This window comes from Scyliorhinus torazame, chromosome 10 (genome assembly GCF_047496885.1).
Source record: "Scyliorhinus torazame isolate Kashiwa2021f chromosome 10, sScyTor2.1, whole genome shotgun sequence".
Classification (NCBI taxonomy): Eukaryota; Metazoa; Chordata; class Chondrichthyes; order Carcharhiniformes; family Scyliorhinidae; genus Scyliorhinus; species Scyliorhinus torazame.
In genome coordinates this window covers 113,610,822-113,682,546 of record NC_092716.1, presented here as the reverse complement: position 1 = coordinate 113,682,546, position 71,725 = coordinate 113,610,822, and the positions used below count along the sequence as shown (strand labels likewise).

Genomic DNA, 71,725 nt, shown 5'->3' with positions numbered 1-71,725 from the left:
GAGGTGGCAGGCAGCATCCTGGGTCATCATTCAGATACGGTCGGGGTGGAGGGGGATTGAGTTGGTTTCAGCCCCAGAGAAGGTGAATAGTGTATAGTGTATTTGAGGCTTTTTACAAAATATTGTCTAGGTCAGAACCTCCGGAGGACGATTCGGATATAGTTGACTTTTTGCAGGGATTGGATTGTCCAACTGTGGAGAAGGATTACCGCGAAGTATCAGAGGAGCCACTGGGGGCAGAAGAAGTCAGGAAGGCAATTGGGAATATGCAGACGAGGAAGGCACTGGGGCCAAATGGGTTCCTGGTGGAATTTTATAAAACATTCAAGGACAGGTTGGCCCCGATATTAGTGGAGGCTTTTGAGGATGCGGAGGCTCGGGGTGTGCTACCAGAAACGATGTGTCAGGCCTCCATTTCACTCCTTCTAAAGAAGGAAAGGGACCCGGTGGAATGTGGGTCATACCAACCAATCATGTTGTTGAATGTGGAAGCAAAGATTTTAGCAAAGGTGTTGGTGCTCAGGTTGGTGGGCTGTCTCCCACAGGTCATTGGGGAAGGTCAGATGGGATTTGTGAAGGATAGGCGATGTCTTCCAATGTGCCGCCTGTTGAATGTGGTGTTGTCTCAGGCAGAGGGGGATGAGCAGGAAGTGATTGTGGTGCTGGATGCAGAGAAGGCCTTTGAGAGGGTATCTGTTCGCGGTGCTGGAGTGATTCAGGATAGGGCTGAAGTTTGTGGCGTGTGTTAATTTGTTGTACCAGGAGCCAAAGGCTAGTATCCGGATAAATAATGTAAGCTCAGGCTACTTCCAACTGCACAGGGGAATAAGGCAGGGGGGTTCCCTATGTCCCCTCTCCTATTCGCATTGTCTTGAGGAGCTCAGATAAATGGAGGGGGATAATGGGGGAGGGGGGGGGGATTGGGAGGAGCATAAGGCATCTCTGTATGCCAACGACCTGTTGCTGTATGTCACGGATCCAGTCCCAGTGATGTGGGACATAACGGGGATACTAAAGCGGTTAGGAGCTTCTTCCGGGTATAAACGGAATTGGGACAGAAGTGAATGTTTTCCGGTCACCCTGCCAGGGAGGGGAGTTATTTTGGGGGTGTTGCCATTCAACCTGACAAACTCACATTTCAGGTACATTTTAAATTTTACAAACTTGGTGAGCAGGGTGAAGACAGGCCTACAGAGATGAGATAATCTCCCACTGTCGTTAGTTGGGCGAGTGCAATCGGTGAAAATGAATATCTTGCCATGGTTCTTGTTCCTGTTTCAATGCCTGTCGGTGTTTCTACCAAAAGTTTTCTTTGTAGAGGTGTAAACCATGATTTTGTCATTTATATGGTCTGGGGTGGTGGCGAGGATCCGAAGAGTGGTCCTGCAGAGGGATCGGCAGTCAAGGGGTTGGGACTGCTGAACCTGCTTTACTACTAATGCGGAGGTGTTAGGTTGGTGGGGGGATCAGGAATCAGTTTGGGCAAAGATGGAGGCCAGGTCATATGAGGGGATGGGATTGAGGCACTGGTGACAGCCCCACACCCATTCCCTCCCCCGAGGATTTCTTCGGGAAATCCAGTTATGGTGGCTACACTAAAAATATGGAGGCAATTATGACAGCACTTTAAAGCGGGGAGAGAGTTAAGGATTACACCGATCTGGGACAACCATATGTTTGAGCCGGCGAGGGTGGAAACCAGGTTTAGGGGTTGGGAGGATAATGGGGTGGCCGTAATGGGGGACTTGTTCCTGGAGGTGTGGTTTGCGAGTGTGGGTAATTAGTGGAGAAGTATAGGCTCGCGCAGTTGGAGACGATCAGGTACTTGCAAGTCCGGAATTTAGCAAGGGAGGTTTATTCGAGGGTTCCGGTTGCGCCACCCGCATCATTGGTGGAGAGAATACTGTCGCTGGCTGGGTTGGAGGAGGGTAAAACTTCAGGTATCAACGGGAGGCTGCTGGCAGAGGACATGGCCTCGCTGGAGGGGAATAAGGCAAAATGGGAGGAGCTAGGGGATGAGGTGGAGGAGGGGATGTGGTGTGAGGCCTTACGGAGAGTGAATGCCACATCATCGTTTGCAAGGCTCAGGCTTATCCAACTGAAACTGGTGCACCGGACACATTTAATGAGGGCAAGGATGAGTTGGGTGTTTGAGGGGATAGAAGATAACTGCGAGTGGTGTGGGAGGGGCCCAGCGAATCATGTACATATGTTCTGGGCATGTCCTAGCTAGTGAACGTTTGGGGCTCTTTCTTCAGCACCATGTCAGTGATCTTAGGCAGGGAGCTGGAGGCAGGTCCCCTAGAGGCCATATTTCAGGTATCAGAGCTGCCGGAGTTGCAGGCGGGTTCGGGGCAGATGTTTTAGCCTTCGTCTCCTGATTGTTTTCAGGCTGGAGGGGGGTCAGATTCTCCACCCAGTGCCTCAGTGTGGCTTGGGGACCTCCAGGAACTTTTGTATTTGAAGAAAATGAAATACAGGCTGAGAGGGTCGATTGGGAGGTTCTGTATAAGATGGCAACCATTTGTTATGTATTTTAAAGAGCTGGTCACTGTCAGCTGTCGGGGAAAGGGGGAGCAATTTGGTGAGCTGTTCTTGTTTTTGTGTCATACTTTTGGATTTGTATATAAATTTTAAAATGTTCAATAAAAATATTCGGAAAAAAATAATGCCTTCCAGCATTTTACCTCTTTCCAATGTCAGGATATTGGTCTGTAGCTCCTTGTTGTCACTCTCTCTCCTTTCTTGAAGAATGGTGTTACATTTCAAATGACCGGTCCACTGGAACTGTTCTAGAGTATAGGAATTTTTTCATAACCATTGCAACCACTATCTCTGTAGCTATCATTTCTCGCACCCTAGGATGTAGGCCTAGAGATTTCTCTGCTTTTAGTCCCTTAAGTATCTCTAACACTTTTTCATTGCTGACATTAATTGCTTGAAGTTCTCCATTCTTATTATTCCTTAAGTTACACTCTACATAATTTATGTTTTCTACAGTGAAGAGAGACACAAAATATTTCAATGTCTCTACCATTTTTCTAATTTTCCATGATAATGTGTCCTGTCTCTGCCTAAAAATGAGCAAATTTACTTCAGCTACGCTCCTGCTTTTTATATACTTGTTAATGCTCTTACAGTCCATTTTTATATTCCTGGCCAGTTCACTTTCATAACTTATATTTTTCCTTATTGTTGACTTTCCTTGTTTCTAAACTGGGTGCGTTTCCTGACTGGGACATATATCTCTGTAAAGTGAAGGTGCTTCCCTCACACTGCAGGGCCCTCACTCCACTTGCTCCATTTAGAATCCGAAACACCAACTCTTGGCTCAGCGTTTCCACTGGGAAAGGGTTTAGGATTTCACTCTGCTAATCTAGGTGTCAGCTTGTGGACCCAATGACCCAGGATCAGAACTAAACAGTGACAGCGTGAATTGGTTTAGGTAGCAAGCTTTCTCAATATCAACACTTGAAGGATTTAATTGTTCGGTAAATAATTGGCACTAAGAACTCTTGGCCCTGGCACGGTGACTGCAGTCTGGTGACAGGACTAACCTTCTCCTCTTATCCCTTTACTTCATTAAATACACTTTGAAATCTTTTATTAATTAATGGAAAATTATGAACGTTGGACACAGGAAGGTACAGAAAAACATTGGACAGGATTCTCCGGCCGTGCCCGCCGGGTGACCGAAGAATCCCGCCTGAGGTCAATGGACTTCTCCAATTGTCCGTGTCTCGTCCACGGTGATCTTGCGGTGGGCGAGGAAGAAGAATCCAGCCCATTGTTTATCTGAGCACTCCCATCTGATTTCCTGATCAGTCGCTGCCTCAAAATTCGATCCAATTCTCCCTTCCCCTTGTTAGTGCATTTCACATGTTCACCACCATCTTCGTGGAGTAGTTTAAACTAAGTCGACTGGGCAGCTTCCCTCTTAAAATACCCGCTGGTCCTAGAGCTGGTGTCAATGGTGAATTTATTATTGGAGTTCAATTTTCAGTCCTCCTCAGGGGCGAGATTCTCCGACCCCCCGCCGGGTCAGAGAATCGCCGGGGGCTGGCGTGAATCCCGCCCCCGCCGGTTGCCGAATTCTCCGGCACCGGTGATTCGGCAGGGGCGGGAATCGCGCCGCGCCGGTTGGCAGGCCCCCCCCCCCCGCGATTCTCTGGCCCGGATAGGCCGAAGTCCCGCTGCTAGGATACCTGTCCCGCCGGCGTGGATTAAACCACCTCTCTTACCGGCGGGACAAGGCGGCGCGGGCGGGCTCCGGGGTCCTGTGGGGGCGCGGGACGATCTGGCCCCGGGGGGGGGCCCCCAGGGTGGCCTGGCCCGCGATCGGGGCCCACCGATCAGGGGCGAAATTACCCCTATCCCGACCGATTCAGGGCCCGATAATGGGCTAGGAGCGGCGCCGTGTCATTTACGCACGCCAGGCATACATGACGCGGCCGGCACCGCATAACTGGCATCACCCGCGCATGCGTGGTTGCCGTCCTCTCCGAGTCCGCCTCGCAAGAAGATGTCTGACGGATCTTGCAGGGCTGCGGAAGAAAGGAGGTCCTCCTTCAGAGAGGCCGGCCCGACGATCGGTGGAGGACCCCCCCCCCGGTGCAGGATCCCCCCTCGCCTCCCCGCAGGCCGTCCCCCCAGCGTTCCCGCGCTGTTCCCGCTGGCAGCGACCAGGTGTGGATGGCGCCAGGGGGAACCCGCCGTTTTGGGCAGGCCGCTCAGCCCATCCGGGCCAGAGAATCGCGGGGGCACCGGTGAATCGCCATTTTGGCTGTCTCAGGCGATTCACTGTACCGCGCCGCGCAAAACGCGATTGTGCCGATCTGGCCGCCTCTGTGAATCGCGGGAGGGCGTCGGACCGGCGTCGCGGGAAAATCTGGCGACCCAGGTGATTCTCCCAACCGGCGTGGGAGCGGAGAATCGCGCCCGAGGTGTGAGGGGAGTGTGGCCGCACGGGGAATGTGCGAGAGAGTGCAGAATGTGTCTATCAGCTTGGCTCCCCCCCCAGTATTCAGGTTCTCGTTCATCCACACACGCCATCATCCACTCTCAGTGAGCACCCCGAGACTGCGGGGAGTCAGAAACCCACACTTTCACCCTCATGCACTCATTTTTATTTATTACATTTTTTCACTCAGCAAGTTGTTTCTTTTCACACCTCATTTAATAAAAACATGTTTATTGTTGTGTCCTCTCACACACACACTCTCAACCCATCACACACACACTTCACCATCTCAAACTCCTCACACACACTCATCCCCTCTCACGCACACTCTCACCCCTCTCACGGACACTCTCAAACCCCTCACACACTCACCCCCTCTCACGCACACTGTCACCCCCTCTCATGCACACTCTCAAACTCCTCACACACTCATCCCCTCTCACGCACACTCTCACCCCTCTCATGCACTGTCACCCCCTCTCACGCACACTCTCAAACCCCTCACACACTCACTCCCTCTCACGCACACTCTCACCCCCTCTCACGCACTCACCCCCCTCACGCGCACACTCACTCCCCTCACGTGCAAACTCACCCCCTCACATGCACACTCACCACCCTCATGCATACTCTCACCCCCTCACACACACTAAGACCTCCCCTCACACACACTCACCCCCTCTCACACACTGTCACCCTCCTCAGACATACTCACCCATCTTTTCACTCACTCAGCCCCCTCACACTCACCCCCCTCAGTCAGCTCCTCACACTCTCACCACCTCTCACACACACTTGCCTGTCTTGGATTTAGGTTATTCCGGATCTGATAATACTCTATTACTAATATATGCCAGGGCGGCACTGGTTGGTGCCTGCCTCTTGTCAGGGTGGCATCCGCTCCCGATATCAAAAGACACTTTTGTGAAGGTGTTATCGTAAGTGTCCAAAGGTATAGTTTGAGAACGATTTGTGTATCTATTTATCTGGAGAATTCCCTGTCCTTATATTTTGAATACTTCTCCGGAGGGGAGTTGTCTCAAAGGATTTATGGTCTATCAAAGAAGAGCCTTTAATTGTTTGATACTAATGAATCCTTCCAACCAGCTTATGGTCTCTCCCATCAGGTGGTGACCTCTATCTGACCTTTAGCTGGAGGGGTTTTATTCCATCTTGAATTAGAATGCTGTGTGTGTTACTGCAGGGTGTGGAGTGGGGGGTGTGGATGTGGAGACGGGGGGGTGTGGAGTGGGGGGTGTGGATGTGGAGACGGGGTGGGGGGGAGGGTGTGGAGTGGGGGGGTGGATGTGGAGACGGGGAGGGTGTGTGTGGAGACGGGAGGGAGGGTGTGGAGTGGGGGGTGAGGGTGTGGTGTGGGGGGGGCGGGTGTGGAGTGGGGGGGAGGGTGTGGAGTGGGGGAGGAGGGTGTGGCATGGGGGGAGGGTGTGGAGTGGGGGGGAGGGTGTGTAGTGGGGTGTGTGGGGGGAGGGTGAGGAGTGGGGGGCTAGAGGGTGTGGAGTGGGGGGAGGGTGTGGAGTGGGGGGGAGGGTGTGGAGTGGGGGGGAGGGTATGGAGTGGGGGTGTGTGGAGTGGGGGGAGTGTGTGGAGTGGGGGGAAGGGTCTGTGGGGTGGGAGGTGTGTGTGGAGCGGGGGAGTGGAGGGGGGGTGTAGGGGAGGTGGAGAGGTGGAGTGGGGGGAGTGGGGTGTGTGTGGGGTGGGGGGGAGGGTGTGGAGTGGGGGGGAGGGTGCGGAGTGGGGGGGAGGGTGTGGAGTGGGGGGGGAGGGTGTGGAGTGGGGGGGCGGAGTGGGGGGTGGAGTGTGGGGAGGGTGTGTAGTGGGGGGGAGGGTGTGGAGTGGGGGGGAGGGTGTGGAGTGGGTGGTGAGGTTGTGGTGTGGTGTGGGGGGCGGGTGTGGAGTGGGGGGGAGGGTGTGGAGTGGGGAGGAGGATGTGGCATTGGGGGAGGGTGTGGAGTGGGGGGGAGGGTGTGTAGTGGGGTGTGTGGGGGGAGGGTGAGGAGTGGGGGGCTGGAGGGTGTGGAGTGGGGGGGAGGGTGTGGAGTGGGGGGGAGGGTGTGGAGTGGGGGGGAGGGTAAGGAGTGGGTTGTGTGGAGTGGGGGGAAGGGTCTGTGGAGTGGGGAGGTGTGTGTGGAGCGGGGGAGTGGAGGGGGGGGTGTAGGGGAGGTGGAGAGGTGGAGTGGGGGGGAGTGGGGTGTGTGTGGAGGGGGGAGTGGAGTGGTGGGGGTGTGGAGTGGGGGTGTGGAGGGGGGGTGGAGTGGAGGGGGGTGGAGTGGTGGGGGTGTGGAGTGGGGGGGTGGAGGGGGGTGGAGTGGGTGTGTGTGGAGTGGGGGGGGTGGAGGGGGGTGGAGTGGGGGTGTGTGGAGTGGGGGTGTGTGGAGTGGGGGGGAGGGTGTGGAGTGGGGGGGGAGGGTGTGGAGTGGGGGGGAGGGTGTGGAGTGGGGGTGTGTGGAGTGGGGGGGGGTGTGGAGTGGGGGGGAGGGTGTGGAGTGGGGGGAGGGTGCGGAGTGGGGGGAGGGTGTGGAGTGGGGGGAGGGTGTGGAGTGGGGGGGCGGAGTGGGGGGTGGAGTGTGTGGGAGGGTGTGGAGTGGGGGGGAGGGTGTGGAGTGGGGGGAAGCGTCTGTGGAGTGGGGAGGTGTGTGTGGAGCGGGGGAGTGGAGTGGGGGGGGAGTGTGTGGAGTGGGGGGGGGTGGAGGGGGGAGTGGAGTGGGGGGGTGTGGAGGGGGGAGTGGAGTGGTGGGGGTGTGGAGTGGGTGTGTGTGGAGGGGGGGTGGAGTGGAGGGGGGTGGAGTGGTGGGGGTGTGGAGTGGGGGGGGTGGAGGGGGTGGAGTGGGTGTGTGTGGAGTGGGGGTGTGTGTGGAGTGGGGGGGTGTGGAGTGGGGGGGGTGGAGGGGGGTGGAGTGGGTGTGTGTGGAGTGGGGGTGTGTGTGGAGTGGGGGTGTGTGTAGAGTGGGGGTGTGTGGAGTGGGGGGGTGTAGTGGGGGGGTGTAGTGGGGGGTGGAGTGGGGGGGTGGGGTGGGGGGTGGAGTGGGGTGTGTGTGGAGGGGGGGTGGAGTGGGTGTGTGTGGAGTGGGGGTGTGTGGAGTGTGGGGGGTGTGGAGTGGGGGGGTGTAGTGGGGGGGTAGTGGGGGGATGGAGTGGGGGGGTGGAGTGGGGGGATGGGGGGTGGAGTGGGGGAGTGTGTGGAGTGGGGGAGTGTGTGAAGTGGGGGAGTGTGTGGAGTGGGGGGGTTGTGGAGTGGGGGGTGTGTGGAGTTGGGGGTGTGTGGTGTGGGGTTGTGGAGTGGGGGGGTGTGGGCTGGGGGGGTGCAAGGTGGGGGAGGTGTGGGATGGGGGGGTGGGTGGGTGAGGAGTGGGGGGGTGGAGTGGGGGGCAGGGGGTGGAGTGGGGGGTGGAGTGGGGGGGAGGGTGTGGAGTGAGGGGGAGGGTGTGGAGTGGGGGTATGTGGCGGGAGAGTGTGGAGTGGGGGGAGGGTATGGAGAGGGGGGAGAGGGTGGGGGGTGAGGATGTGGAGTGGGGGAGGATGTGGAGTGGGGAGGGGGAGGTGTGGGGGAGGGGGGAGTGTGTGGAGTGCAGGGGGTGGGTGTGGAGTGGGGGGCAGGGGGTGGAGTGGGGGGGGAAGGGTGTGGAGTGGGAGGGAGGGTGTGGAGTGGGGGGGGAGGGTGTGGAGTGGTGGGGAGGGTGTGGAGTGGGGAGGAGGGTGTGGAGTGGGGGGAGGGTGTGGAGTGGGGGGGTGGAGTGGGGGGAGGGTGTGGAGTGGGGGGCAGAGTGTGGAGTGGGAGGGAGTGTGTGGAGTGGGGGAGGGGGAGGGGGGGAGTATGTGGAGTGGGGGGAGGGTGTGTGGTGGGGTGTGTGGAGTGGGGGAGGGTGTGGAGTGAGGGGGAAGGGTGTGGAGATGGGGGGGAGGGTGTGGAGTGGGTGGGGGGTGGAGTGGGGGGGAGGGTGTGGAGTGGGGGGGGAGGGTGTGGAGTGGGGGAGGAGGGTGTGGCATGGAGGGGAGGGTGTGGAGTGGAGGGGAGGGTGTGGAGTTGGGTGTGTGTGGAGTGGGGGTATGTGGAGTGGGGGAGGAGGGTGTGGCATGGGGGGGAGGGTGTGGAGTGGGGGGGAGGGTGTGGAGTGGGGGGGAGGGTGTGGAGTGGGATGTGAGTGGAGTGGGGAGGAGGGTGTGGAGTGGGGGGGAGGGTTTGGCGTGGGGGGAGGGTGTGGAGTGGGGTGTGTGGAGTGGGGCGCAGGGTGTGGAGTGGGGGGAAGGGTGTGGAGTGGGGTGTGTGTGGAGTGGGGGGGAGGGTGTGGAGTGGGGGGAGGGTGTGGAGTGGGGGGAGGGGGGAGTGGGGGGGAGGGTGTGGAGTGGGGGTGTGTGGAGTGGGGGGGAGGGTGTGGAGTGGGGGGAGGGTGTGGAGTGGGGGGAGGGTGTGGAGTGGGGGGGAGGGTGTGGTGTGGGGGGGAGGGTGTGGAGTGGAGGGGAGGGTGTGGAGTGGGGTGAGGATGTGGAGTGGGGGGGGTGGAGTGGGGGGAGGGTGTGGAGTGGGGGGGAGGGTGTGGAGTGGGGGGAAGGATCTGTGGAGTGGGGGGAAGGATCTGTGGAGTGGGGGGGAGGGTGTGGAGTGGGGTGTGTGTGGAGTGGGGGGGGAGGGTGTGGAGTGGGGGGGAGGGTGTGGAGTGGGGGGGAGGGGGGGGAGTGGGGGGAGGGTGTGGAGTGGGGTGTGTGGAGCGGGGCGGAGGGTGTGGAGTGGGGGGGAGGGTGTGGAGTGGGGTGTGTGTGGAGTGGGGGGAGATGGGGCCGATGGCCGGGTCGGAGAATCGCCGGGGGCTGGCGTGAATCCCGCCCCCGCCGGTTGCCGAAGTCTCCGGCACCAGAGATTCGGCAGTGGCGGGAATCGCGCCGCGCCGGTTGGCGGGCCCCCCCGCTCGATTCTCCGGCCCGGATGGGCCGAAGTCCCGCCGCTAAAAACCCCGGCATAAATTAAACCACCTACCTTACCGGCGGGACAAGGCGGCGCGGGCGGGCTCCGGGGTCCTGGGGGGGGGGGGGTTGCGGGGCGATCTGGCCCCAGGGGATGCCCCCACGGTGGCCTGGCCCGCGATCGGGGCCCACCGATCCGCGGACGGGCCTGTGCCGTGCGGGATCTCTTTCCCTTCTGCCTCCGCCACGGTCTCCACCATGGCGGAGGCAGAAGAGACTCCCTCCACTGCGCATGCGCGGGAATGCCGTCAGCGGCCGCTGACGCTCCCGCGCATGCGCCGCCCGAAGATGTCATTTCCGCGCCAGCTGGCGGGGCACCAAAGGCCTTTTCCGCCAGCTGGCGGGGCGGAAATTCATCCGGCGCCGACCTAGCCCCTCAAGGTTGGGGCTCGGCCCCCAAAGATGCGGAGCATTCCGCACCTTTGGGGCGGCGCGATGCCCGTCTGATTTGCGCCGTTTTGGGCGCCAGTCGGCGGACATCGTGCCGTTTCCGGAGAATTTCGCCCCACATCTTGCATTCAAAAAATTAATGAAGATATTCAGGATTTTGAGGAAAGATTTTTACATACTTGGATGGAATATTCAGGGATGACACTCGACCAGGAAAATGACACATGGGATGCAAGCACTTTAAGTCCATTAAAAACGGCTTTTATAGCCGGTGTTAAACCTGAAGTTTCTGCTGCCTTGAATTTGGTTTTACCAGCTTGGGCCACAGCTGGCGCATACCGAGACATAGTTGACCGATGCATTCAGATAGATTGTGGTTTGCACAATCAGACAACTTTTAACACTGCAGCTGCTCAAATGCAGCCTATTGCACAAATCTAGCCCATGTTACCTGCTGCTCCAGCGGCGGCTGTTGCAGCACCTGCAGGAATATCAGCAGTAACTACAATTCCACCACCAGCGCCAGGGCAAACATGTACCCTTGCTCCGTTAAAATCACGTAAGGAAATACCACAATGTCTTTTCTGTGGTAGAGTAGGACATTGGATGGCAAAATGCGATCATAAACAACGGATGGATTCGAGAGATGATAATGAAGTAGACAATGTTCACTGCAATATATTTCCTCCTCGTGGTCAACCATGTAATGCGCACAAACAAGACGCACCTAGGGTTACGTTCCAACAAGACACACCCAGACTTGCGTACAAGGATTCTAGACCCTCCCAGCTGTTTCCATGTAGGGAGGAGCCTTACCCACGTCAGGAGGAACCGTACCCACATAGGAATCTATACGATGATGATAATGCTATGAATGAAATGTTAAACAGCTGTCCTCCAGCTCAAAGAAGTTCTCTGTTTGATAATTCAAAAAACTACTAGAACCCACTCTTGATGATTCTCTCCATCTACATGCACTCGTGGAACAGAAAAATGATGGACTATATATTTCATTAAGTGTGGAGGCATTTATATCGATTTTTTATTTGACACTGGAGCTGAACTTACCTGTGTTACTGAAGAGAATGCTGCTTTCTTTCCCCTAACTGCAGAAAAAAATTGAAGCTTTTGCTGCAGGAGGAGGCTCGGTCACTCTTCGGAAGACTAAACCATTGCTTTTAGAATTTGGACCACATCAACTGATGGCATCAATTTGGGTAGTTCCGGTAACACAAACACTTCTAGGTATGGACATCTTATCACAACTAAATTCTTCATTCAATTTCAATAATGGAAAAATCACCTGGTCCATTAGACACATCAAAAAAGATGAAATACAAAATCATCCAATTTGGGCAATAGATAAAAATGATTGTGGTCTTTTAAAAATGGAACCAGTCACTTTTATGGGATCCGCTCCACCTTATACCAAACTATACCCTATTAATAAAACTTCAATTCAAGGCATCCTACCTATAATAAAACAACTTGAAGAGAGGGGTATTTTAGTGTGCATTCACAGTTCATCAAACAGCCCTGTATGGCCCGTAAAAAAGGCTAATGACACATGGCGCCTCACTATCGACTATAGAAAGGCAAATCAATTCAGTGTCAGAAAAGCTCCTTTCGTGGCAGATCCATCTACAATCTTTAACTCTTTAACTCCTGACCTTCAATGGTTTTCAGTCATTGATATGGCAAATGGCTTCTGGTCAGTACCACTAGCTAAACAAGTACAACCATGGTTTGCTTTTACAGTCAATCAGCAACAGTACACATGGACTAGACTACCGCAAGGTTTTCATAATAGCCCAACTGTTTACCACATGACTCTGCAGAATCATCTCAGGAAACTGCCTGGTCTGCCTTCCACCATTATCCAGTATGTAGATGATGTTCTGATAGCCTCCATCAATAAAGATGATCATGAAAAAGACTTACGGGTGGTCTTGAACCACCTCAGTACAAATGATCACAAAGCTAGCTTTGCCAAAGCACAAATTGCCCAGGAAGTTGTTTACTTGGGTCAGAAAATTTCCAAAGGCAAAAGGGAACTTACTCAGAACAGAACAGCTGCTATCAATGCAGCTAAATAACCCTCAACTGTACAGGAAGTCAGATCTTTCTTGGGACTCTGTAATTTTAACAGAAATTGGGTTGATTTTTATACTCAGTTATGCCAGCCATTAAATGATCTTTTAAAAGGAAACAGAAAATCAAGAGATCAAGTTAAACTCAATTCCCTCACCCCCTCACTGCACCCCTCTTGCCCTACGCAGTTGCCCTACCGCCCTCACTTTTTCCTCTTTTTTCCTCCTCGCCAATCCCTCTGTGGTCGTCACACTCGAATATGCCCTGTCCACTTCCACTATCTCGCTCATTAGACGGTCATATTCTTCTCTCCTTTTCCTATCCGTGTGAGCCTTGAATGAGATCTCACCCCTGGCCACTGCCTTTCGCATTCCCAGAAAGTGGCCATCGACACCTCCCCATTCTGATTCAACTCCACATAATCCTTAATCGCCGCCCGCACCTAGTCACAAAAACCTCCATCCACCAACAACCCCAAGTCAAACCTCCACCCTGGCCTCTGATCTCATCCCGGTATAAGCCGAGTCTCCAGCCAGTGGGGCACATGGTCCAAGATAACTATCCCCGCATACTCTGCCCCCTCCACACCGACCAAAATCTCCTGACTCACTACAAAGTAATCAATCCTTGATTACACCTTATAAACATGTGAAAAAAAGGAATACTCCTCCCCACACACCCCCAGGTTCTTAAAGCGCCACGGATCCACCATACCCATCCTCACCATAAACCCGCCCAGCTCCTTTGCCATTCGTCCCATACCATTGACCTGGGGCTTGACCTATCCACCTTCGGCTCTAGAACACAATTAAAATCTCCTCCCATAATCAACTGGAGTGTGGCCAAGTCCGGGATCGCTGCCAGCAGCCCCCTCATAAAACCCACATCATCCCCATTTGGTACATACACGTTTACCAACACCACCGGCGACCCTTCCAATACCCCACTCACAATCACGTATATCCCACCCGGACCCCTCACTTCCTTCGTGCTCACAAACCCCGTTTTCTTTCTCATTAAAATTGCCACTTCCCGCGATTTCGAATCACATCCCGAGTGGAAAACCTGCCCGACCTACCCCTTCCTTAACCTAACTTGGTCCTTCATGCGGAGGTGTGTCTCCTGCAGAAACACCACCCCCGCTTTCAAGCTCCTGAGGTGCGCAAACACCTGCGATCTTTTAATTGTTCCATTAAGCCCAAGGACGATCCACGTTATCAGCCTTCTGGAGGCTTATGCCTCCATTCCCCTCTACAATCCATCATCTTCCCCACTTAACTCCAGCCCCATTGAATCCACCCTGTAACTAGCTCATCCCAGATGGCCCCCTTCTCCATCCGACCATGTCATCTCTCACCCCCTGCCACGTCGCAGGCCCACTCGTGCACCGCCCACACCAATCCTCCACCCCTTCAAAAAACCTGCTCATCCTAGCCACAGTCATTTGTCAATGTACTCTGTTGATTATTCTTTTCGTCTATTGTGTACGTTCCCTCGGCCGCAGAAAAATACTTTTCACTGTACTTTGGTACATGTGACAATAAATCAAATCAAATCGATTCAAATCAAGTCATATGTGCCCTGTGAACCACCGTGAACTGAACAAGACTAAGCTTAGCACACAAAGAGGATGCGTTCACTCTCCTCAAAGCTTCCTCCCAAACCCCAGCCTCCAGTCCCTCCCCAACTCTTCCTCCCATTTACGCTTCACTACCCCTATCGGGACCCCCTCCCAGTCCATCAACTCCTTATAAATTTCCGACACTCTACCCTTACCTACCGTTGTTGTTGACACCACCTTGTCCTGTAGCCCCTGGGGCGACAGGTGAGGAAAGGACGGTACCTGCTTCCTGACAAAATCCCTCACCTGTAAATACTGGAACCCATTCCCAGTGGGCAACTCAAATTCCTCCACCAACCCCTCCAAGCTCGAGAAGCTGCCCCCAACGCATAGATCCCCAAACCGCTCAATCCCTGCCCGTTGCCACCCCCAAAACCCCACATCCAGTCCCCTTGGTGTAAACCTACGATTCCCACAAATCGGTGCCCAAACCGAGGCCACCTCCAGCCTCAGGTGCTGCCACCACTGTCCCCACACCCTCAGGGCCACCACCACTACCAGGCTTGTGGAGTAGGTGGGCAACGAGAATGCAAAGGCGCCGTCAACAGTGCCCCTAAACCCGAGTCCTTACAAGAGGTTGCCACCATCTGCTCCCATACCTCCCCCTCCCCCACTACCCACTTCCTAACCATGGCTATATTCGCCGCCCAATAATAATTCATCAAATTTGGAAGAACTAACCGCAGGGCTTTACCCACCCAAACAAACCCCGACATCAGTGTATTCACCCTCCTAAAAAAAGCCTTTGTAATGAAGATCGGGAGATTCTGGAACACAAATAAGAACCTCGGGAGAACCATCACCTTCACCGATTGCATCTCTCGCCATCGCCAATACCCTCCCCAACCTCGAGCTCGACCAATCCATTTCGGCTCAAGAACCGTGTTAAAATCCCCCTCCATTATCAACCGGTGCGAGTCCAGGTCCAGGATCTTCCCCAGCACCCACCCCATTAACTCTACATCGTCCCTGTCCGGGACATAAAAACATTCCCCAGGACCACCGACATCCCCTCCAATTTCCCACTCACCATAACGAACCTCCCCCCCGGAGTCTGCCACTATGTTCTCCACTTCAAAAGCTACCCACTTATTTATCAAGACCGCCACCCCCTCCTCGTCTTCAAATCCAAATATGAATGAAAGACCTGTCCTACCCACCCTCTCCTGAGCCTAGTTTGATCCCCAATCTACAGATGTGCTTCCTGCAAGAATGCCACATCCACATTTCGATTCCTCAAATGCATGAACACACAAGCCCTCTTGACCGGCCCATTCAACCCTCTCACATTCCATGTGATCAGCCTGGTTGGGACCCCACCCCCCTCCCAACCACGATCAACATAGCCCCTTCTGGGCCAGCCTCCGGCCCGTGTCCCGCAACCCATCAGGCCCGCCCTCGGATGTCCACCGTCATCAACCCCCCTCATGCCATATTTCAAATGCCCCTCCCAGCAGTCCGCACCCCCACACAGTACAACAATCCCCCACTACGCTTTTGTGAACTAGCCCGCCCAGCGAGCCCTCGGCAGCTCATTACCCTGCAGTTTCCTCATCAGTGCACTGTGCGCCCGGTCCACCTCCAGGGGCCTGTCGAAGACCCCCTTCTTGCAGCAATTTCTCCAGCATCTTGGCTACATACGAGCCAGCGTCCACTCCCTCATTGCCCTCTGGCAACCCCACAATCCTCAGGTTGTGTCTCCAGAGCGGTTCTCCAGATCTTGCACCTTCTCCTGAAGCCGTTTCTGGGTATCTCGCATCATCCCCATCTCGGCCACCAACAAAGTAAGCTGCTCATCAAACTGCTCACCATTTCCTCCACCTTCTGGATTGTCTGGCTTTGAGACTCCAGCCCCGGTTCCATGTGGTCAATCAAAGCCTTAATCGGATCCCTGTCCTCGCCAGGTCCTCCAGAGACTCCTTTTTCTGCTGGGTGAATTTCTCGTTCAAGACGTCCACCAGCTGCTCCATAGACTACTGAGATGGTAGGACCGGTCCTTACCCTCCACCATCGTCCCTTGTGTAGCAGGAAAAGTTTCTCGCTCCAACAACTGCTTTTGCCTAAATCTACTTTTGGTTCACAAATCTATCCACCAGTGGAATAAACTCTTCCTCCACCTTCCTCCTGCGCCTATTCCATTCAAAGATCTGCCCGTCAATCGGAGAATAGGCCATAAACATCGCCACAAGCGGGAGCTGCCAAATGTGTGACCCCTCACACCATGGCCGCCACTGGAAGTCTTGCCACAATGTGTTTATGTAGTTAATTCTTAACTGCTCTTTTAAATGACCCAGCAAGGCATTCAGCGGCATCTAACCACTACGAGAAAGTTGACTAAGAATAAAACTGGCAGACCACTCAACATCAAGCTGAGCACCAGACAACACAAAGATGCACCCTGCCCAGTTGACTGTGCAAAGTTCTTCTCACTAATATCTGGAGACTTGTGCCAAAATTGGAGAGTTTTTCACAGATCCGTCCAGCCTGGCGCAGTCATATTGATCATACATCTTCTGGTGACAGGCACTTTTAACCAAAAATAGCCTGCCAGAATCAGGGAAAACACCCCCCCTCACCCTCATCCAACAAGTTATACGGATCATACCTCATAGCCCCAGATTCCCCCACCATCATCCCTGAACATCTCTTATAGAGAATCTGTCTTGAGCACCATTAGTTTTCTCTAATATTAATCCGCTAGTGATGATGATGGTATTTAATTCATCCCCATAATATTTAGTATTAATGGGATGTTCAAAGTCTCTTCCATTGTAAAGACTGATGCAAAATATCTGTTTAATGCTCTGCAATTTCTTTGTTCCCCATAACTATCTCCCCAGATTCATTTTCTAAGGTGCCAATCTTCATTTGATTTCACTCTTCCTTTTTATATATTTATATATTTAAAGAAGCTTATTGTCAACTTTCATATTCCTCAGCAGTGAAATTATACACAACCACAGTATGTAGCCTCATCTCCCTCACTCTACCATTTACATCAAGCGAGGGGAACAAGCCTGGTTCAATGAGGAACTTAGGAGGGCATGCCAGGAGCAGCGCAAGGCATACCTGCAAAAATGAAATGCCAGCCTGGTGAAGCTACAACATAGGATGCATGCTGCAGACAGAGTTAAGTAATCCCACCACCTAAGCTCTACAGTTCTGCCACATCCAGTCATGAAGAGTGGTGGACAATTAAACCAACAGGAGAAGGAGGCCCCACTCTACCCTCAATGATGGGGAAGCACAGAGATGGATGGTGTTGTCAATCGTGCTATCAAATAGCACTTACTTTCCAATAACCTATTCACTGACGCACAGCTTGGATTCAAACCTCAGGATGACTTGGTTCCAAATCTCATCGCAGCTTTGGTCCAAATATGAACAAATAACTGAATGCCAGAAGTGAGGCGAGAGTGACTGCCCTTGACATCAAGGTGGAATTTGACTAAATATGGCATTAAACAGTCCTTGTAAAATTGAAGTCAATGGAGTTGGGGGAAAACTCTCTCTCCTTATACAAAGGAAGGCGTATTTGTTGCAGGTCAATTATCTCAAGTCCGTGACTTTCTTGCAGGTGTTCCTTCGGGTCTTTGCATAGTCCCAACCATCTTCAGCTGCTTCATCAATGATCTTCCCTCCATTATAAGGTCAGAAATGGTGACTCGATGATGATTGCACAATGTTCAGTACCAATTGCAATTCCTCAAATAATGACCCAGCCGCATGGAGCAGGACTTGGACAACATTCAGGTTTGGGCTGCGCTGCTAAATGGTGCATAACATTCACTCCACGCAAGTGGCAGGCAATGACCACCACTAACAAGAGAGAATCCAACCATCTCTCCACAGCACAGTAGCCTTGTGGATAGCACAATTGCTTCACAGCTCCAGGGTCCCAGGTTCAATTCCAGCTTGGGTCACTGTCTGTGCGGAGTCTGCACATCCTCCCCGTGTGTGCGTGGGTTTCCTCCGGGTGCTCCGGTTTCCTCCCACAGTCCAAAGATGTGCAGGTTAGGTGGATTGGCCATGATAAATTGCCCTTAGTGTCCAAAATTGCCCTTAGTGTTGGGTGGGGTTACTGGGTTATGGGGTTACTGGGTTATGGGGATAGGGTGGCGGTGTTGACCTTGGGTAGAGTGCTCTTTCTAAGAGCCGGTGCAGACTCGATGGGCCGAATGGCCTCCTTCTGCACTGTAAATTCTATAATATTCAACTGCATTGCATTTCACTCCATCACAAAACACATTTAAAAATGCAATTAGGAATGTGAACTGTTGGGCAGCACGGTGGCACAGTGGTTAGCACTGCTGCCTCACGGCGCCGAGGTCCAAGGTTCGATCCTGGGCCTGGGTCACTGTCCATGTGGAGTTTGCACATTCTCCCCATGTTTGCATGGGTTTCACCTGCACAACCCAAAGATGTGCAGGGTAGGTGGATTGACTACGCTAAATTGCCCTTAATTGGAAAAAATGAATTTGGTACTCTAAATTTAAAAAAAAGGAATGTGAACTGTTTTGAGACACATTGAGGATATGATAAATACATATTTATACATAGATAGCCGTCTTTCTTTAGCTGGGTGGTTACTGGGCAAACTCTGTTTGGAAAATATGGCAATGGTTGAAAGGAGCACGAGTTCTTATCTACACTGTATTAATGTATTTAAAGGACAGGCTAAGGACACAGGTCATTTAATTACTTTACCAAGACTATTGGCACATTTCCCAGTACAAATGATAGATTGTCACCTGCATTGATATTCCAATATTTGGTTTAATACCTTGTGATTTCTTTCCTTACTGTCTGATATTGTAACTCCCTGCCTCTCTGTATAATTTACTATTAGTCATGTGATCATCCTATTCATAGCCCCAGTTATATAAAGAGTTGTCTGCCCCAGCCACCACATTCCTGTGAGATCCTCCGGGTTGTAGTTGTTAATCTTACGGTCTCCCTCTCTCCGCCTGCTTCGCAGCAATGTGGTGGAGTTTGCTGTTGCTCTGTGTGGGCGGCGCTCTGGGATATTATGCCCCAGATGAAATCCTGTCCTTGCCGGGTCTGAACACCCAACTCAACTTCAGGCAGTGGTCCGGCTACCTGCAGGCATCTACAGGCCAACATCTACATTACTGGTAAGTGAATGGGGCTCCACAGGAGCTAAGACACGGGGATACCCTACACTGGCATTGGGGTCAAGGTAAAGATAGTGTCTGACAGTCACCCGGTCTCCTGAACTCACAGTGGGTGAAGATCCCAAATCAGATCCCTGGTCTCTGTAGAGTTGGAAATTATAACTGGGCTGAACTAAATTCTGGATTTGTTGATGAGGTGGAGTTGGGGGAAGATTGTGATTGAGAGACAGTGCAGCTTTCGCTGCTACTAATCATTTTCCAGTTAATTCCTGAGTGATGCCCTCCACTGTTCAATATCCCATTGGCATCCAGTGTTTGGGATAAGGCAGGAAGAATGGGTGTGAGGGAGGGAAAACAGATTCTGACGGATTGTGGGTTGCATCCAGGCAGAGTCAGAGGGGAGAATAAAAAATAAAGTCCTGCATTTATATTGCAATTTTCATGATTACTGCACATCTCAAAGTGAATTACAGACAATGATGTTCTTTTCAAGAGTAGCCACTGATGAAATGTAGGAAATGGTGCAACCCATTTGTGCAAAGCAAGCTCCCACAGACAGCAATGTGACGATGACCAGATAATCTGATCTTGTGATGCTGCTTTTGGAGAAATATTGGCCAAGGTAGATCAATGGGATCTTCTAGGTCCACTCAAAAAGACAGTCTTGGTTTCACATCTCATCTATTCAGGGCTGGAAAATTTCAAATGGAGTTGAAACTCAAGATCAGCCATGATCAGATTGAATGGTGGATCAGATTGATGGGCCGAATGGTCTACTCCTGTTCCCATTTCTTGTGTTCTGATCTGTACCTCAGCTCCACGCCTCTCCTATCTTTAGTTCACCTCCTTTGATGCCGCTACCTAACAGAACTTCATTGGTCTCCATCCTGACAGCTCCAAATGCCCCTCAAAGTCCCCAACCTTCTGGGTGAGATCTCAAGATTTCCACTCCCCTTTGGCTGAAGAACTAATTTATAATTTCACTCCTGAAGGGTAATCCACTAAAGGAAATTGATTCTCCATATCTATCCTGTCAAACCCTTTTAACATATTAAAGACCTCAATTAGATTGCCCTTTGTTGGAAATGTCAACAGTATAAACAGAATAATTGCTTTCAGAAGACCAGGGCCAGAAGTGACCTTGATGGATCACTCTCCAATCCAGTGACTATAGAGTAGATCGGGAAATACTGCTCCCATTGGTTCAAGGATCACAAAACCAGAAGACATTGATTTAAAGTGTTTGACAAAAAAGAGTGATGTGAGTGAATGGTTAAGAGCTGGAGAGCACTACCTGAGTGGGTGATGGAGGCAGCTCCATTTGTGGTTTACAAAAGGAAATTGGAAATTATGAAGGGAAAAGATTGGCAGGGCTATAGTGAACTGACAGGAGAGTGAAACTAGCTGAGTAGCTCTCATAGAGAGTTAGTATGGTTACAAACCGTTGAATGGCTTCCTCCCTGTGCTGGAATTGTTTAATGATTCTGAAACTGTGCCTCACCTCTCCATGCTCTTGCAGGCTCCTCTGTCCCAGACATTAATTCCAAGTTGTTTTGGCTCCTGCAGGTTTGTGACATCCCAGCACGACCCAGCCAATGACCCTATGGTCCTGTGGCTGAATGGTGGACCTGGGTGCAGTTCCTTAGATGGATTCCTCGCTGAAAATGGACCTTTGCATGTAAGTGCTTGCCTTACTGAAGGGTGATGATTGAGTTTTCTGTTGGCTAATCTCAGTTAAGACAGCAGTGGGAAGGGACAGCCAGGGCTTCTGGTTCTTTCTGACCCATTGCTCACCTACCAGCCCACATTGGTGCTTGAAGATCCAAACTCGTTTCCCTGTTCCATTCCCAGAACATGGATTAGGGATGGAAGCTGTAATCTAGCTCAGTGCTGTACAGGGTTGAACATTTATACTTTGAGCCATTAGGGGAATTGAGAATAGTGTTTTGATATAGAAACAAAGAAAATAGGAGCATTTGGCCCTTCGAGCCCTTATAATCATGGCTGATCATCCAACTCAGTAACCTGCTTTCTCCCAAAATCCTTTGATTCCTTTAGCCCCAAGAGTTATATCTCACTCCTTTATGAAAACATACATTTTGGCATCAACTGCTTGCTGTGGTCGCAATTTCCACAGACTCACCACTCTCTGGGTGAAGAAAATGCCCCTCATCTCAATGCGAAAAAGTTTATCCTGTACCCTTCGACTATGAACCCTGGTTCTGCACATGCCCATCATCGGGAACATCCTTCCTGCATCTACCCCACCTAGTCCTCTTAGAATGTTATAACTTTCTGGGCGGCATGGCGATGCAGTGGTTAGCACTGCTGTCTGAGGTGCTGAGGACCCGGTTTGATCCTGGTCCTGGGTCACTGTCCATGTGGAGTTTGCACATTCTCCCCGTGTCTGCGTGGGCTGCACCCCCACAACCAAAGATGTGCAGAGTAGGTGAATTGGCCACACTAAATTTCCCCTTTGGAAAGAAATAATAGGCACTCTAAATTTATTTGAAAAAAAAAAGAATGTTATAGGTTCCTATAAGATCTCCCCTCATTCTTCTGAACTCCAGCAATGAAATGGAAGAAAGTGCACCAAGTGAACCGGAGGTAAACAGCCAAGGAGCTCTTGAAGGTTGGTGTGTGTAGCAAGGGGAGGGGAGGGGCAGTTGCAGTGGAGAGTGGGTGTCTGGGAGAGTTGGTTAATGCAGATTCAAGTCGATAGTTCACATCCTGTTAACTTCAGTATTTACTTCCAGGTGAATGACAATGGCCGTACACTCTACATCAACGAGTACAGCTGGAATAAGGTGGCCAATGTTCTGTACCTGGAATCCCCGGCTGGTGTTGGCTTCTCCTATTCTGAGAGTAGAAACTACGCCACCAATGATATGGAGGTATTGTGCTCAATCTGCCAGGTCTATTTATTTCTTGCCTCCAATAATCAGTGTGACACACGAGATAGCTGTTTGAGCAGCTGATGTTAACTATCCTACACATTTTCTTCATTGAGGGACTGAATCTCTGACCTTTTCTCCATCCTCTCTCTATAATGTTCCCTGCCCTCCTGCCTCTGATTTTGAGAATGATGCATCTTCCCCCTGCTCTGTTTTAATTGTTTTTTCAACCGTGTCTGGCATTGAGATGTCTCATTGCCTTTCATACAATGATCTATTGTAGGTCAATATGTGATCTTTCTGTGCTCCGTTTCCCTGACAGAACTTTCCTTGTCTCTAAACTGGGTGTGTTTCCTGACTGGCACATGTATCTCTGTAAAGTGAAGGTGCTTCTCTCACGCTGCTGGGCCCTCACTCCACTTGCTCCATATGGAATCTGAAACACTGGGAAAGGGTTTCGGATTACACTCTGCTAATCCAGGTGTCAGCTTGTGGACCCAATGTTCCAGGGTCGAAACTAAACCATGACAGTGTGAAGTAGTTTAGATAACCAGGCCATTGCAATATCAAAAACACTTGAAGGATTTAATCGGTGGGTAAATAATTGGCACAAAGAACTCTTGGCTGTAGCACGGTGACTGCAGTCTGGTGACAGAACTGACCCTCTCCTCCTTATCCCTTTACTTCAATAAATACACTTTGAAATCTTTCATTAATCAATGGAAAACTCTGAATATAGGACACAGAAAGGTACAGAAAAACATTGTTTATCTGAGCACTCCCTAAATCTGATTGTCCCTGATCAGCGCTGTCTCAAATATCTATCCAGTTCTCCTTTCCCCTCATCAGTCGATTTCACATGTTCATCACCATCTTCGTGAAGTAGTTTAAACTAAGTTGACTGCATCTTCCCTTTTTAAAATAGTAAGAAGTCTTGCAACACCAGGTTAAAGTCCAAAAGGTTTGTTTTGATATCACTAGCTTTCGGAGCGCTGCTCCTTCCACATCATTTTTAAATACCCACTGGTTCTAAAGCTGGTGTCAAAGGCAAATTTATTATTGGAGTTCGATTTATCAACTCTCTTAAAAATCTTGGATAAAACTCTCCTTGATTAATTGCTTGATATTAATTGTCACATGTACCGAAGTACAGTGAAAAGTATTTTTCTGCGACCAAGGGAACGTACACAGTACGTACATAGTCGACAAAAGAAAATCGATAGAGTACATTGACAATGATACATCAACAAATAGTGATTGGTTACCTCAGCCTTATCTTCACCACAGCGAACAATCCAAGGCTCTTCAAATGTTCCTCACAACTCCGACGTCTTAAGCTGGTTAACAGATCCATTGAACTCCCTGTAATGCCAGAATTAACTTCTTGTAGCACAACCACCAATATAGGAATTTTCCTCCTATTCCTGTGTAACACTTCCCAATTTTCGGCTTACTGCTACTGCCTACAATGCTGTTGGCTTCAGTGAAATCTCCACAACTACCCCATGTCTTTTATCATGTGACAAAGTTATTTAATTTATGTTTGCACTACTTATTTCCAATTCCTAACTAACATTTAACACTCTTTTACTGAGTTCTCAAACAATCCACTTTCTTATTTATGTTGTCTCTTCCCTCCTGTTTGGAGACATCAGCAAACAAAATACTTTCATTTTTGCCTCCACCTAATAATGTGCCCTCGGCAGTGAGCCCGGTGGAACTGATTCATGACCCTTTTCCACTCTGCTGATAGGACACCCCGGGTAGTTACAGCAGTTTGCTAGGGGTTGGTGATCCCTGTGGCATTAAGTCATGACCCTTTTCCACTGTGACCCAGCTCCATTCACAAAATCACTTTCACTTTCTCTCATTTCATCAATTTTCAGAACTCCTGCGACGTTCTGTAGCCAAAAACAGTTTGATTATCGGGTCAAGGAAAGAAGAAATCGATTCTCCCCGTCCCGGCGGGACGGAGTGGCGTGAACCACTCCGGCGTCGGGCCGCCCCAAAGGTGCGGAAAGATTCCGCACCTTTAGGGGCTAGGCCCGCCCCGGAATGGATGGCGCCCCGCCGGCTGGTGTGGAAGGCTTTTGGCTCCACGCCAGCCGGGGCCGAAGGAACTCCGCCGGCCGGCACGAGTCCACGTATTGCTGGGAGCGCCCAGCGATCCGCGGGCGGGCCTGTGCCGTGGGGGCACTCTTCACCTACGCGTCGGCCATGGCGGAGGCTGATGGTCGGCGCGTAGGAAAAGAGTGCCCCCATGGCACAGGCCCACCCGCGGATCGCTGGGCACCGATCGCGGGCCAGGCCACCGTGGGGGCACCCCGCGGGGCCAGATCGCCCCATGCCCTCCCCAGGTCCCCGGAGCCCGCCTGCGCCACCAAGTCCCGCCGGTAAGGGACCTGGTTCAATTTACGCCGGTGGGACTGGCATAGAAGCAGCAGGACTTCGGCCCGTCGCAGGCCGGACAATCGCCGGGAGGGGGGGCACGCCGACCGGCGCGGCGCGATTCCCGCCCCCCGCCGAATCTCCGGTGCCGGAGAATTCGATGGCTGGCGGGGGCTGGATTTAGCCCCCCTCCCCCCCCCCCGGCGATTCTCCGACCCGGCGGGGGATCGGAGAATCCCACCCCTTGTATTTCACAACCTCGGGATATCCCACAGTGCCTCAGAACCAATCGAGTATTTCAATAGGATGGTTTGTCATTGTTGGAGCAAATATGGCAGCCGGGGTTGGGCACAGCACGATCCCACGTACAGTGACTAGCAAGAATTTCCCTGGTCATCTTCATAATAGTGCCATGGGCCTCTTGCATCGCTCAAGAGGCATTTGGGACCTTGGCTTAGTGTCTCCATCTGGCTGCAGGCGGTTCAATACTAACACTGGGTACCACCCTGGATTGTGTGCTGAAGTCTCCTGAGTAGGACTTGAACCCACATCCTTCTAACTCTTTGAGGTACCGGAGCTACCCAACGAGCGGACACTCGAATGACTTGGGAGATGAACAAATTCAATCTCAAAGCTTTCAGGGCATCCAGCAACCCTGAACCCAGTAATGTCAATGACTTTAGCTGGCAGGTTCTCTATGAGTCTTTCACCCTGCAGAAAGCACAGCTCTAACTCCTGATCTTGTATTCGCCTCCCTACTCCTCACTTCAACAGGTTGCCGACAACAACTACCTGGCCCTGCAGGATTTCTTCAAAAAGTTTCCCAGCTTCCAGCGGAATGACTTCTACGTCACTGGTGAAAGTTATGGGGGCGTTTATGTGCCGAGTCTGAGTCTGAAAATCGCCAACGGCCCAGCCAAGATTAACTTGAAGGTATTTCCATTTCCTTCTGCTCTGGAAACTGGATCAGCGTCTTCCCGCCCCTCTGTTTGACCCTCCACCTGTTATTGTTTGGGTGGATTGTCCTGGCTGGAATCTGGAACACTGGCCCCAGCCCCACACATGGGATTGAAGCATTTAGTAAACGGTGAGCGAGATAAAGAGTCTGTATTTCATATCATATTATAGAATCACAGAATTTACAGTGCAGAAGGAGGCCCATCAGGTCTTGCATCGGCCCTTGGAAAGTGCACCCTAGCCCATGCCTCCACTCTATCCCCGTAACCCAGTAACCGCATGCAACCTTTTGCAATTTAGCATGGCCACTCCACCTAACCTGCACATCTTTGGATTGTGGGAGGAAACCGGAACACCCGGAGGAAACCCACATAGACACAGGGAGAAAGTGTAAACTCCACATAGTCACCCAAGGCCAGAATTGAACTTGGGACCCTGGCGCCGCGAGGCAGCAGTGCTAACCACGGTACCACCGTACCGCCCCATTTAATACAGCATTTTATCACGATATCCTAAAGAGCTTCACAGGTAATGAAGTACTTTTGAAGTGTCATCATTATTACAATGTAGGAAACGTGGCTGCCAATTTGGACACCACCAGCTGACACAAACAGCAATAATCTGATTTCCTGATGTTGGTGGGATAAAATTTGGCCAGAACACTAGGGAGGACTGCCCAGCTATTCTTTGATATTGTGCTGGGAGATTTTTTACACCCATCTGCGATGGCGAGGTGAAGATTTGGTTCAATGTCTCATCAAAAAAAAACAGTACCTCTGACAATGAGGCACTCTCTCAGTACTGACTTGTCAGGCTCGATTTATATCCTCCAGTTTTGGAAGTGGGTTCAAACACACAATCTCTTGACTCTGAGATGAAAATGATACCCATTGAGCGACTGGCACAGGCTGCTGTTCTTCAGTGTCTATGTGGGCAGGAGCAACGCCCAATCCTACAGCCAATCCTTGATGGCAGCTGATTTAGGCATATCGCTGCAGTGGGTATCCTTCCAGTTAAGATTTTCCCCATTGTACACGCTGACTAATGTCGGCACTCGTATATCCTGGAGTCACTGTCTTCAGGATGTGGGTGGGGGCAGGGGCCCAGCTTGTTGTGGTGATGCTACATTCTCTGTTCTAGGGGTTTGCCGTCGGCAACGGATTGAGCAGCACGTATTTCAATGACCAGTCGCTCGTCTATTTCGGATATTACCACGGACTCTTCGGCGACACGTGGGTATTATGTTCGAACCTCTAAACCAGGTGTATTAAATCAAAACGCGAGGTCTGGCTAAAAGGGGCATCGTGTTCTCTCCCTGAAATGTTGCACAGACCAGGGTTCAATGTTGGATAACCTATACCAAATGAATGGCAGCTAGGCTACCATTAGGAGCAGTGACCAGATTAAAACACGTAAGATTCTGAGGGGTAGAGTAGATGCAAAGAAAATACTTTCCCTCATGGAGGAATATTGAAGTTGGGGCACCATTTCAGATTAAGGTGTTCTCCTATTTAAGATAGTGATGAGGAAACCTTTCTACTCTCAGAGGGTCCTTAATCTTTAGAATTCACTCTCCCAGAGAGCAATAAGAGGCTGGGTCATTGAATATATTCAAGGCTGAGCGAGACAGATTTTTAATCTTCAAGGGATATCTGCCAGACCATGATCAGATCGGCTTTGGTCTTATTGAATTGCAAAGCAGTCTCAAGGGGACAATTGGCCTATTCCTGCTCCTATTTCTTTTGTTAACTTTGGCTGATTGTTAGAAAAGGTAAATGTTATTTCTCTCACATTTGTGACTTTCCAACTCCTGGTGTACAAAGCACAAAATGGTGACAAAGAGACAGGGAGCCTTTTCTTATTCTAATTGGAGTTCATTTTGGAAAAGGAAAACACAACAGATTGAACTTTGGAAATCACAGAAGGGAGACAAGAAGGGGAAGAGGATACTAGTTTTGGGTTAGTGACTACTATCCTTTCTCTAGCTGCTCTTTGGGGAGCAAGTAGGAACAGGCTGACTGGGGCAGGGTTTGGGAAGAGTACGAGGATTGAACAGGTGGTGTGTATATGTAAGGATGAAATGAAAATCGCTTATTATCACAAGTAGGCTTCAAATGAAGCTACTGTGAAAAGCCCCTAGTCGCCACATTCCCGCGCCTGTTCTGAGAGGCTGGTACGAGAATTGAACCGTGCTGCTGGCCTGCCTTGGTCTGCTTTAAAAGCCAGCTCTTTAGCCCTGTGCTAAACCAGCCCCTTACATGATAGGATGAAGGAACAAAGAACCAAGAAAGGTCCCAGCCTGCGCCAAGTATGCTGCCTGTCAAATCTAAAACTTTCTACACTTCTGGGGTCTGTATCCCTCTAGTCCCATGCTATTCATGCATTTGTCAACATGCCCCTTAAATGTCACTATTGTACCTGCTTCCACCACCTCCTTGGCAGCGAGTTCCAGGCACCCAGTCCCCTCTGTGTAAAAAGACTTGCCTCACACATCATCTCTAAATTTTGCACCTCGCACCTGCAACATATGTCCCCTAATAATTGACACTTCCACCCTGGGAAAAAGTTTCTGTCCCACACTCCTCATAATTTTTAGACATCTATCAGGCCGCCCCTCAATCTCCATCGTTCAAGAGAGAAGACACTGAGTTTATCCAACCTCTCCTCATAGCTAATGCCCTCCATATCAGGCAACATCCTGGTAAACCTCTTCTGTACCCTCTCCAAAGCCTCCACAACCTTCTGGTAGTGTGGTGACCAGAATTGAACAAGAGTAAGGAAACACATTTTCTCCACAACCTCCAGTTCATTAGAGGCTCCTTGCCCCGATACATCACCTCGCATTGGAAAGGAAATGAAAGGCAAGGCAGAAGCAAAAAGATTAGTTAAGAGGAAAGAAGCAGGAAGAAAGAGGAGGCAACATGAGACATCAGAGAGAGGCCAGAGATATTTTCTGACTTATCATGTTCAATGTCACAGGAGATTGTTTAGTTTCCATTATACATTCCTATGTCTACATTTATAATAGAAACAACATTCATAATTTTTTAACAATATAATTGCATCTTCCTAAAAATTGTGCTGCACCTCCTCCACTGGTAGGGAGGGATAATTACAATGCCAAAAGTTTACATAGACACCTTACATTCTAAATGTGGACATAGGAGTTCATAAGGGAGAAAATTGACAACAGGAAGTTAGCTTTTGTAGACAGGAAGTGCTCGCAACAATAGGATTAAATTAGCCAATGGTGTTTTTGTAAATACATTTTCAATATTCCTTTGAATTGAATTGACAGACCCCGGGGACGATTCTCCAAAATGGAGCCCAAGTGTTCGCGCCGTCGTGAACGCCATCGCGTTTCACGATGGCGCGAAACGGGCAGGGGGACGACTGATTCTGTCCCCCACAGGGGGCCAGCACGGTGCTGGAGTGGTGCACGACGCTCCAACCACCCTTCCTGGCTCCGAATGGGCGCCCCGCCAACCTGCGCATGCGCGGGGGACTTCTTCTGTGCGCCGGCCCCGACTCAACATGGCGTCAGTGTTCAGGGGCCGGCTGCGCAGGAAAGTGGGCCCGGAGGGGGGGAGGCCGGCCCGCCGATCGGTGGGCCCCGATCGCAGGCCAGACCCCATCGGAGGCTCCCCCCCCCCCCCATTGAAGGATCGCTTTTCCCCGCCCCATAGGCGGCTCCTCGGCCCTTCACGCAGAGTTCCTGCCGGCAGCGACAACGGGTGAACGGCGCCGGTGGGACTCTGTCGTATCCGCGCAGCCGCTCGGCCCATCCGTGCTGGAGAATCGGCGGCCCCGCCGATTCCAGTGGCCGGCGCCGCGTCAAACGCGCCGGAGCAAATGGCGTCGATTCTCCGCACCTCAGAGAAGCGCACGCCGGCGTCAGGGTGTCGTGGCGCAGCTGCGGCGATCCTCCGGCCCGGCCCGGCGCGGGGCTCAGAGAATCCCCCCCCCCCCCCATGTCTCAGGCACCAGTCCACTGTTGGGTAATATCTATGGCGCAGAACAAGCCCCTGTCAGTGAGCTTGAGGTAAATTGACCAGGAGGTTCCCAGCTCCCAACAGTTACAGCGAGATTTTGATCTCTTTGTTTCAAAATACATTTTTGGGACATGGGCATCACTGCCATTTATTGGCCATTGTGGAAGTCCAGAGAAGAAGATGACGGGCCGCCTTATTTTAACCACTGGTGATGTTTAGTACAACTGAAGCCAACAATAAATCAATTTGTTTCCTCATATTCAAAAGATTGTACATTTAATGTTTTTTTATATAACAACATTTAAAACTTTTATAATTTGATGGTATTTCAGCTCTAAGATGTTGTACTGTGGCCAGCACAGTGGCACAGTGGTTAGCACTGCAGTCTCACAGCGCTGACGGCCTGGGTTCGATCTGGGCTCCGGGTCACTGTCCGTGGGGAGTTTGCACAATCTCCCTGTGTTTGTGTGGGTCTCACACCCAAAACCCAAAGATGTGCACGCTAAATTGACCCTCAATTTTTAAAAAAATTGAGTACTTTAAATTTTTTTAAAACCATGTACTGCCATCATTGTGTAGAGAGATCTCTCTCATTGAGAAGTGTTTAGGGGAGGGGATAGTTTAAACATAGCAGATTAATTAACTTCATTAATTTCTATCGGGATTTGGAGAATCTGTAACAGTGCATTAAATACAATGTGCGGGATTCTCCGATGGCCAGTCAGAGTGTCCGCGCAGCCATGAACGGCGTCGCGTTTCACGATGGCGCTAACGGGCCGCCGGCAGCATCGATTCAGGCCCCGAAAAGGGGCCAGCAGCGGGGCCGTCATCGCGTGATGCCCGGATGACGCGGTACCACGTCATTTTATGTGCACGATCTGCGCACAGGCCCCGACACAGAGAGATGGCTGCGCCCCGCCATGCCGCTCCCAGGTTCCTTCCGGGACAATGACCTGGAGACACTGCTGGACGCAGTGGAAGAGCGGAAGGCGGTCCTGTGCCCAAGACGTGGCCACCGGCACCCGGCCAGCATAGTCAGGCGCAGCTGGCGTGATGTGGGCATCACCGTTAGCGCTGTGGGGCACACCCGACGCTCGGGAGAGCAGTGCCGCAAGAAGCTCCACGACCTCACGAGGGCAGCCAGGGTAAGTACCCCGAGAGTTCCCCCGGGCCACATTCCCTCCCTCACCCCCCACCACGTGCCCGCGCCCCCCCTCCCCGCCCACGCAGGAGGGGGGGCACCACGTACCACACAACCCACATGGGTACCACACTGCCCTTGCGAGCTGCCATGGCGTGGTGCCCAGTGCCCCCCCCCCCAGTCATAATGTTGTCAACATCTGCGCGTCTTGCTGCTGACTGCCTAACTCTGATAGTCGCCGCACCCCCCCCCCACCGCAGAATAAGACAGCCCACAACCATCGTGAGTGTGCAAGAACCGGAGAGGGATCACCTGTTCTGCACCCCCTCACCGTCCATGAGCAGAGGGCTCTGGACCTCACTGGGGGAGCCACCACCCGGGAGGTAGCGCCATGCCAGATCGGAGGTGCAGTACCAAGTGAGACTCCCCTGCCTGGCTACACTCCCTCAGCCCCTCACCTCCCCCCTCCCCCCCCCTCACACTGCCCCCTCCATCCCCTAACCCCCCCCTCACACACCACCCCCTCACACTGCCCCTCCATCCCCTAACCCCCCTCACACACCACCCCCTCACACTGCCCCTCCACCCCCTAACCCTCCCCTCACACACCACCCGCTCACACTGACCCCTCCACCCCCTAACCCCCTCACACTGCCCCCTCCACCCACTAACCCCCTCACACTGCACCCCCTCACACTGACCCCTCCACCCCCTAACCCCCCTCACACTGCCCCCTCCATTCCCCTCACACACCACCCCCTCACAATCCACCTGCTCACACTGCCCCTCCACCCCCTACCCCCCTCACACTGCACCCCCTCACACTGCCCCTCCATCCCCTAACCCTCCCTCACACTGCACCCCCTCACACTGCCCCCTCCACCCACTCACACCCGACTCCACGTGTCTAACGATACATGCTTTATTGTGTATTCCAGGGCCAGCCGCCGATCGTCCCGGAATGTCTCAGACAAGCCACCGCCATCCAGGTCCACGTCCATCTGCCCACAGGGATGCACGCCAGGGAGGGGAAGGAAGACGGACAGGAGGGCCCTTTTCCGAAGCCGGGCCACAGGAGACGGACGCACAGAGGACCGACACAAACGACACTGATGAACACAGGACGGACAGTCAGGACACTGACGGCCATGAAACCCACGAAGAGAGGATGGAGAGCCAGGACAGTGACGGACAGAGGATGCGGACTCTGGACAGTGATGAACAGAGGACGGCCAAACAGATGATGGACAGACCGGACACGGCCCCTCACATGGGCCGAGGACAATGTCCATCAGTCCAAGGCTCGACCCAGAGACCACAGACCTGGGGTTCGATGAAGACATGGGTCTTGCGTCACAGCTGTCACCCACATCCTCCACCATCACAGATACCCTCTCCTCGATTGGGCACATTAGTGATGAGGCTTCTGGGACACTGACTGGTGCGTACCACACAGCCAAACAGGTACAGCAGGTGGAGGTAGGAGCAACCGAGGGGCTGGACGGTCGGAGGGCAGCCCAGCTCCAGCACCCAGCTGCCGCCCAGACGGTTCCCGGGTTCCTGGACTTACCCGGCCCACCCACCGATCCGATGCGTTTGGAAACTCAGGGAGTGGACAACGGGATGACGGCCACCTTCCAGCATCTGCAGACGCAGTTGGAGGAGTCAATCCGCGTCCAGGAGCAGGGAGTGATGCCAGTCATGGCTGCCACCGAGGCCGACACCGCACAGGTGGCGTCTGCGGTGGAGGCAATGGGGGCGACGATTTCGGCCATGGGTCAGGTTCTGCAAAGCGTGGGGCATCATGTGCACGCGTCATCCGTGGCCCTGGACAGGGCTGCCCTCTCACAGGCAGCCATGTCCCAGAGCCAGTTGGAAATTGCCGCCGCCCTCCAGTCTCAGCAGGCTATGGCCCAGTCTCAGCAGGCCATCGCTGAGAGCATCGGCGGTCTTGCGCACGTGCTGGATGGCGTCGCACAAGCCCAGAGGGAGGTTGCACAGTCCCTGACAGGGATGGCGCACTCCCTGAGCTCCATCGCTGTGAACGTTCAGACTCTGGCCGATGCCACAGCGGGCATCCAGGACTGGCAGCATCAGGTGTCGGTGGTGCCAACCGGCGAGAGTGGCGTCATCGAGGTCGGCGCCGCGCCTCCCGGAGAATCGCCCGGGGGGAAGGAGGAGGGGCGGGTGGGGGAGGGTGCAGTCATGTTCGGGGGGGGGGTCGGGGCAGGGGGCCTCCATGTTCCGGGGAGGGTTTTCTGCGGGAGCGACATGCCAGCCGGCCTGCCATGGCAGGACGGTGGCGAAGCCACACCTGCAAGTTGAGGTCATGCTGATGGGCAAAGGCCACTGGTGCCGCCATCCCACGCGGCCAAACGCCTTGACCTAGGGTGTGCCCCCCCCCCCCCACATAGGTGCCTCAACACCCAGCTGACGCAGACCATCTCTGGGAAGGGTCAAGGCGACACACATGCCAGCCTCCATGAGGGCATGGCCAGCCCACGGTGGCGCAATGAGGAGGGACGGGCAAAACTGGGCGATACTGTGGGCAGGGGTCAGGGTGCCTGGGTGTCTGTAGCGACACCAGCCAACCGGGGCTTTCTTGGGGTACAAATTAAATCCAGACAAAAGTGAATATTTTGTGATGTCTCGGCCAGGCGGGGGCAGGGGTGATGGGGGCTGCCATTCCATAAGGTAAAGTTTCACTTCAGATACCTGGGGGTGCAGGTTGCTCGAGATTGGGGGGGGGGGACTCCGTAGGTACAACATTTCTAGTTTGGTGGGAAGGGTGAAAGCTGATCTGGCAAGGTGGGATGGTCTCTCTCTGTCACTGGCAGGTCGGGTACAGGCGGTTAAAATGAACGTGTTGCCACGATGTCTGTTTATTTTTCAATGCCTGCTGATTTTCCTGCCAAAGGCTTTTTTCAGAGAGATTGAGGGAAGGATTACGTCGTTCATATGGGGAGGGAAGGTGGCCAGAGTTGGAAAGGTGCTATGACAGAGGGGTAGGCAGGCAGGGGGTTTGGATCTACCGAACCTGGGGCTAAAATCTCAGGTATCGGCGCGATGTCCGCCGACCGGCGCCAAAAACGGCGCAAATCAGTCGGGCATCGCGCCGCCCCAAAGGTGCGGAATCCCCCGCATCTTGGGGGGCCCAGCCCTAACCTTAAGGGGCTAGGCCCGGGCCGGACTGATTTCCGCCCCGCCAGCTGGCGGAAAAAGCCTTTGGTGCCCCGCCAGCTAGCGCGGAAATTACATTGCCGGGCAGCGCATGCGCAGGAGCGTTAGCGGCCGCTCACGGCATCCCCGCATAAGCGCTGTGGAGGGAGTCTCTTCCGCCTCTGCCATGGTGGAGACCGTGGCGAAGGCGGAAGGAAAAGAGTGCCCCCACGGTGGGCCCCGATCACGGGCCTGGTCCACCGTGGGGGCACCCCCCGGGGCCAGATCGCCCCGCGCCCCCCCCCAGGACCCCAGAGCCCGCCCGCGCCGCCTTGTCCCGCCGGTAAGAGAGGTGGTTTAATCCACGCCGGCGGGACAGGCATCCTAGCAGCGGGACTTCGGCCCATCCGGGCCAGAGAACCGCGGGGGGGGGGCCCGCCAAGTGGCGCGGCGCGATTCTTGCCCCGGCCGAATCTCCGGTGCCGGAGAATTCAGGCCTTGTAGCCCGCGTAAAAGCAGCGCCGCATAGATGACGCGGCCAGCGCCGTATAACGGACGTCATCCGCGCATGCGTGGTTGCCGTCCTGTCCAAAACCGCCCCGCAAGAAGATGGGGGACGGATCCTGCGGGGCCGCGGAAGGAAGGAGGTCCTCCTTCAGAGAGGACGGCCCGACGATCGGTGGGCACCGATCGCGGGCCACCCCACATTGCAGGTGAAGCCTGGTGCAGGATCCCCCCTCGCCCCCCGACAGGCCGCCCCCCCCAGCGTTCACGCACCGCCCACGACTGCAGCGACCAGGTGTGGACGGTGCCGGGGGGAACCCGCCGTTTTGGCCTGGCCGCTAGGCCCATCCGGGCCTCAGAATCGCGGGGGTGCCGGAGAATCGCCATTTTGGGTGTCTCCTGCGAATCTCCGGCCTGCGGCCCGCGAAACTCGACCGGGCTGTTCCCGCCGCTTGGGAGAATCGCGGGAGGGCGCCGGACCGGCGTCCCCGGAAATTTTGGTGGCCCAGGCGATTCTCCCAACCGGCGTGGGAGTGGAGAATCGCGCCCAGGGAGTCCGGTAATAATAGCTTCATTGAGAATTTGGAGGCAGTTTCTAGAAGGGATCAAGGCAAAGTGGGAGAAAGAATTGAGAGTGAGTATGGAGGAGGGGTTCTGGTGTGAGGTTCTCCCGAGGGTGAACTCCTCCAATGGTAAGTGTGCAAGATTGGGGCTGATACAGATGAAGGTGGTGTATAGAGCGCAGCTTACAAGGGCGAGGATGAGCCGGCTCTTTGAGGTGGTAGAAGATGGGCCCCTGCAAACCACGTTCATATGTTTTGGTCCTGTCCAAAGCTGGAGGATTACTGGAAGGAGGTGCTTAGGGTAATCTCTAAAGTGGTGCACGTGATACTGGACCCGGGCCCTCGGGAGGCCATATTCGGGGTGTCGGATCAGCCAGGGTTGGAAACGGGCGTGGAGGCAGATGTTTTAGCCTTCGCCTCGGGTTGATCGCCCGAAGGCAGACCCTGGGCCCTGTTGTGGCGGGGGAACCTGCAGGAATTCTTGACGCTTGAAAAGGTCAAATTTGAACTGAGGGGAAGGATGGAGGGGTTCTACAATTCATGGGAGTTATTCATTATGTACTTTCGAGAATTGGATCACATCGAACATTGGGGGTGGGGGTGCTTGGAGGGTTGGGGGGGGGGGGGGGAGAGGGACTGTATGTGTTAATGGTGACTATGGGTGATTCCTGATTCCTTTTTGTCATTTGTTTATGTTAAGATGTGCGCTAATGTCTGGGGTAGGGTGGGAGGATAGGATCGTTGTTAATGATATGGGGATTGACATTACATTCGTTACTGATTATTGTTTATTGTTGGGTGTAAATTTGAAAAAGAATAAAAAAACATTTAAACAAAAAAGAGTTGCATCAATAATGACCAAATCTATGCAAACATTGGGTTATATACACATTGACAAAAACAATGTCACAAATTTCTTTCCTTATTCTTTTATGGGATGTGGATGTCACTGGCAAGTCCAGCATTTGTTGCCCATCTCCAATTGCCCTTGATCTGAGTGACTTGCTCGGCCATTTCAGCGGTTGGTTAAGAGTCAGTAAAGTCGCCATAATCCCCGATGACCAATGGCTGCTTTTCCCTTTAAGGGGGAGAGCTGACTGGTAGTGATTTATCCTGAGGATCACACCTCAGGCGTGGAGCAAAGTTGAGAAGGCGAGGCATTCATAAAAAACCTCAGCTGGTGCAGGAATTGAACCTGCATTGTTCGCCTTGTCTCTGGATCACAGACTAGCCAACTGAGCTAAACGGGCCCCCATTAGAAGATAACCATGTTGTTGGAGTCACATGTAGGCCAGACCGGGTAAGGATGGCAGATTTCCTTCCCTGAAGGGCAAAACTGAACCAGAAGGACAATCCATGAGAGTTGTTATGACCACACAGAGGGCTGGCTTTATATTCCAGGTTTATTAATGGCATTTAAATTCCACCAGTTGCATGGTGGGATTTGTACCCATGTCTCCAGAGCATAAGCCTGGGTCTATGGATTACCTGTCCGGCAACCATCTCAATAATGAACTGTTGGCTCCTACCAGCTGAGATAAGAAACTCAGTGAGTGCATGGAGGATCAATGAAAGAATACCAAAAGACTGGAGTAAAGGGATGGGAACGGAAGGAGGGGAACTACCTCATGATATTTCATGTTAAGGGTGCCTGGCAACATACAAAAGGCACAATCCAATATTGTGACTTAAATTACAATTTTCTCTTTCTTTCTTAAGGTTGTGGAAAAACCTGAACACATACTGCTGCCAAGGTGGATCCTGCAACTTTGTCACCAACAGCAACTATTACTGCCAAGAATCAGTAGGTTTTCCCTCATTCACTGAGTGCCCACAGCTCGCTCGCTCACTCTCTGATTCCACACCCTGTGAATATATGAAAGTCTTGTATTTCTAGTGCTTTTCACAATCTCAGAACATCCCAAACTGCTTGAAAACCAATGACATATGTTTGAAGTCTAGGTAATGTTGGAAATGAAGCAGCCAATTTTCACACAGCAAGATCCCACAGATCGCAATGAAATCCATCTGACCATCTGTTTTTAATGTTGCTGATTGCAGATTTTTGTTAAAAAGATGAATGGAGTATGGGCATCACTGACGAGGCCAGCATTTATTAACCATCTCTAATTGCCCTTAGCTTGCTCGGCCATTTCAGAGTGTACTTAAAAGTCAACCAATAGTTGTGGGTCTGGAGTCACATCTAGGGCAGACCAGGTAATAGTGTTAGATTTCCTTACCTGAAGGACATTATTGAATCATATGATTATTTACGACAATAAGCAGTAGTAGCTTCAAGGTCTCCATTACTGAGATTCGCTTTCAATTCCAGCTGTCTGTTCTTTTTAATTGAATTGAAATGCCACCAGCTGCTATAGTGGGAATATGGACCCATGTTCCCAGTGCAGTACCTGGGCCTCTGGATTACTAGTCCGGTGACATTGTCATTATGCCACCCCCTCCCCCGAGGGCCAGAACATGGAGGGATTCCCCTATTCTGCTTCAAATAGCACCGTAGAATATCTTCCGATTTCATCTCTTCTAATACGATAGTTGACAGTTTAACATCTCATTTCGCAAACTTCCTTAATTTCACACTTCCTGCCTCTGTGTATAAAGCTCAGGATCCCATAATATTTTACAAAGGCTTCATCAACTTGCCCTCATGGATTTGTGCATGTGACTGTCAGTTTCCATGGAGATATAAGCCCAGATGTGTGTTCCCAGTTGGACAGAGAGACAATTGAGTTACAAATTTGACAAAGTGATGGGTATCCAGATAACCTGAGAAAACAGTCGGTGAAAAATTATTTTCTTTCCAGGTCAGGAAAGTCTTCACGATCATCTACAATAGTGGACTCAATGTGTACTCGCTTTATATGAATTGTGCTGGGGGAGTAAGAGGAAGTAATCTGCGGTTCCGTACAGAGCTCAAGAACCTATTCCGGTTTTACCAGTTTGAAGTACCAGAGGTATAAACTGTCTGTTTCTATTTTATATACCAACTCTCTTTCCATTCATTCATTCATTCCCATCGTATAGAATCCCGATGAGCCCAACCACATCCTATTCATTCCCTGTGGACCAGACCCCATTTTATTCACTCTCTGCACAATTCTGATGTGCCCAACCCTTATTTCCAAATCTACAAAATCCTAATGGTTCACTCTCCTTCCTTATAGATATTTCCCGATCTCACTGTAAAATATTTCCCAATTATTTGGTGTGTCCAGTACACTTTAAAAATGATCTCACCTCTCTTTCTGTGATACACTGGTTATTTTTGCCATGTGTGTGCTGTATCTGTGTGCTACTAATACTTTCCTTTTCTCAAATACCAGAAACCAGCTACATTAAGTGGCAATGTTCCCCCATGTATCAATGATACTGCTCAGTGGACCTGGCTAAATCGCGCAGATGTGAGACAGGCCCTGCACATCCCAGACTTTGTCCAGCCCTGGGAACTCTGTAGGTAAGAGGACATTCTGGCAGTATCGGCAAGACACACCGTCGACTGGCGGCACATCCAGTAGGGTAGCTTTCCCTCATTACGCACTGAAGTCCCACTGAAGCAATTGAGTCTTGCAGCACAGAAAGAGGCCCTTTGGCCCATCCTGTCTGCGATGGCCATCAAGCACCTCTCTATTCTAATCCCATTTTCCAGCGCATGGTCCATAGCTGTGGCTGAGATTTGTCAGGAGGGGGGTAAACTGGGCATCTTGTCGAGTTAGTCTAACCTTAATAGTGGGTGATTGTTCCTGCTTGTGGATCAAATGGCCAATTTGCAACCCCTACAAATGGGGTCAGTGGGAATTAAAATCAGGGAGGTATAAATTGGGCAGCTGACCCGTTACCTCCTGTGGGTAAGAGTTAATTCACCCCATAACCCTGAAGATTGCTGATGATCCCCCAAAGACAAGAGGTTTCGAAAATGGCCGCCGAATGGCCGCCGATGAGAAAAGACATTGAAATGTTAGTGGATGGTTGTCAGCTGGAAATTCCACATCATGTGGATAAGTGAAAGGCAATTATTCAAAGAGGAAAAATTAAGGTGAGCGTTAAATGGAAAGATATTGAAGGTGTGGATGAAAAGACCCACCAAGAGTTCAAATAAATAGGGCGGGGCGGGCCACTCCGGCGCGATGGTGTGGCGTGAACCACTCTGGCGTTGGGCCGTCCCGATGGTGCGGAATCCTCCGCACCTTCAGGGGCTAGGCCAGCGCCGGGGTGGTTTGCGCCTCGCCGGCCGGCGGGGAAGGGGCTTGGCACCACGCCAACCTGCGGCGAAGGGCCTCCACCAGCAGGCGCGAGTTGGCGCATGCGTGGGAGTGCCAGCGTGTGCTGGCATCATCCCAGCGCATGCGCATGGGGGGTTCATCTCTGCATCGGACATGGTGGAGGACGGAGGCGGTTGACGCGGAAGGATAGAGTGCCCCCACGGCACAGGCCTGCCCACGGATCGGTGGGCCCCGATCGCGGGCCAGGCCACCGTGGAGGCACCTCCCGGGGCCAGATCACCCAGAGGACCCCGGAGGCCGCCCGCACAGCCAGGTCCCGCCGGTAAGTACCTACTCTAATTTACGCCGGCGGGACTGGCCGAAAACAGGCGGCCACTCGGCCCATTGCGTGCCCGAGAATCGCCGGGGGGGCTGCTGCCAGTGGGCACCAACCGGCGCAACGCGATTCCCGCCCCGCCAAATCCCTGGTGCCGGAGAATTTGGCAGCCGGTGGGGGCGGGATTCACGCCGCCCCCCGGCGATGCTCCGACCCGGCGGGGGGTTTGGAGAATCCCGCCCATAATTCTTTGAAAGTTCATATAAAGATAGATAAAGCAATCATAAAAAGGCCTGCAGAATTTGGATTTTATAAATAATTGTGAAGAGATAATGATCAATTTATACAAAGCACTGGATGGGCCACAGTTACAGCATTATGTAGTTTCAGGCCTCCTATTATAAAAAGGATGGAGAGTCTACAGGGTAGATTATGCCAGTACCCTTTACACCCAAGAACCAAGTCACATCACCTCTCTAGTTTCAGCCACTGTCTCAATAAAGCAACATGTTTCCTTCACAAATACAACACAGTAGCTGATGTAGACATAGAACATACAGTGCAGAAGGAGGCCATTTGGCCCATCGAGTCTGCACCGATCCACTTAAGCCCTCACTTCCACCCTAGCGCCGTAACCCAATAACCCCTCCTAACCATTTTGGACACAAAGGGCAATTTAGCATGGCCAATCCACCTAACCTGCACATCTTTGGACTGTGGGAGGAAACCGGAGCACCCGGCGGAAACCCACGCAGACACGGGGAGAACATGCAGACTCCACACAGACAGAGACCCAAGCCGGGAATCGAACCTGGGACCCTGGGCAAAATTCTCTGGAAACGGCGCGATGTCTGCCGACTGGCGCCCAAAACGGCGCAAATCAGTCGGGCATCGCGCCGCCACAAAGGTGCGGAATGCTCCGCATCTTGGGGGGCCGAGCCCCAACCTTAAGGGGCTAGGCCCGCGCCGGACGAATTTCCGCCCCGCCAGCTGGCGGAAAAGGCCTTTGGTGCCCCGCCAGCTGGCGCGGAAATGACATCTCCGGGCGGCGCATGCGCGGGAGCAGCAGCTGACGGCATTCCCGCGCATGCGCAGTGGAGGGAGTCTCTTCCGCCTCCGCCATGGTAGAGACTGTGGCGAAGGCGGAAGGGAAAGAGTGCCCCTACGGCACAGGCCCGCCCGCAGATCGGTGGGCCCCGTGGGGGCACCCCCCGGGGCCAGATCGCCCCACGCGCCCCCCAGGACCCCGGAGCCCGCCCGCGCCGCCTTGTCCCACCGGTAAGGTAGGTTTAATCTACGCCGGCGGGACAGGCATTTTAGCGGCGGGACTTCGGCCCATCCGGGCCGGAGAATCGCGGTGGAGGGGGCCGCCAACCGCCGCAATTCCCGCCCCCGCCGAATATCCGGTGGTGGAGAATTCGGAAACCGGGGGGGGCGGGATTCACGCCAGCCTCCGGCGATTCTCCGACCCGGCGGGGGGGGGCGGAGAATCTCGCCCCCTGGCGCTGTGAAGCAACAGTGCTATCCACTTGTGCTACCGTGCTGCCCCTTTGCTTTGCAAAATTGTTCTTTGCAAAAAGCTCAGCATGTGTGTATGACCAGTCAATGATGTTACAAAGTAGCTGTCTACCTGATGACACTATAAATTAATATTCTATAGAACACGGGCGAAATTCTCCCCCAACGGCGGGATGTCCGCCGACTGGCGCCAAAGCCGGCGCCAATCAGACGGGCATCGCGCCGGCCCAAAGGTGCGGAAGGCTCCGCATCTTTGGCGGCCTAGCCCCAACATTGAGGGGCTAGACCGACGCCGGAGGGATTTCCGCCCCGTCAGCTGGCGGAAATGGCGTTTGTTTCCCCGCCAGCTGGCGCGGAAATGCGGCGCATGCGCGGGAGCGTCAGCGGCCGCTGTCAGTTTCCCAGCGCATGCGCGGGAGCGTCAGCGGCCGCTGTCAGTTTCCCGCGCATGCGCAGTGGGGAGAGTCTCTTCCGCCTCCGCCATGGTGGAGGCCATAGCGGAGGCGGAAGGGAAAGAGTGCCCCCACGGCACAAGCCCGCCCGCGGATCGGTGGGCCCCGATCGCGGGCCAGGCCACCGTGGGGGCACCCCCCGGGGTCAGATCGCCCCGCGCCCCCCCCCCCCCCCCCAGGACCCCGGAGCCCGCCCATGCCGCCTGGTCCCGCCGGTAAATACCAGGTTTGATTTACGTCGGCGGGACAGGCAATTCCTGGGCGGGACTTCGGCCCATCCGGGCCGGAGAATCCAGCGGGGGGTCCCGCCAACCGGCGCGGCCGGATTCCCGCCCCCGCCCAATCTCCGGGAGCGGAGACTTCGGCGGGGGCGGGATTCACGGCGGCCAACGGCCATTCTCCGACCCGGCAGGGGGTCGGAGAATGACGCCCCACATCTTCATAGCAAGCCTTGGTTTTCTCACTGGTTAAATGCATATTACATTAAACTTGTTTGTAAGAGTTAAAATTAAGTCAAGTATCAGCAACTGGAATCTGGAATGCTCCAATTACCTGAATTTACAAGTGGGTGTGTTCAATATGAGCATTAACAAGAGGCCATTCAGTCCCTCAAGCCTGTCTGCCATTCAGTAAGATCATGACTGATTTTGAATTTAGCGGTCTTGGTTCGTTGACCCTTAATCCCCTTGACTAACGAAAATCGATCCGATTGACGACTCTTTACAACTTTAAACACCTCGATTAGACCATGCCACCATTAGATTACTGTGTCCTTCTAAATTTATGAACTGAATCTGGGATTAATTTTGAGTTATTTATTGTATTTATTCTAACTTGAGCTCAACATTCTCCTCCCCTGCAGTGCAGTGGTTACTGACAACTACCAACGTATCTATAACAACATGCAAAACTTCTATCTGCAACTACTCGGCAAGGGTCTCCGTGCGTTGGTCTACAACGGGGACATTGACATGGCCTGTAACTTCCTGGGGGATAACTGGTTTGTGCAGTCACTGAATCAAAGGGTTTGTATTTGATGCTCAGACTCGAGCTTAAATGTTCCGAATTGATTTATAAAGCTCCGTGACTCTGTAAAAAGCTCCATGCTCAGTTCGGCAGCTGATCCAGCTCTGGGTGTGGGGCAGTGGAGATGTTTGAAGTTATGGAAGGGAGTTAATAAGTGGGAGTTTCCCTGTGACTGATCACTTACCCCTGTGGAAAGAGTGTAGATGGGTGTGGGGTAAGGACTGGATTGACGATGAAGAGTCTGCTGAGGTTTCAGTTTTTATTCATTTACAGGATGTGGCTGTCACGCTAGGCCAGCATTTATTGCCCATCCCTAATTGCCCTTGTGAGGATGGTGGTGAGTTGCCTGCTTGAACCGTTGCAGTCCATGTGATGTAGTTACACCCACAATGCTGTTGGGGGTGGGGGTTCCAGGATTTTTGACCCACCACAGTGAAGGAACGGCAATATATTTCCAAGTCAGGATGGTGAGTGAGGGACTTGGACGAGAACTTGCAGGTGGTGGTGTTGCCATATAGCTGCTGCCCTTGTCCTTCTAGGTGGTAGTGGTCGTGGGTTTGGAAGGTGCTGTTGAAGGAGCCATGGTGCGCTATTGCGGTGGATCTTGCAGATGGTACACACTGCTACTACTGTGTGCCTATGGTGGAGGGAGTGGATGTTTAAAGTTGTGGATGGGCTTTATTGTCCTGGACGGTGTCAACATGCTCACCAAATGAAGGCTGGTAGCCTTGGGGATGGTGTTAGACCTGTGCAACTGAATCTAAACAAGGATCAGCTACCTCAGGTGGAATGGTGCAGAGAGTGGGGTAAACAGCCTTGCTAATTGCAGATGGGATTGTGCTGTGATCCAAGATGCTGACATGAACTCAGCACTCCCAATGTCCCATCTACATAATAATGATATTAATGTTTATTATTGTTACAAATAGACTTACATTAACACTGCAATGATGTTGCTGTGAAAATCCCCTAGTCGCCACACTCCAGCGCCTATTCAGGTACACAGAGAGAGAATTCAGAATGTCTAAATTACAGCATGTCTTTCGGGACTTGTGGGAGCACCCTGAGGAAACCCCACAGACACGGGGAGTACGTGCAGACTCAGCACAGACAGTGACCCAAGCCGGGAATCGAGCCTGAGGCCCTGGCGCTGTGAGGCAATAGTACGAACCATTGTGCTATCGTGTCGCCAGTGAAAAGTCTATATCGACAGAATCACCCTGACACTGGGCAGGACAGCGCAAACAATGGGAAATCCTGTTGAGAACGGAGGGACAAGGTGAACCTGCCACTAGTGGGCCACTTCCACCACAGCAAAACATGCCAGGGAGTGGACAGAAAATACTGCCCACAATCTCTGAACTGTCCCTCTCACTAATCTCAGAATCTGCCCAGCAGTGTGTCTTTGAGCAAGGTCTTTTACAGGTCTTATATAATCTCCAGCTTGTGTGGAGACCTTTGAGCTTCAGTAAGAGGTGTGTCATTCCCAATGAATAATTAACTCACTGGCTGTTTCACTACCAGAAAACCTTGGACTATCAAGAATGGATTTACAATAACCAGGTCGCAGGGTTCTACGAGCAGTATGGGAGCCTCACCTTCCTGACTGTCAAGGTAACTCCCGCTTCTTTACATTGCTTTTCCTTTAGATCTAATCTAGAATCATGTACGTAACAGTGAAATCTGCACTGACAAAGTATAACATGAGACCAGACACATTCTGATTCCATATCACTGAATGAAGCAGAGTGATTGCTACAGTTAATGAGAAATAAAGACAAATTTGCATTTATATATCAACATTCTTAAGCTCAGCCTGTCCCAAAACACGACAATCATTTATTTTTTTTAATGCAGTTATTGTTGTAATATAGGGGTCACTGCAGCAAAGTTGTGCCAGCAAGTTTCCACAACCAGAAATATTATCATGGCCAGATGACCTGTCCTAGTGACCTTGCTTGAGGTACAAATATTTTTGTCCCAGACTCAAAGCAGAACGAACCCATATGAGACCTCGTTCACCTCCCCTCTGATGTTGTCCCTCGTGATACTCAATTGACGCATCCACAAACCTGTTCTGCCGTTCAATGAGATCATGGTTGATCTATAGCCCCCGCCTCCACATACCCAACATGCCCCTCATCTCCTCTTACCTTTTTGTGAACAAGAATCTATCAATTTTAGTTTTAAAACTGAAAAGGACACAAGGTGTGGCACATTCCTCCAGCATGCTGTGTTAACTCAACATTATTACAATGACACAGCTCTTCCTAGGGGCATTTCCCTGCCTGGTTGAGGCTCCATAAAATGAAAACCTGCAGAAGTTTTTTTCCAATCGCACTTGAGATAATCTATATCCAACAGCCTGCTCAGAGAACTCTGCTCACATTTTGACAGCAGTGTCAAATTGCACCACAGCAGCAGAGACAACCTTTTAAAAATTCCAGGATCCAGTTTTGCGCCTCTGCCAAAAACTATTAGTTAATATATACCTGTCAGCTAAAATATACCTGTATGCAAATTTTGTTGCAATTCTTCCATTAGTTTTTATTATTTACCCAAGTTGAAATCTATTTGTCACAGGTTTGCTCATTCACTTAATCTAGCAACATCTCTTTGTAAATTCATAGATTTCATAGATTTTCATAGAATTTACAGTGCAGGAGGAGGCCATTCGGCCCATCATGCCTGCACCGGCTCTTGGAGAAGAGCACCCTACCCAAGGTCAACACCTCCACACCCTATCCCCATAACCCAGCAACCCCACCCAACACTAAGGGCAATTTTTGGACATTAAGGGCAATTTTTATCATGGCCAATCCACCTAACCTGCACATCTTTGGACTGTGGGAGGAAACCGGAGCACCCGGAGGAAACCCACGCACACACGGGGAGGACGTGCAGACTCCGCACAGACAGTGACCCAAGCCGGAATCGAACCTGGGACCCTGGAGCTGTGAAGCAATTGTGCTATCCACTATGCTACCGTGCTGCCGTAATGTTATGGTTAATTCTACCCTGCTGACAATGCTGCCTATCTTTGACAGCAAATTTGGATATGTGGCTTTCTATCCCATTATCTAAGCCATGAATAAATGCAGTGAACAGTTGAGGCTCCAATCCAGAACTTAGCCAGACACAACTAGTTGCATCGTGCCACTTTGAGTGACTATAGCTGAATAAAGGTCTTTGGCCATTCACACATATTTCACAAATGCTGCCAGACCTTCTATTTCTCGCATTTACTGTTTTTATTTCAGATTTCCAACATCTGCTGTAGTTTGCTTCTGTGCACCTGTGCATTATTTAAACTCATCTTCTTCTGTTCATCTGATTTCCTAATCAGGCTAATAATTTACCAGCAAGTTTATGGACTTCAACTTTAGCTAACAGTCTCTTTTGAGGAACGCCGATATGCCTCCTGGAAGTTCATATAATTTAACATCCACAGACATTCCCCTGTCCACTACTTTAGTTGCATCTTCAAAAAATGCAATTGGATTCGTCATGCATGATTTACAAATCCATGCTGACACTCTCTGATCAGCTGAAAATTTTGAATTTTCCTCTATCCTTAATTACAGATTTGAGCAATTTACCAACCATTGATGTTCGGTTAGCTAACTTATAAACCCCAGGGGTTTCCCATAATCTTTGTAAAATAGCAGAGTGACATTCACTATTTTCCAATCTAGAGGAATGGTTTCCAAATCGAGTGAACTTTGGAAGATTGTAACTCGGGAATCTACAAGATTCACACCTACTTAGCTTAAACCCTGTGGTGGAAACCTTCTGTCAGTGTGGATTTGTCACTCATCAGTGCTAATATGTCCTTCATTACTATTATATTGTTTGTCCTAATTTTATTGGGTCAATGTTTTGCACCTTTACCAAAAACTATTAGTTCTTCTTTGAGCTATACTCTACCCATGTACAAATTTTGAGACAATGATTCAGTATTAAGTTTTTTTGGAATGTAATTCTTGCTGGCGTTTTCCTCCACTACAAATCCTGACACAAAGCAATCAGCAAGTCCAATGTCACTATGATCAGTTTCTAAGGTGCCCACATTTCTCCTGCCAGGAGCTATGGTCAACATTCCAGCAGTGCTTCCAGCTGTCTTTATCCATATCCTCATAGGTAGTAAGTGCATTGTACCTGTTGGATAGGATTCGTTTCTGGGCTTCCTCATTCTCTATCACACTGGTTTTGTTCATTCTACACCATCAGTCACACGGGCCCCATTCTGAATCCATACTTCTCTGCCAGGTGTGACTGTACTCTGGAGCATGAGGTCCAAATACTGGGCCTCCGTCCCTCATGTATCAGAGTGCTCACGCTCCAACATGATGACTCCAGAATGGATTTCATCAAGTCTTGGAATCACTTTAAAAATGGAATCCGGACCCGATTCCAGAATTCACAATTTTCACAAATGTCGTTTTAACAGGGTGGGCTAGTTTAGATCATGAGCCCACAACCTGCACTCTTGACCTAGCTGGCTGCAGTCAAGGAACATTTTTTCTGGGGCTTAGGAGTTTCAGTGCTCTAATGGAGGCCTGGGCAATTTCAGCTTGGCTGAGAGCCCAGAAGTCCATCTATCCTCTCCCATCTCACCATCCACTCACTCATCCATACATTTGACCACTTATCCATTCATCCACCCATATATTTGAGAGTTTAAAAACCTTCCTCCAAAAATGAGGGGCGAAATTCTCCGGTATCGGCGCGATGTCCGCCGACTGGCGCCCAAAACGGCGCAAATCAGTCAGGCATCGCGCCACCCCAAAGGTGCGGAATGCTCCGCACCTTGGGGGGCCGAGCCCCAACCTTAAGGGGCTAGGCCCGCGCCGGACGAATTTCCGCCCCGCCAGCTGGCGGAAAAGGCCTTTGGTGCCCCGCAAGCTGGCGTGGAAATGACATCTCCGTGCGGTGCATGCGCGGGAGCGTTAGCGGCCGCTGACGGCATTCCCGCGCATGCGCAGTGGAGGGAGTCTCTTCCGCCTCCGCCATGGTGGAGACCGTGGCGAAGGAGGAAGGGAAAGAGTGCCCCCACGGCACAGGCCCGCCCGTGGATCGGTGGGCCCCGATCGCGGGCCAGGCCACTGTGGGGGCACCCCCCTGGGCCAGATCGCCCCACGCCCCCCCCAGGAACCCGGAGCCCGCCCACGCCGCCTTGTCCCGCCGGTAAGGTAGGTGGGTTTAATCTACGCCGGCGAGACAGGCATTTTAGCAGCGGGACTTTGACCCATCCGGGCCGGAGAATCGCGCGGGGGGGGCCGCCAACCGGCACGGTGCGATTCCCGCCCCTGCCGAATATCCGGTGCCGGAGAATTCGGCAAACGGCGGGGGCGGGATTCACACCAGCCCCCGGCGATTCTCCGACCCTGCGGGGGGTCGGAGAATCTCACCCGAGGTCTCCACCAGTTTTCTCCTGGATGGCTGCATCAAAGCTTTATTGTTCTAACTGCAATTGGAGGTCCTAGCTGAAAGGGTGCAAAGAGATAAGCATGCAATGATCCCTGCAATTAACATTGGCACTGTTTGGAATATCAGGCCCATTACCTTGTACTAATCTTGAAAAACCAGGGAGAATGTTGAACACTTGTAGCCTCAAGTTTCAAGGATCCAATACAAGTCTCCGAAACAAAAAAACAGCAGCTCCTCCCTCCTCTGCACCAAATTGCTAACTTTTCCAATCCGTACAACCACACATGCCATCTCTCACTGACCGCTGTTAAACCCTTCCAAGAAACTGACCCGTATGATACTCCCCTCTCTTTCGTCTTGCACTGACTCTGTAACATTCCACCCTCCAGTCTATTTAATTTCTCTCTGGAGCTTTGCTGACAAGGCTGCCATTTATTATCCATCCTGAGCTGGCCTGCGATGTTGGTGGTAGACGCTTGCCTTGCTATACAGGCATCCTCATTTCCTGTAGTTTTATACTCCCAAAACCTAGCGGGTTGGTATCATCCAGTCACTGGTTATTGTTCTTTGTTGCTGTTCGCTGAGCTTGGGTGTTAGTGTCCCGTACTCCAACCCTCACCTGGAATTCTCAGTAAAAAGGACAGTTTCGATTGGGAGGTAGCAACTCATGTCTCGCGTCAAGAAGAAATGGCTCAACTCTTTGGAAATTGCAAATCTACCCACAACAGTAACATTTGTGATCGGATTTGCATGTTTGAATATTGGTTAGCTGGTTGGCACAGCAACATTGTTAAGAATAAAATTCACTGTTGCCAAGTTACATCTGTGATGTCACAATATTCAGGCAAAGTGTCATAGAACTGCTTTATGACATCACTGATGCACTGCCCAGCAACCAACCTCCCTGGGCACTGGTTATTATGGGATGTTTCTAGTTCAGGAAGGGAAATGGAATTGGTGTGTGGATCAGTTACCAGGTAGTGATGATGTCCATTGATCCTAACTCTTCATTCTCTCTCTTCCTCAGGGAGCTGGACACATGGTACCACAGTGGGCACCAGCACGAGCCTTGAGTATGTTCAAATCCTTCCTCTCCAACTCTGCGTACTGATAGGAACAGTGCCTTGCCGTTGCAGCTCGTTGACTTGCTATCTTGTTGCCTTATTCTCATCTAATTGTTAATTTTCTATCCTGTCTCGCACACCAAATGGGATTTTTATTGTCACACCGGGTCCAAAGCAAACCTCACCAAGCTGAGCCAAGTGAAACAAAGACCTTGCCTAGTAAGAGAGATTCGATCAGAATACCGACTCAAGTGAGAGAAGGGTTGCTGTCAATATCAGAGAACAAGAGGCGAAAAGAGCTCAAACTGACAGGAGTGCTCAATAAGGGCACCCTGCATTTTCTTATTCCTATTAAAGTAACCTCGGTTAGTGTTCCTGGGACTGTGTATAATGCTCCAAAACCCATGTTTCAGGAGCTTTCACTCACCCTGGTTATTCTCTGTCAGGGCCACTCACCATCACTGGCTAATCAGGGAATGGAGCAGCAGCCAGAAACAAAATATTGGACCCAGCACAATGACCATTAGAAAAAGATAAATCTCCCCCAGAGGGCGATTCAGAACATCTCACATCACGCTTTCATGTTAGGTTGCTGCGTTGCCCTGGGAATCAGACCACTCCTCACAGCCCAGTGAAAACCCTTAGACAGGGAAGGTCCCCTCAGCATGGTCTGGAACAGGGCCATGTGTACACAGGATTCCACTTCAGACCAGTCTGGGGCCCTGTGTACACCCCAAGCCACCTTGGCCGAGTCTGGGACCCTAGGTCTACAAGGAGTCCCCATTGACCCACCTGGGGCAGTGTGTACACGGGGGGTTCCTCGGCACTGTCTGGGGTCCTGTGCTCACAGGAAGTTCCCCTCAGCTCAGTTCACCAAGTTTGTTGCTGTTGCTATGTTGAGGTAAAAATCCCGTTTTGGAATGTGGCTTTTTGTAATTTTGAGATTGCTAGTCATTGGAGTGTCCAAAAAAATCAGTTCCCTGCGGGAGCTTTTTAATCAATTTTTCAAGATAATTGTTAAATGTGCTTGTTAACAAAAAGAGAGTGTGCTGAATAAACTCAACTTTACTTCCTCCATAAAAGAACTTTTTTGAAGGCTTTTTACATATATACACAAAATATCAGAAGACCATGGGCAGGATTCTTCGGAAACTGGTGAGGCGGGCAACTCCGGCGCGAAGGAGTGGTGTGAACCACTCCGGGCCATCCCGAAGGTGCGGAGTCCTCCGCACCTTCTGGGGCTAGGCCGGCACTGGAGTGGTTTGCACCACGCTGGCTGGCGCGGAAGGGGCTTGGCACCACGCCAAACGGCGCCAAAGGGCCTCCGCTGGCCGGTGCGAGTTGGCGCATGTGCGGGAGCGCCAGCACGTGCTGGCGTCATCCCAGCACATGGGCAGGGGGGTTCATCACCGCGCTGGCCATGGCGGACCAGTACATTAGCCGGTGCAGAGAAATAGAGTGCCCCCACGGCACAGGCCCGCCCGCAGATCGGTGGGCTCCGATCGTGGGCCAGGCCACCATGGGAGCACCCCCCGGGGCCAGATCCCCCCTGAGTACCCTTGAGGCCGCCCGCAGAGCCAGGTCCCGCTGGTATGTACCTGTCATAACTTACGCCAGCGGGACCCGCCGAAAACAGGCGCCACTCGGCCCATCGCGGGCCGGAGAATCACCAAGGGGCTGCTACCAGCGGCCGCCGACCGGCGCGATTCCCGCCCCCGCCAAATCCCCGAAATATACCCCAAAAATGGCTTATGGGGGCAAACTCACATGAACCACCCCCAAGACAACCTTAAAAACCTCCTTCCAATACCCCTCCAGTTTCCGGCAGGATCAAAACATGTGCACATGGCTTGCGGGACTCCTCCCACATCGCTAACATACATCCTCCACCCCCTCAAAGAGTCGGCTCCTTGCCCACCTTCAACTGTATCAGCCCCAACCTCGCGCAAGAGGTTGAGGCATTTACCTTCACGGCCACCTCACACCACAGACTGACCTCCATAACCTCCCCCAACCCTTCCTCCCACTTGGTTTTAATCCCCTGCAAGGACACCTTGACCTCACCCAGAATCTTCCCATAAATCACCGACACCACCCCATTCTCCATTCCCCCTGTCATCAATACCTCTTCCAACATTGTGGAGGCCGGCGCTATTGAGAAGCTCTGAACCTCCTTCCTAGCAAAATCCCAGATCTGCAGATATCTAAATACTTCCCCCTGCCCCAGTCCATATTTCTCCCCCAACTCACAAGATGACCTCCCACAAACAAGTCCTTTAATAGCCTAACTCCCCTCTCCTCCCATCTCTGAAACCTCCCATCCCACTTCTCTGGCTCAAACCTATGGTTCCCCCTAATCGGCATCTCTCTTGACCCCGTCCACATCTTTTTTTTTATTTTAAAAAATGTTTTTATTCTCCATTTTCACATTTTCCTTCAAAATTTACACCCCACCCACAAACAGTAAACGGTAACAAATACAAAATCAATCCGTTTAACAATACCAACGATCCCATCCTCCCACCACCCCAAACAACGGCCCACCTGTCAATATATGCATCCAATAAAACAAACCCTCCCACAGTGGAAAAACAAAGGAGAAAAAGAAAAAGGAGTCCGGGACCGCCCATGGTTACCATTGACCTATAGAGTCCACTCCCCCTTCCCCCCCTACACTCAATGCCATCCAACCTCTGAAAGAGTACCGTACATGATACCCAAGAGTTGTACCCCCCCCCAGTCTCCAATTCCGGCTGTCCACTGCCTCTTGTAAAACTCCTCCTCCCAACCTCGGTTCCTTCCCCCCAACTTTCCACCCCGGCTAGACCACTCGGACCCTGTTCTGCCAGGCTCCGATGGCCGCAGCCCCTCCCCCCACCTCACACCCGTTCACTGGCCGGCTTAAACCGGCCAGCGTGGAGGCCCCCGCCCGGGTCCCTTTCCCCCTTGCCCGGCCCTAGGAAAGCCAAGAAATCCCCTTTTAGCACCCAAACCCCGCATATCCACCTACACCCCAAAGAGCCCTCATTTCAAGTGAAAGTCCATCACTTCCCTTGTCCAAATATATACAACATTGGCTCCTTTAGCCCACACATCCGCACATCCGCACACAGTGAAACAAAAAAAGAAGAAAATACAGTCAGTCATGAGGTCACATCGACACATGGCCATTTCTCAATTTCCCAGTGCTGCCACAGTCCTTCTGCCTTTGCAAACTCCTCCGCTGCTTCCGCCGTTCCAAAGTAAAAGTCCCTGAGCTTGTAAGTCACCCTCAGCTTCGCTGGATATACAATGCCGCACTGCACCTTGCTAATGTACAGTGCCCTCTTCACCCGGTTGAAGGCAGCCCGCCTCCTCACCAGCTCCACCGTAAAGTCCTGGTATACATGTATACCAGCTCCAGCCCACTGCACCACCCGCTTCTGCTTGGCCCAGATCAGGACCTTCTCCTTCACACTGTCCCTACGGAGACACAGAGGCACTGCCCTTGGCGGCTCACTCGCCTTTGGTACAGGCCTCCACGACCGATGAGCCCGATCCAGTTCATATCGGGAGGGATCCTCCCCCTCCCCCAATAGTTTTGCCAGCATCGCGGCAAAATACTCAGTCGGCTTCGGTCCTTCAACTCCTTCGGGCAGCCCCACAATCCCCAAATTCTGTCGCCTGGATCTGTTTTCCAGGTCTTCCATTTTTCCTCGCAGATCCTTGTTAATGTCCATCACCTTCCGCATCTCCTTCCCCATCGAGGCAAGTTGATCACCGTGCTGCAATAATGTCTCCTCCTCTTCCTTCAGCGCCTCCCCTTGCTCTCGCACCTCCACCACTGCGCTCGCCATCGCCGTCATCACCGGGGAAATCGTCACCAGCGCACTCAAAACCTCCCTCATCTCCTTCCTCATTGTCTCCATGTATCATGTTAACTGCCTTTCGAATTCTGCAGCCATCACCTTAGTTATTTCTTCAGCCGTAAGCAATGCGGCCTCCACTGGTGCTCCAGCCTCCATTTTCCTTGGTGACCCAGCAGTGACCTTTCCACTCCCCGACGGACCTTCAGCTGTTTTCTTTACGGATGATTTTTTGCTTACCCTCGACATTTTTCTTCACTGTGCCTTCACTGTTTCTTCCTGCTTTTGCCGCCTCCGTGGACCCTGGGACCGGGCTTAAAGCCCCGAAAATGCCGTTCCCGATCGGGAGCCCTCCATTGTGCGGCCTCCTCCCGCCCGCCGTCACCGGATGTCTCCCCACCCACATCTTAAAGTACTGCCTCAACTGCCTCAAAATCTTCAGCTTCGCCAACACCATCGGACTCCCAGAATATTTAACCGGGGCCATCGGGAGTGGCGCTGTTGCCAACGCCCTCAGCCCCGACCCCCCGCACAGCCCCCCCCCCCTCCCCCCCCACCCCCAGCTCCTCGCCTTTTCAGCATTCGCCGGCCAGTAATAATACAATGAATTTGGGAGACCCAACCGCCATGCCTGCCGTCCACTCTGATCCTAGACACCTTCCTGATCCTAGACACCTTCCTGATCCTAGACACCTTCGCCCCCCCAAATAAACAAGGTAATCAACTTCTTCAGCTACTTGAAAAATGCCTTGGGTAAAAGGATCGGCAGGCACTGAAAAATAAACTAAAACCGTGGCAACACATTCATTTTAATCGCCTGCACCCGACCTGCCAGCGACAGAGGAAGACCATCCCACCTAGCCACGTCCGCCTTCACCCTCCCGCTAAGCTAGTGATGCACCGTCAATTACCACAAGACGAGAATGGTGGAACAATCGAGGCTTTATTGAGCAAGATGTTGTGCCTCCTGTGGCTGGAACCAGAATGGCTGCAGCATCGGAGAGCACACAACTTATACGCTGCCTGCTGGGCGGTGCCAGCAGGCAGGGATTTACCGTTGTACCCTTAATATACGGGCAGTGCCCTAATACATATAATATGCCACTAGTGGTGACTACCACATTCACCGCCTGTTAAAAAAAGAGTCCGGCGGGAGTGGTGGAAAACATTCTGTCGGGGGCCTTGACCCTCCTCTGCGATCGCCTCAGTCCTGGTGGTGATGTGGGCGCCGACTTGTTCACCTGCGACTCCGGGAGCATGTTGTCCTCGTCTTCGTCACCCCTGAGTGGATCCAGTGGGAGGACGGATTCTCCTGGGGTGGGGGCTGCGGTGAGGTTCGCTGGAGGGAGGATGAGTGGCGCAGGGGTGAATGAGGCAACCGGGGGATGGGGGTGGTGGTCGGGTCGTTGGGGGGGGGGGGGGGGGGGGGGTGTCCAGCGGGTGCCAGGTCCCGGAGGGAGACTGTGTCCTGGCGCCCGTCGGAGTGTGCCACGTAGGCGTACTACAGGTTTGCACGTAAGAGATGGACCTTTTTGACCAAGGGGTCCGACTTGTGGGTCTGCACTTGCTTCCGGAGGAGGATGGGACCAGGAACTGTCAGCCATGTTGGGAGCGAGACCCCGGGGGGGGTGGACTTCCTGGGGAAGGCAAACACACGTTCGTGAGGAGTCTCGGTGCAGAGGAGCGATGGGATGGAGTGGAGCGCGTCGGGGAGGACCTCCTGCCAGCGGGAGACCGGGAGATTTTTAGACCGCAGGGCCAGCAGGACGGCCTTCCAGACCGTCCCGTTCTCCCTCTCCACCTGTCCATTTCCCCGGGGGTTGTAGCTGGTCGTCCTGCTCGAGGCGATGCCCTTGCTGAGCAGGAACTGACGCAGCTCATTGCTCATGAAAGAGGATCCCCGATCACTGTGGATATAGGTGGGGAAACCGAACAAAGTGTAGATGCTGTGCAGGGCTTTGATTACAGTGGCAGAAGTCATATCGGGCATGGGGTGGCGAAAGGGAACTGGGAGTACTCATCAATCACGTTCAGAAAGTATGTGTTGCGGTCGGTGGAGGGGAGGGGCCCTTTGAAGTCCATGCTGAGGCCTTCAGCAGGTGCGCTCGATCTTGCCGGTCGAAGTGCGGCTTGCACTCTGCACAGACTTTGCAGTCTCTGGTGACGGTCCTGATCTCCTCAATGGAGTAGGGCAGGTTGCGGGCCTTGATAAAATGGAAGGGGTGACCCCCGGGTAGCAGAGGTCATAGTGGAGAGCCCGGAGTCGGTCCACTTGTGCGCTGGCACATGTACCGCGGGATAGGGCATCAGGGGGCTCGTTGAGCTTACCCGGGCGATACAAGATCTCAGAATTATAGATGGAGAGCTCGATCCTCCACCTCAAGATCTTGTCATTTTTGATCTTGCCCCGCTGTGTATTATTAAACATAAAGGCAACCGACCTTTGGTCAGTGAGGAAAGTGAATCTCCTGCTGGCCAGGTAATGCCTCCAATGTCGAACAGCTTCCACAATGGCTTGGGCCTCCTTTTCGACAGAGGAGTGCCAAATTTCAGAGGCATGGAGGGTGCGGGAAAACAAGGCCATGGTCGAGGGTGGCGGCCAGGGCAACGTCCGATGCATCGCTCTCCACCTGAAAGGGGAGGGACTCATCTACCGCGTGCATCGTGGCCTTGGTGATGTCTGCCTTGATGCGGTTGAAGGCCTGGCGGGCCTCAGCCGCCAGGGGAAAGACTGTGGACTGAATGAGTGGGCGGGGCTTGTCTACATAATTAGGGACCCACTGGGCGTAATAGGGAGTTCCAGGAGGGGGCGCATGTGGTCGGGGTCGGGCCTTAGGACTCCATTTTCCACAACATAGCCAAGGATGGCTAAGCGGTTGGTGTCGAACACACATTTCTCCTTATTGTATGTGAGATTAAGGAGTTTGGCAGTTTGGAGGAATTTTTGGAGGTTTGCGTCGTGCTCCTGCTGATCGTGGCCGCAGATGGTGACGTTATCTAGGCACGGGAAGGTGGCCCGCAGTCCGTACCAGTCAACCATTCAGTCCATCTCTCGCTGGAAGACCGAGACCCCATTAGTGACGCCAAAGGGAACCCTAAGGAAGTGATAGAGGCGGCCATCTGCTTCGAACGCAGTGTATTGGCGGTCCTCCGGGCGGATGGCGAGCTGGTGGTAGGCGAACTTCAAGTCCACTGTGGAAAAGACTCGATACTGCGCAATCTAATTGACCATGTCAGATATGCGTGGGAGGGGGTACGCGTCTTGCTGCGTGTACCGATTGATGGTCTGACTGTAGTCAATGACCATTCTGTGCTTCTCCCCAGTTTTCACTACCACCATGAGCTCTCCAGGTGCTGTTGCAGGCCTCAATGACCCCTTCCCGCAGAAGCGGTTGGACTTCCGACCTGATGAAGGTCCTGTCCTGGGCACTGTACCGTCTGCTCCTAGTGGCGATGGGTTTGCAATCCGGGGTGAGGCTCGCAAACAGGGAAGGTGGATCGACCTTAGGGGTCGTGAGGCCGCAGACGGTGAGGGTCCGCCAAATTTTGAAGTTAGGCTTTGGAGGTGGCACTGAAAATTCAGGCCGAGTAACAGGGCGACGCAGAGGTGGGGGAGGACGTAGAGCTGGATGTTGCTGAACTCTACGCCTTAGACGGTGAGGGTCGCGATGCAGTACCCCCGAATTTCCACGGAATGGGATCCGGAGGCCTGGGAGATTTTCTGGGTGACGGGGTGTTCCGGGAGGGAGCAGCGCCTTACTGTAATGGGGTGGATGAAGCTCTCGGTGCTCCCGGAGTCAAAGAGGCAGGTCGTCTCGTGCCCGTCGATCTTCACCGTCGTCGTCGCAGTCGCGATGTTGCAGGGCCGGACTGATCCAGGGTGATAGAGGCTAGCTGCGGCAGATGCTGGGAGGTCCCAGGCTGGTCAGCGGTGTCTGAGGTTGCGGCAGGCGATGAACGGCCAGATAAGCAGGGGTCCTGAGGCGCCGTCCAAAATGGCGCCGAAGATGGCGGCGCCCATGGGGCGCACATGGCGGGCGGCAGCGAAGGGGAAAATGGCGACTCCCCTGGGTCACACGTGGGGGGGTGTAGGAACGCTGGGCCTGGAAACAGCGATGACCGACCGGGCCTGGCAAACAGCAGCGAAGTGTCCTTTCTTCCCACACCCATTGCAGGTCACGCTCCGCGCTGGGCAGCGCTGCCTGGGGTGTTTGTTTTGCCCGCAAAAATAACACTTGGGCCCCCCAGAGTTGGCTGGCTGCCACGTGGTGCAGGCTTGCGGTGAGCTGGAGTCGGCATTTGGTGGGGCCCACGATGCCCACGAGGGTGGCGTGTAGTCGGGGGCGTAGGACTAAACGTTACGGGAGGCCACTTCTAACAAATTAGCGAGCTGCCTAGTTCCCACAAGATCGAGCTGTAGGCCCTGGCGGACGTACGCAGGCTTCATGCCCGTGACGGAAGCGTCTCTAATTAAAAGTTTGGTGCGCTGGACTGCCGTAACTGCCTGGCAGTCACAGTTCCTATCTAGGGTGTGCAGGGCACGCCAGAAATTGTCCAGAGACTCCCCGGGGAGTTGCTGTCTCGTGGCCAGTAGGTGCCTGGCATATACTTGATTCACTGGTCGAACGTAATGTCCCTTCAGGAGCTCCAGCGCTTCGGAGTAGGTGGGCGCATCCCGGATGAGGGAAAAAATGTCAGGGCTCACCCGTGAATAGAAAACTTGGAGCTTCTGCGAGTCCGAGGGGTTCTTCAGCGGCAGTTCTGAGGTAGCTTTCGAAGCAGGCTAGCCAGTGATCAAAGGCGGACGTAGCGTTGGCTGCTTGAGGGCTCAGCTGCAGGCGATCAGGCTTGATGCGGAGATCCATTGTTTAAAAAATCTTGCCCAATAAATTGATGCACCGTCAATTACCACAAGACGTGAATGGTGGAACAATCGAGGCTTTATTGAGCAAGATGTTGTGCCTCCTGTAGCTGGAACCAGAATGGCTGCAGCATCGGAGAGCACACACTTTTATATGCCACCTGCTGGGCAGAGCCAGCAGGCAGGTATTTACCGTTGTACCCTTAATATACGGGCAGTGCCGTAATACATATAATATGCCACTTACTACCACAGCTAGTAAGATTGTCCCTACAGAGCACCCCCCAGTTCCACACCACCTGCACCCCCAGATATCTAATTGTAATCTTGGTACCTACACCAAGTTCCACTCCACACCCACTATCAGCTTGTGCGATTCCAAGTCCAGAATTGCCCACATACCTTCCTCACAAACCCTATATCGTCCCAGTTAGGACCATACACGGTTGCCAATGGCACCAACCTTCCCCTCCAATGCCCCTGTCACTAATACATACCTATCCCCCTGGTCCGCCACAACCTTCTCCATCTGGAACTTCAATCTCTTACTAACTAAAACTGCTACCCCCCCGTGCACTGCTGTCAAACCGAATGAAACACTTGGCTAACCCTGCCATTCCTAAGCCTCACCTGATGCTTCACCCTCAAATGAGTCTCCTGCAGCACAGCCACATCGGCCTTCAAACTTTTCAGGTGCGTGAGTATCCTCGACCTCTTCACTGGTCCTCCCAACCCCCTCACATTCCATGTAACTAACTAACCGGGTATCCCCCCCTCCCACCCACCAACCTTCCTGTCTCCCATTATCATAACTCCAAGCCTTGCCCACTGGGACTGACCCGCCTCCACCATTGTTACCATCGAACCCCTCACCCCTCCCAGAATCCCCCCCATCCACTTCCTCTCAAAAAAGCCTCACCCAGCATCGATCTCCTCCTCCCTCTTTCATACCTCCTAGGCCCATCGAAACCTGCTCGTCAGGCTCCAATATCCGCAGCCCTCCCCTGCACCACACCTCCGTTCACTAGCTACCTTAAGCTTGCTAATGCGGGAGCCCCTGCCCAGCACCCCCCCCCCCCCCCCCCCCCCCCCCCACTGGTCCAATCTCCGGAAAACAACCAGAAAAAACATACCCCCCTCAAACAAACATATCCCGTGCAAACATACAAATCTCAGAAAAACAGTCACTCCAAAAAAATCAAAGACAAACATGACACATCTAACAGCACGAAGTTAAAATACAAAACAAAACTACATATTTATATATATATATACATTTGGACACACCATGCCAAACCGCAGCCCACTGTTATACAGTGTCGTCTTCACTCAGCCGAAAACCACTCACCTCCTCGCCAGTTCCACAGTTAGGAGCCGATAGCTACGTACGCCAGCTCCAGCCCACTGCACATCTCACTTCTGCTTTGCCCATCTCAGGACCTTCTCCTTCACATGGTACCTGTGGAAGAAAACAATCACTGCTCTTGGCGGCTCATTCGCCTTTGGTTTAGGCCTCAATGACCGATGAGCCCGGTCCGGTTCATACCGAGAGGGATCATCTTCCTCCCCCACCAAATCCGTCAACACCTTGGCAAAGTACTCCATCGGCCTCGGGCCCTCCACCCGCTCAGGCAGGCACACGATCCTCAAATTTTGCCGCCTCAATTGATTTTCCAAATCCTCCAACTTTGCTCACAGCCCTTTGTTGGCCTCAACCACCCTCTGCAGCTCGTCCCCCATCGAGGTGAGCTGATCGCTGTGCTGTGACATGGCCTCCTCCACTCCCTTCATTTTCTCACCCTGCTCCCGCATCTCAGCTGATGCCTTTGGGGCAATTCCCTCCTCCACCAACACCTCAACGCTACGGTTATCTCCTGCCTCATCACAGCGCAAGGGGGTTCTTCTCCGCGCCGGCCATGGCGGAGGTTGACAGCAGCCGGCGCGCAGGGAAAGAGTGCATCCACGGCACAGGCCCACCTGTGGATTGGTGGGCCCTGATCATGGGCCAAGCCACCATGGGGGCACCCCCCGGAGCCAGATCCCCCGCGCCTCCCCGATGACTCTGCAGGCCGCCCGTAGAGCCAGGTCCCGCCGGTACGGACCTGGTTTGATTTATGCTGGCCGAAAACGGGCGGCCGCTCGGTCCATCTCGGGCCAGAGAATCGCCGGGGGGGGGCCGCTGGCAGCGGCCGCGACCGGTGCGGCGCCATTCCCACCCCCGCCAAAACCCCGGCGCTGGAGAATTCGGCAGCCGGCATCGGGGCGGGGTCGGAGAATCCCGCCACATGGTATCTCAGAAATTGGAGAAACAAGTGAAGTTAGCCATTCCACACTGTTACTATGCAGTATCAACACAAGTATTCACCACTAACAGGATGTTGCCGTCAAGCCAAAAAGATGTTCTGCCGACTACACAAATGAATTATGTGGTTTATGAATTTCAGTGCCGGTGTGATGCCAGGTCGTAGGCCCTACATCCCGACTATTGGTGGATCATACCAAACAGCATGTCCCTGAAGCTGTTCATAATAAGCAGAGTACTGACGACTCAACCGGCCCATGATTGCAATACTCAGAACATAATGGCCGTGATTCTCCGTTGTGAGTCCACCCCGCTACGCTGATAGCGAGGACAGTGAATTTGGTGCTCAGCCAAATCTCTCATTTACTGCAGCGGGACCAGAGAATCCAATCCTGCTGTCATGAGCAAATGAAGAACCTTACCCAATGTCCAACATTGTTCTTATTCCGTGATTGGACAACACTTTCTGAGCAATCCCAAGTGTGTTAAGAGTTACACTAATAACCAATTTAAGATTATCAGTCGCACTCACAATATAGATAATTTACACTTGCAAAAAATTACATATATTTCATAGAATCCGTACAGTGCAGAATGAAGCCATTCAGCCCATCGAGTCTGCATCGACCCTCTGAAAGAGCACTCTAACTAGCCCCACTCCCCTGCCCTATCCTCATAACCCCACCTATCCTTTGGACACTAAGAGGCAATTTAGCATGGCCAATCTACCAAACTTAACATCTTTGGACTGTGGGAGGAAACCGGAGCTCCCGGAGGCAACCCATGCAGGTACACTCCATACAGTTACCCAAGGTCAGAATTGAACCCAGGTCCCTGGTGCTGTGAGGTAGCAGTGCTAAACACTGTGCCACATGCAGAACCTGTTTGTGTAGGAAATGTCCAGGAATTATTGATTTAAACAAAAGGGACAATAGTTCCCTGCTGCATTCTCCATTGCAACGATTCAACCAATCACCGTCCACTTGCCAATTAATCAGCACCCTTTTTCCATGTAGTATACATTGTTTTTCCCTTTAAACTTTGACATTCTTGCATTTGTTCTGATGAGTGCCATTTCTGACGTTCTCCGCACCTGGTGCATGTGGTTTTGGAGAGGGGGCCGGCTTGACGGCCGACGTGGAGTTTGGACGTGGGATTGTTAGGGGTCCTGAGTTTTGTGCAAAGATGGCCAAGGTGTTGGCTGATTATGTAGACTTCAACAGGAATGGGGAGGTTTTGCCCTTTGTGTTGTGGGAAGCCCTGAAGGAGGTGGTGAGAGGAGAGGCGATTGCATATAAGGCGCAGGTGGATAGGGAAATGACGGAGGAACGGCAGCAGTTAGTGGATGAGATATTGGATGTGGATGAGAAGTATTTGGAGGACTCTATCCCAGAGCAGGAAGCTGTTGCAGGCACAGTTTGACCTGATGTCCACAAATAAGGTGGCACGGCTGTTGAACCGGGCAAGGAGAGCAGTTTGAGTATGGGGAAAAGGCCAACAGGCTGCTGGCGTGCCAGCTGAGATGACAGGCGGCTTCCTGGGAAATCATTCAGATACAGGAGAAGAGGAGCTGAGTTGGTTTCAGCCCCAGAGAAGGTGAATAGAATGTTTGAGGCGTTTTACAAAAGGTTGATTTTCTGGAGGGATTGGATTGACCAATGGTGGAGGAGGATGACCGTGAAGGGTCAGAGGAGACACTGGGGGCAGAGGAAGTCAGGAAGGAAAATGAGAATATGCAGATGGGGAAGGCACTGGGGCCAGATAGGTTCCCAGTGGAGTTTTATAAAACATTCACGGACAGGTTGGTCCCACTGCTGGTGGAGGCATTTGAGGATGCGGTGGCTCAGGGAGTGCTCCCAGAAACGATGTGTCAGGCCTCCATTTCACTCCTTCTAAAGAAGGACAGGAGGCTGGTGGAATGTGGGTCATACCAACCAATCTCATTGTTGAATGTGGAAGCAAGTATTTTAGCGAAGGTGTTGGTGCTCAGGTTGGAGGGCTGTCTCCCACAGGTCTTTGGGGAAGGTCAGATGGGTTTTGTGAAGGATAAACGATTGTCTTCCAATGTGACGCCTGTTGAATGTGGTGTTGTCTCAGAGGGTGATGAGCAGGAAGTGATTGTGGTGCTGGATGCAGAGAAAGCCTTTGATAGGGTGGAGTGGAGATATCTGTTCGCGGTGCTGGAGCGATTCGGGAAAGGGCCGAAGTTTGTATCATGGGTTAAGTTGTTATACCAGGAGCCAAAAGCTAGTATCTGGATAAATAATGTAAGCTCAGGCCACTTCCAACTGCACAGGGGAATGAGGCAGGGGTTCCCTATGTCCCCTCTCCTATTTGCGTTGGCAATTGAGCCTTTGGCCATTGACCTGAGGAGCTTGGATAAGTGGAGGGGGATAGTGAGGGGGGGGGGGGGGGAGGGGGGGAGGAGGAGGAGCTTAAGGCATCTCTGTATGCTAACGACCTGTTGCTGTAAGTCACGGATCCTGTTCTGATGATGGGGGACATCACAGGGATACTAAAGCGGCTCGGAGCTTCTTCCGGGTATAAACTGAATTGGGACAGAAGTGAATGTTTTCCGGTCACCCTGCCGGGGAGGGAAGTTAATTTGGAGGCGTTGCCATTCAGGCTGACAAACTCGTATTTCAGGTACTTTTAAAATTTTACAAGCTTGGTGAGCAGGGTGAAGACAGGCCTACAGAGATGGGATAGTCTTCCACTGTCGTTAGCTGGACGAGTGCAATCGGTGAAGATGAATATCTTGCCATTGTTCTTGTTCCTGTTTCAATGCCTGTCGGTGTTTCTATCAAAGGAGTTCTTTTTGGGGTGTAAAACATGATTTTGTCCTTTATATGGGCAGAGAAGGTGGCGAGGATCCGAAGAGTGTTCTTGCAGAGGGACTGGCAGTCAGGGGTTGGGACTGCCAAACCTGCTTTACTACTATTGGGGAGTGAATGCAGAGGTGTTAGGTTGGTGGGGGGATCAGGAGTCAGTTTGGATAAAGCTGAAGGCCAGGTTCTGTGAGGGGATGGGATTGAGGGCGCTGGTGACGGCCCCACTCCCGAGGACTTTTTCTGGGACTTTTACGCTAAAGCTATGGAAGCAATTACGGCAGCACTTTAAAGCGGGGAGAGGGAGGTGGATGATACCGATCAGGGACAGTCATATGTTTGAGCCAACTAGGGTGGACGGCAGGTTTAGGGGATGGGGGCATAAGGGGGTGGCAGTAATGGGGGATTTGCTCCTGGAGGGGCATTGGCGAGTTTGGAGGAGTTGGTGAAGAAGCATAAGCTCCCGCAGTTGGAGGCGATCAGGTACGTGCAAGTCTGGAATTTTGTGAGGAAGGTTTAATTGTGTTTTCCGGTTGCGCCGCCCGCATCGTTGGTGGACAGGGCACTGTTGCTGGCCGTGTTGGAGGAGGGTAACAATTCAGGTATCTATGGCAGGCTGCGAGCGGAGGGCGTGGCTTCTCTGGAGAGGATTCAGATGAAATGGGAGGAGCTAGGGGGTGAAGTGGGGGAGGGAGTGTGGTGTGAGACCTTACGGAGGATGAATGCCACATCATCATTGGGGTTCTTTCTTCAGCAACATTTCGGCGATCTTACGCAGGGAGCCGGAGCCAGGTTCCCAAGAGGCCATATTTGGGATGTCAGAGCTGCCGGAGTTGCAGGCGGGAGCGGGGCCGATGTTTTAGCCTTCGTCTCACTGATTGTTTGCAGGCTGAAGTGGGGGTCAGATTCTCCACCCAGTGCCTCAGTGTGGCTGGGGGACCTCCAGGAATTTTTGTATTTGGAGAAAATGAAATATACGCTGAGGGGGTCGATTGGGAGGTTCTGTATAAGATGGCAACCGTTTGTAATGTATTTTAAAGAGCTTATCACTGTCAGTTGTTAGGGGGGAAAAGGGAGCGGGTTTGGGGAGCTGGTCTTGTTTCTATGTTATGTTTTTGTATTTCCATATAAATTTAAAAATGTTCAATAAAAATATTTACAAAAAAATAATGCCTTCCAGCATTTTACCTCTTTCCAATGTCAGGATATTGTTCTGTAGCTCCCTGTTGTCACCCTCCTTTCTTGAATAATGGTGTTACATTGCAAATGGCCAGTCCACTGGAACTGGTTGGCACGGTAGCAGTGGTTAGCACTGTTGCTTCACAGTGCCAGGGTCCCAGTTCGATTCCTGCTTGGGTCACTGTGCGGAGTCTGCGTGTTATCCCTGTGTTTGCGTGGGTTTCCTCCGGGTGCTCCAGTTTCCTTCCACAGGTCCCGAAAGACATGCTGTTAGGTAATTTGAACATTCTGAATTCTCCCTCTGTGTACCTAAACAGGTGGCGGAATGTGGCGACTTGGGGCTTTTCACGGTAACTTAATTGCAAGCCTTTTTGTGACAATAAAGATTATTTAAAAAAAAAATTAAAACTGTTCTAGAACATAGAAATGTTTTCGTAACCAGTGCATCCACTATTTCTGTAGCTATCTTTTTTCAAGCCCTGGGATGTAGGCCTTCAGTTCCTACAGATTTGTCTGCTTTTAATCCCTTATGTATCTCTAACACTTTTTCATTGCTGACATTAATTGCTTGAAGTTCTCCATTCTTACTATTCCTTTAGTTACGCTCTACGTAATTTATGTTTTCTACAGTGAAGAGAGACACAAAATATTTGTTCAATGTCTCTACCATTTTTCTAATTTTTCATGATAATATCTCCTGTCTCTGCCTAAAAATGAGCCAATTTACTTTAGCTACACTCCTCCTTTTTAGAGACTTGTTAATGCTCTTACAATCCATTTTTATATTCCTGGCTAATTCACTTTCATAATTGATATTTTTCCTTTTTGTTGACTTCCCTTGCTTCTAAAATGAGTGAGTTACCTGACTGGGACATGTGCCTCTTGTGGTAAACTACTGTTACACCTGTATTAGGTGATGTAAGGTAGGACCTGTACTACAGGTTCGCTGGTAGCCCCTGCCCGCTGGCTCCGCCCAGTAGGAGGAGTATAGATATGCGTGTCCTCTATCCAGCAGCCATTTCGCCAGCTGCTGTGGAAGGCCCCACATCTTACTGCAATAAAGCCACAGTTGTATCCAACCTGAGTCTTTGTATAATTGATCGTGCATCAATTTATTGCAGTAAGATTTTCTAAAGATGGACCTCCGAATCAAACCAGATCGCCTGCAGCTGGATCTGAAATTGAGCAACGCCAGAAAGGCCTTTAATCACTGGCTAGCTTGCTTCGAGGCCTATATCAACTCAGCGACCACCCCTCTGACTGAGGCTCAGAAGATACAGATCCTGTACTCAAGGTTGTGCTTCCGCTGATCCAGGATGCCCCAAATTACGCGGATGCCATGGCACTCCTCAAAGAAAACTACGCACAGAAAGCGAACACACTCTTCGCCAGGCATCTACTCGCCACTCGCTCTCAACTCCCTGGTGAGTCCATAGAAGTCTTCTGGCGGGCCCTAATTCCACTTGTCCGGGACTGTGACTGTCAGGCCGTTATGGCCACCGAACATTCTAACCTTCTTATGCTTTTGTAACAGGGATTGGGTTGGACCTCATTCGCCAAAGGCTGCTTGAAAGGGCCACGCTCGACCTAGCGGGGACTAAGAAGCTAGCATGCTCCATGGCGGTCGCATCACGTAATGCTCAGGCCTACACCTCCGGCCGCGCAGTCCACCCCTCCTATCCCTCGTGGACCCCACAAACGGCCGCCCCAGCCGGGGCTTTGCCCAGCCAAAACGCCTGCGCCACACGCCAATCTGCGCACCCCGGGAGTCCCTGATGTTACTTCTGCGGCCAGCAGAAGCACCCTCGCCAATGCTGCCTGGCCCGCGCTGCCATTTGCAAGGCTTGCAGCAAAAAGGGCCACTTCGCCACGGTGTGCCAGGCCCGCGCAGTCGCCGCTATCGCCCCCTCCCCCCTGACCCACACACAATGGGTGCTGCCACCTTCGTCCTGGACCACGTGCGGCCAGTGGGCGCCGCCATCTTCACCTCCCGGGGCCACGTACGGCCAGTGGGCGCCGCCATCTCCACTTCCCGGGGCTGCGAGCGGCCAGTGGGCACCGCTATCTTCCCCCCCACAGTCCACGTGTGGCCCATGGGCGCTGCCATCTTGTCCAGCCCCCGCAACTTGTGGCATATGGGCACCGCCATCTTGTCCAGCCCCCACACGTGTGGCCCATGGGCGCCACCATTTTGTCCCCCAAAGGATCTTCAGGCGCCGCCATCTTGTCTTCCCCACAGGGCATGGACGCCGACAACATTCCACGACCTGGGCCCCCCACGCTCTCCATCTTCGGATGCCAGCGACGACCAACTGCAGCTCGCCTCAATAACGCTCAACCAGTCTCGTCCACACAACCTGGCCACCGCCTCGACTATGGTGAAAATCAACGGCCACGTAACCTCTTGCCTGCTGGACTCCGGGAGCACCGAAAGCTTCATCCACCTGGATACGGTAAGGCTCTGCTCCCTCGCGGTCCACCCCGTCAATCAAAGAATCTCCCTGGCCTCCGGATCCCATTCCGTATAGATCCGGGGATTCTGCATGGTCACTCTAGCGGTCCAGGATGTAGAATTTAGCGGCTTCCACCTCTACGTCCTTCCTAATCTCTGCGCTGTACTACTACTAGGCCTGCACTTCCAGTGCAATCTCCAGAGCCTCACCCTCAAATTCGGCGGGCCCCTACCACCCCTCACTGTGTGCGGCCTCGCGACCCTAACGGTCGACCCACCCTCCCTCTTTGCCAATCTAACTTCGGATTGCAAACCCGTTGCCACCAGGAGCAGACGGTACAGCAGCCAGCACAAGACCTTCATCAGGTCCGAGGTCCAGCGGCTGCTTCGGAAAGGCATCATCGAGGCCAGCAACAGCCCCTGGAGAGCTCAAGTGATAGTCGTTAAAACTGGGGAGAAACACAGAATGGTCGTGGACTACAGCCAAACCATCAATCGGTACAAGCAGCTCGATGCATACCCCCTCCCAAGCATATCTGATATGGTCAATCAGATTGCGCAGTACCGGGTCTTCTCAACGATAGACCTAAAATCCGCCAACGACCAGCTCCCCATTCGTAAATCGGACCGTCCATACACTGCTTTCGAGGCGGACGGTCATCTCTATCACTTCCTCAGGGTTCCCTTTGGCGTCACTAACGGGGTCTCGGTCTTCCAAAGGGAGATGGACCGAATGGTCAACCGGTACGGTTTGCAGGCCACCTTTCCGTACCTAGACAACGTCACCATCTGCGGCCATGATCAGCAGGACCACGATGCCAACCTTGCTAAATTCCTCCGCACCATCACTCTCCTCAACCTCACCTACAACAAGGAGAAGTGCATGTTCAGCACAACCTGCCTAGCCATCCTCAGCTATGTGGTCCAGACCGGAGTTCTGGGGCCCGATCCCGACCGCATGCGCCCTCTCATGCAGCTTCCCCTCCCCCACTCCGCCAAGGCCCTCAAACGCTGCCTGGGGTTCTTCTCCGACTACACCCAGTGGGTCCCAAACTACGCAGCCAAGGCCCGCCCACTCATTCAGTCCACCCACTTCCCCCTTACGGCCGAGGCACAACAGGCCTTCGCCCGTATCAGAGCTGATATAGCCAAGGCCGGGATGCACGCAGTAGATGAGACACTGCCCTTCCAAGTAGAAAGCGACGCATCAGATGTCGCACTTGCCGCCACCCTCAACCAGGCAGGCAGGCCCGTGGCATTCTTTTCCCGCACCCTTCATGCCTCAGAAATTCGGCACTCGTCCGTCGAAAAAGAGGCCCAAGCTATCGTTGAAGCTGTGCGGCATTGGAGGCATTACCTGGTCGGCAGGAGATTCACTCTCCTCACTGACCAACGGTCGGTAGCCTTCATGTTCAACAACACGCAGCGGGGCAAGATTAAAAATGATAAAAGCTTGCAGTGGAGAATCGAGCTCTCCACCTATAATTACGAGATTCTGTATCGCCCCGGCAAACTCAGCGAGCCCCCAGACACCCTATCCCGAGGTACATGTGCCAGCGCACAAGTAGACCGACACCGGGCCCTACACAACAGCCTTTGTCACCCGGGGGTCACACGGTTGTACCACCTTGTCAAGGCTCGCAATCTGCTCTACTCCGTCGAGGAAGTACGGACAGTCACCAGGGACTGCCAGGTCTATGCGGAGTGCAAGCCGCACTTCTACCGGCCGGACCTTGTGCGCCTGGTAAAAGCCTCCCGCCCCTTTGAAGGCCTCAGCGTGGATTTCAAAGGGCCCCACCCCTCCACCGACCGTAACACGTATATTCTCAGTGTGGTCGATGAGTACTCCAGGTTCCCCTTCGCCATCCCCTGCCCCGATATGACGTCTGCCACCGTCATCAAGGCCCTCAACACAATCTTCGCTCTGTTCGGCTTCCCTGCCTACATCCACAGTGACAGGGGATCCTCATTCATGAGCGATGAGCTGAGTATGTTGCTGCTCAGCAGGGGTATCGCCTCCAGCAGGACGACCAGCTATAACCCCCGGGGAAACGGGCAGGTAGAGAGGATGAACGGGGCGGTTTGGAGGGCCGTCCAACTGGCCCTACAGACCAGGAACCTCCCAGCCTCTCGCTGGCAGGAAGTCCTCCCTGATGCACTACACTCCATCCGGTCGCTACTGTGCTCCGCTACGAATAACACACCCCATGAACGTCTTTTTGCCTTCCCCAGGAAGTCCACTTCCGGGGTGTCGCTCCCGTCTTGGCTCGCAGCTCCAAGACCGGTCCTGCTCCGTAGGCATGTCCGACTCCACAAGGCGGACCCATTGGTGGATAGGGTGCACTTTCTCCATGCCAACCCCCAGTATGCCTATGTGGCGTACCCCGACAGCCGCCAAGATACTGTCTCCCTCAGGGACCCTGCACCAGCAGGTTCCACTCATACACACTTCCCAGGCCTGGCGCCACCCTCCCCTCCCCCAGCGCTCCCAACATTAACCCCACCAGGACCATACCTCCTTCCCCTGCCCACGCAAGCGGATGAAGAGGATTTTGGCACGCTCCCAGGGTCACCCGACATCAGGCCAGCATCGACATCGCCGCCACCGTTACGTCGCTCCCAGTGGAACCTCAAGGCACCCAAACCGGTTAAATCTCTAACTGGCACCGGACTTCAAAAGACATTTTTTTCTCTCCGAATAAAACACTGTACATAAATTCACTGCTGTATATAGTTCACCACCACCCCCTCCGGACTCATTTTAACAGGGGCTAATGTGGTGAACCACTGTTGCAACTGTATTAGGTGATGTAAGGTAGGACCTGTACTACAGGTTCGCTGGTAGCCCCTGCCTGCTGGCTCCGCCCAGTAGGAGGAGTATAAATATGCGTGTCCTCTATCCAGCAGCCATTTCGCCAGCTGCTGTGGGAGGCCACACATCTTACTGCAATAAAGCCACAGTTGTATCCAACCTGAATCTTTGTACAATTGATCGTGCATCACCTCTGTAAAGTGAAGGTGCTTCTCTCACGCTGCAGGGTCGTCAGTACGCTTGCACCATTTGGAATCTGAAATATTCAGCGTTTCCACCAGGAAAGGAAATAGGATTTCATTCTGCTAATCCAGGTGTCAGCTTGTGGACCCAATGTCCCAGGATCAGAACGAAAAAGTGACAGTGTGAAGTAGTTTAGAGGCCATTGCAATATCAAAAACACTTGCGGATTTAATCGTTAGGTAAATAATAGGTGCAACAAACTCTTGGCGCTAGCACGGTGATTGCAGTCTGCTGACAGGACAAACCTTCTCCTCTTATCCCTTTACTTCATTAAATACACTTTCAAATCTTTCATCACTCAATGGAAAACTCTGAATGTTGGACACAGGAAGGTACAGAAAGACATTGTTTATCTGAGCACTCCCTAAATCTGATAGTCCCTGATCAGCGCTGTCTCAAACATCTATCCAATTCTCCCTTCCCCTCATCATTCCATTTCACATGTTCACCACCACCTTCGTAAAGTAGTTTAAACTAAGTTGACTGCATCTTCCCTCTTAAAATACCCACTGGTTCTAGAGCTGGTGTCAATGGTGAATTTATTATTGAAGTTCAATTTTCATTCCTCCTCTGATGTCTGACCCTTATTCGATACCTTCCTACTTTGTATTCTGATCACTTCTACTTTGTATTCTGATCACTTCTTCGGCCAATCCACCTAACCTGCACATCTTTGGGTGTGGGGGTGGAACCCGTGCAGACACGGTGAGAATGTGCAAACTCCACACTGACAATGCCCCGGGGCCAGGATCAAAGTCAGGTCCTCAGCACCGTAAGCAGCAGTGCTAACCACTGTGCCACCATGCCGCCCATTAATGCGTACTGGGCGAAACATTCTCTCTAAATGTTCCTTATATTGGGTGGGCTACGACCTCCTCTGAGCATCAACCTTCTGTCCATTGCAGATTGCATTTCAAAGCAGACTCTTTAATTTCAATGGATGATATATTCCAGATTGCACCCCCCCCCCACTCTTGCTCCTCTGTTATCGTTCATCACTTTCAACTCTCACTGGCCCCAAGTCAACTTTCCTCGAATACATCAATTGTGTCGCATGTCCAAATCCACACCCCCTCCCCGTGCCCCCCACCCGCATCCAGTTGTCCCTCTTTTCACCAATCCCATTCTCCCCCTCCTCACACATCACATTCTCCCCCACTCCTCACTCCATTCATACTCCTCACACCTCTGTAACTCTCCTTTTCCTGAGAGATTATGAAATGTGAACAGATAGGGAAGAATGCGTGGCTTCGATCGCGCTTCTCCAACCATTTCATTGACGGGGGGCATGTTTCAAAATTTTGTTTGCTCACGGAGCCGATGAGGAAATTTCCGAAAGATAAAGTTTGGCACAACATTAAACATAAGGTGTGAGGGGATAGAGGGGCGGGGGGAGTGTGCCGCGATGGGAGTGTGTGATGGAGAGGAGTGTGACACGAGGGGAGTGTGCGCGCGGGTGCAGATTATGTCTATCAGTCTGGCTCACCCCCAGTCTTCAGGTTCTCGTTCATCCACACTCACCATCATCCACTCTCACAGTGAGCACCCCGAGACTGCGGGAAGCCAGAAACCCACACTTTCACCCTCATACACTCATTTTTATTGATTACTCTTTTTTTCACTCAACAAGTTGTTTCTTTTCGCACCTCATTTAAAAAAAAACATGGGTAATGTGTCAAACTATCCCCTCACGCTCACTTTCACCCCCACATTTTATCGCGCTTCACACACTCTCTCCTACTCACACTCTTGTCGTGTTGGGTGTTCTGATGTACAAATGATCCAACACGGCTGGAGATGGTGTAACTCAATTTTATTAACTACTCAACTGTAACAGCACACTGCTAACTTGGGTACGTGCATTACCAGCTAATCTGTGGACCCTGTCCTATCACTATCTGGGTGAGGCACTCAGCACATGGTGAATGTCTGAGTGGCAGGCTCTGAGCTCGGTGCTCTGAGCTGGCTGCTGTTGGAATGAGCGGGAACTGTAGTGTCCCCTGTTTTTATAGTGCGTGTGCTCTCACTGGTGATTGGCTGCGATGTTGTGTGTGTGTTGGTTGGTCCTACTGCATGTCCACCAGTGTGTGTATGACGGCACCATGATATGCTGATCTAAATATCATGACATCCCCCCTTTTCGCAAAGAATATGTGCCTACATGATAATAAATAAAAAAGTGTAGTGAGTGCATCTAATCATGTGTGTGCAATATTTACAACAATTTGTACATGTGGCTATACTATATACACAGGAAGGTGCCAGGTGCAGAAACTAACTATGTTACACCAAGAACGAAATCAATGTTATTAGCAAACAATAACAAAATCTTAAACAGTATGGCAAAAAGTCTGAAACAGTATGTCAGAACATGTCAGTGAGTCCAA

General features: G+C 52.4%; 1 protein-coding gene across 1 annotated transcript; it reads left to right on the top strand.

Annotated features, from left to right (window-relative positions):
• The first annotated feature begins 18,972 nt into the window (after nucleotides 1-18,972).
• On the top strand, nucleotides 18,973-49,901 carry LOC140430869 (lysosomal protective protein-like). Its single transcript, XM_072518632.1, has 11 exons — nucleotides 18,973-19,174; nucleotides 20,741-20,852; nucleotides 21,931-22,068; nucleotides 25,231-25,389; nucleotides 26,554-26,645; nucleotides 36,492-36,576; nucleotides 37,595-37,744; nucleotides 38,114-38,244; nucleotides 42,159-42,321; nucleotides 43,847-43,936; nucleotides 48,780-49,901. The coding sequence occupies exons 1-11, from the start codon at nucleotides 19,020-19,022 to the stop codon at nucleotides 48,861-48,863; spliced, it is 1,359 nt and encodes a 452-aa protein (XP_072374733.1). The 5' UTR covers nucleotides 18,973-19,019; the 3' UTR covers nucleotides 48,864-49,901.
• Nucleotides 49,902-71,725: the final 21,824 nt, after the last annotated feature.

Coding starts and splice junctions, on each gene's coding strand:
- LOC140430869 (XM_072518632.1), top strand. CDS start 19,020: ATGTGGTGGAGTTTGCTGTTGCTCTGTGTGGGCGGCGCTCTGGGATAT. Junction 22,069..25,230: donor ACGCCACCAATGATATGGAG/GTATTGTGCTCA, acceptor TCACTTCAACAG/GTTGCCGACAACAACTACCT. Junction 25,390..26,553: donor CAGCCAAGATTAACTTGAAG/GTATTTCCATTT, acceptor TCTCTGTTCTAG/GGGTTTGCCGTCGGCAACGG.